This window comes from Zeus faber (assembly GCF_960531495.2).
Source record: "Zeus faber genome assembly, chromosome: 19".
In the NCBI taxonomy this organism is placed as follows: Eukaryota; Metazoa; Chordata; class Actinopteri; order Zeiformes; family Zeidae; genus Zeus; species Zeus faber.
The window spans coordinates 18633804-18703911 of NC_137206.1; the positions used below are offsets into that span (position 1 = coordinate 18633804).

General features: G+C 42.6%; 7 protein-coding genes across 9 annotated transcripts; 2 read left to right on the top strand and 5 right to left on the bottom strand.

Annotated features, from left to right (window-relative positions):
* Window positions 1-2884: 2884 nt before the first annotated feature.
* LOC307245005 (thiosulfate sulfurtransferase/rhodanese-like domain-containing protein 3) lies at window positions 2885-4142 on the bottom strand (the record flags this gene model as incomplete). Its single annotated transcript, XM_080020416.1, has 4 exons — window positions 2885-2939; window positions 3242-3404; window positions 3612-3734; window positions 4109-4142. 4 exons carry the CDS (start codon window positions 4140-4142, stop codon window positions 2885-2887), a joined length of 375 nt encoding a protein of 124 aa, XP_079876542.1.
* Window positions 4143-9976: 5834 nt separating this feature from the next.
* LOC307245006 (sulfurtransferase-like) lies at window positions 9977-10692 on the bottom strand (the record flags this gene model as incomplete). Its single annotated transcript, XM_080020417.1, has 3 exons — window positions 9977-10031; window positions 10391-10475; window positions 10599-10692. Coding segments are annotated over 3 exons (234 nt in total), but the record flags the coding sequence as incomplete, so codon positions are not given.
* A 5972-nt stretch (window positions 10693-16664) lies between these two features.
* LOC307244695 (cystatin-B-like) lies at window positions 16665-18037 on the bottom strand. Its single transcript, XM_080019964.1, has 4 exons — window positions 17931-18037; window positions 17719-17798; window positions 17254-17355; window positions 16665-17152 (listed from the first exon to the last, which is right to left on the bottom strand). The coding sequence occupies exons 2-4, from the start codon at window positions 17788-17790 to the stop codon at window positions 16982-16984; spliced, it is 345 nt and encodes a 114-aa protein (XP_079876090.1). The 5' UTR covers window positions 17791-17798; window positions 17931-18037; the 3' UTR covers window positions 16665-16981.
* Window positions 18038-30959: 12922 nt separating this feature from the next.
* Window positions 30960-32509, top strand: LOC307244722 (cystatin-B-like). Its single transcript, XM_080020001.1, has 3 exons — window positions 30960-31514; window positions 31986-32087; window positions 32196-32509. The coding sequence occupies exons 1-3, from the start codon at window positions 31443-31445 to the stop codon at window positions 32325-32327; spliced, it is 306 nt and encodes a 101-aa protein (XP_079876127.1). The 5' UTR covers window positions 30960-31442; the 3' UTR covers window positions 32328-32509.
* Window positions 32510-34611: 2102 nt separating this feature from the next.
* Window positions 34612-37682, bottom strand: mix23 (mitochondrial matrix import factor 23). The gene is made up of 5 exons (XM_080020579.1): window positions 37617-37682; window positions 36381-36506; window positions 35370-35516; window positions 35096-35155; window positions 34612-34949 (listed from the first exon to the last, which is right to left on the bottom strand). The coding sequence occupies exons 1-5, from the start codon at window positions 37665-37667 to the stop codon at window positions 34896-34898; spliced, it is 438 nt and encodes a 145-aa protein (XP_079876705.1). The 5' UTR covers window positions 37668-37682; the 3' UTR covers window positions 34612-34895.
* Window positions 37683-38018: 336 nt separating this feature from the next.
* Window positions 38019-42505, top strand: fam162a (family with sequence similarity 162 member A). 2 transcript variants are annotated; one of them, XM_080020232.1, is made up of 5 exons: window positions 38019-38211; window positions 38984-39088; window positions 40362-40470; window positions 40862-40970; window positions 41469-42505. In XM_080020232.1, the coding sequence occupies exons 1-5, from the start codon at window positions 38169-38171 to the stop codon at window positions 41580-41582; spliced, it is 480 nt and encodes a 159-aa protein (XP_079876358.1). In that variant the 5' UTR covers window positions 38019-38168; the 3' UTR covers window positions 41583-42505. The 2 variants fall into 2 exon arrangements, with proteins under 2 accessions (XP_079876358.1, XP_079876357.1); XM_080020231.1 differs by having other exon boundaries at window positions 38020-38211; window positions 40359-40470.
* A 218-nt stretch (window positions 42506-42723) lies between these two features.
* On the bottom strand, window positions 42724-51252 carry kpna1 (karyopherin alpha 1 (importin alpha 5)). 2 transcript variants are annotated; one of them, XM_080020599.1, is made up of 14 exons: window positions 51060-51252; window positions 50497-50630; window positions 50120-50233; window positions 49823-49922; window positions 49063-49157; window positions 48768-48899; window positions 48473-48561; window positions 48277-48376; window positions 47364-47527; window positions 46090-46168; window positions 45555-45680; window positions 45345-45472; window positions 45059-45234; window positions 42724-44626 (listed from the first exon to the last, which is right to left on the bottom strand). In XM_080020599.1, the coding sequence occupies exons 2-14, from the start codon at window positions 50620-50622 to the stop codon at window positions 44439-44441; spliced, it is 1617 nt and encodes a 538-aa protein (XP_079876725.1). In that variant the 5' UTR covers window positions 50623-50630; window positions 51060-51252; the 3' UTR covers window positions 42724-44438. The 2 variants fall into 2 exon arrangements, with proteins under 2 accessions (XP_079876725.1, XP_079876726.1); XM_080020600.1 differs by having other exon boundaries at window positions 51211-51247.
* Between the last annotated feature and the right edge of the window lie 18856 nt (window positions 51253-70108).

A 70108-nucleotide genomic window follows, 5' to 3' on the forward strand; every position in this document is an offset into this window, starting at 1 on the left:
GTGTCGAGTGAAATAGCATTGAAGATTGATGGTGTTAAAAAGCAACAGTTTAATACATCCATATGTGTTATGCAGGTTTTTATAATATTGGAGTTTGTTTATTACAATGTAACCTGTATTATTGATGAAAAGTCTGTACTCTATAGTAGATATTTTTAGGAAGACATATTACTTTGATTTAGTATTGTTTTCTTTGAAGTTTTCTGTAACAGGGTGAAATGGATATATTGGGACCTCAGGTGTTTTCTTTTTTTGCAGGGTTTTGAGGGACATTGGTAATAGGCAGGGACAGGTTCACTGGAGAGTCCGATGGGTCGACCAGCCTGACTTTGGACAAAATTTTTGATTTATTTCTGAGGTTCTGAATGTATGCATTTATATGTAACATCCTGTACAGTTTTCTTCTTCTTTGCGGTTAATTGATTTGGAGTGTAATAGGTGGTTGCCGAGGGCAGAGGAACCGTGAGAGAATTTTCCTGTCTTGATGTCTTGTTTGATGAAAGAACTCAGAAAGGAAGCTGCCAGATGGGTTTTTCGCTCTCACACTCTACAAATTGATTGCATTGCTATGACTAAGCATGTTCAGAAGGGTATATTATAATCAGTTTGTTTGTTAGTATGTGATTCCTATTAAGCCAATTAATGTCGTAAGTTCAATGACTCTTATCTCTGTCGAGACTTTGTGTAGTCTCGAAGGGGGAAAATATGAGGTGTCTTGGAATGAGTGGCGTCCCAAGACAGCCCCCATTGTAGAAGATAATTATTAACAGACGCTGCCAGGGGTCTCGAGAGAGAGAGCCCATTGTCAGGGGTCCTGGTGAAAAGGGAGGTGAATTGTGAACGGTGACCGATGTAGGGGAATCAGATGGTCAACGTTGTCTCTGGTTTAGCATAAAAGCACCTGCCCAGGTTTCATTCGACAGAGAATCCATCCGGCTCGGTTCTCTCCTAGATGTCCATGGCAAGTCTAGTCTGATGCTGTTCTTTTGTAATAAACATATTATTTTACTCAAGTCAGCGTCAGCGGTCACTCCTTCTTCATCAACATATCAAATTCATCAAGAAACTACAATATGCAAATAAAAAGTACCAACTGTACATTCTGGCGAAGATGCATGTTTTCCATGTTCACTCCTCTCTAAATAACTACGTCGTCCACATTGTTGAAAGGACATAGGGTTTCACACAATACCTTACTTTCTGGCTTCGAAAAAACTTCTTTCTGTCCAGCACTTCCTTTCTGCGAAGGCCACAACTAGATATTCTCCGTTTGTTCATCTGCCAGTTGTTTTCAAATATGAATGCAGAGCTTTGCACGGGGCAAATCCAAAACACAGCAACCTGAGCTTCTGTTCTTACGGCCTAACTTGACTGCAAACTAAGACGTACGTGCCATTTGATGTGCTGCTTAGTGGTGGGGACAGGCACTAACAAAGAAGGAAAAAACATTTGAATACCCGTGGAACAGCTTTTCAGTGTGGCAAGGGAAATGCCAGGAAAAAAAATATGCAAACAATGTGTCATTAATTGAAAGGGGAAAATCTGAATATTCATTCAGACTTTAAATTAAATAAATAACGTGATAAAAATAACCGCTCAAAACATCCGTTTGAGTGGCTTAAAAGCAACCAAAATTTTATTTTAATTCCAAGCAGCTCAAAACAAATTTGTGTTTAAAGGTTAAGGTAGATGGAGTGAGCTTACTGGTTTCAAAGCAAACATTTCCACATGAGTGGAACAGTCCAAGGAGGCAGGCACAAAACAAGGTGTTCTCAAAGGGAAATGAGATATTATATAAGATAAATAATTCCTTCTGATGTTTGCGAAGAGGATTTGGAACTGGGGGATAGTTCAGTGCACAGCCAAACTATTTTGAACCGCTAGTCTATCATAACCCATAGAAAAACAAACCAAGAAGGGCAAGTCGGAAACCAGCTTGGATACTTCTCGTTTGAGAGTTTTCCCACTTTGTTGAAAGGTCGTCCAGTGTTTGAACTTTACAAAGCATTCTCGAGAGCGGTTTTGCCTTTTTCCCCACACAACGTACTTCCCACGCGATTATTGCACAAGCCTGTTCCACCACATCCATGCTGTGGCAGTTCTTTGATCAACCACTACCACTTCTTACCATCTTAAGGACGCATGGAGTTTGGAATTAGTCTCTTAAATCTAGACACAAGCTCTAAAGTCGAATTACATCTATAGCTTAATTAATGCCAGACTTCAACACATTTTAGCTCAGTTACATGCAATACCTCTTGCATGTTTGTATTTTAGAAAATTCCTTAAATAAAAAAATTAAAAAGGCTGTCAAATGTGCTGTGGGGGAGAAATCAGCAGATTGGGTTATTTATGTCAACACCAAAAGTCACCTTGCGATATGATATGACAGTTTAATGTTTAGAGACGACAAATTTCACACAAATAAATGATTATACCTCCAAGGACATTCATTATAACTGATGAGTATGATACAGTGATGACACTGAACCCCATTGTTTGTCAATGCTGTTCTGTAAAAAGCTCCGTTCCACACCACTGGTGATGCACTTAATAAATCAAATGTCTTCATTTTTAAGTCATTTTCTATTAAAAATATATGATGTTACTTGTTTTGATAGATTTCTGCTTTTTTCAAATCAAGATTCAAGATTCAAGAGGTTTATTTGTCACATACATATACTGTACATACTTCCATACATATATGCAGTGAAATGTCATATTGTCGTAATCTGCTACAGCAACATGATTACATCCCTATATAAGGCCCCTCATATAACCTATTCAAATGTAATCTTTATTTGAGCCATAAAGTGGTTGACAAGAAAAGCACGGCTGGAACAGAGCTCCGATCTTTGACCCTACGTGGTTTTTAGGTGTTGAATTATTTTCCTTCATGAGTAACCCACTCACTGTATCCTCCTTTAAAATGCCTTGCCCTGGGGAAAAAAGAGCAGGATAAAGAAGCTGCATTAATTACACTTTTTCTGTATTCTCATAGGTCCTCCAAGCTGAAACATTACTAAACACTACTTGCATCGATACTAAACTTCAAGAGCAATGTCAGTTTAATCATTTATTTACTTATTATGTCCTCTGTACCCTAATCACTCTCAACCTTGGTAATAAAGCGTAGACGTCTAATCTCATCATCTCCCACGGTTTATAGATCCAATAATCGTTGAATATTAATTAATTTAATGATTGTGAATATCTGATGGTGCAGAAAGCAATAGTTCACCTATTGAATCCCAGCTGATGGACAACGTCCAGTGCTTTGGCGCTTCTGTTCCCGCTTCGGCAGTAGAACACAATGTTGTTATCATCTTTTCCCGGAGCTTCCACTTGAAATATCAGCTTGAAGTCTTTGGGACTCAGCTTCAGAGATTCCCCCAGATGGTCCACTAAAATGCACACACACACACACACACACACACACACACACACACACACACACACACACACACACACACACACACACACACACACACACACACACACACACACACACATACACACACACACACACACACACGGCTGAAATGAGCACAACCTGCGCAGCATTCCTGTACGGAGGCATATGTGTGTGTATTAAAAGGGAAAGCCCTTACAGGGAATACTGGTGGAATGTGGAATGTGTCCATCCCGGAATTCATCAGGACTTCGGACGTCAAATAGTTGGACATTGTGGCTTGACAACATTGTTTTCAGCTGCTGGTACGTCACCACAGAGTCTAAAAGAGACATTTGATATGAATGACAAAGGGATAAAAAATAATACACACACACACACACACAGACACACACAGACACACATATATATTTATATATATACACACATATATTTATTTATTTATTTATTTATTCTTCTATTTAAACATATGTATTTTTTTCCAGCACTGACGACTCCCTTTCACACATAGTTCCCAGTTAATTACAGAGGTAACCTTTCCGGCACTGCTACTGATTGTTACTATTCAGACGTGCTGCTGCATTCTGGAACATTTCCGTCTTGCGCCTTTTCACACGTGCCGTGATAATGCCGGAACAGATGGGGCAAAGGCACAGTGAAGTCACCCGGTGCGGCCCCGTTCCGCACCCCACGCACCTGAGCGCGACAGCCGGGGCTGCAGCGCACGCATCTCACTCACTTGAGCACACAGAGGGTGGATGTGGACGTAGCACGCAAATACAAATAAATATGCCTATGAAATAAATCCTGAAAAAATAAACGACGCAATACATATAGAAATGAGTAGATATACGCCCGGCGGACCAGGCGGAGTCGGTGGTGCGCCCTGGCCCCCCCACACGCGCCGGGCGAGGTGGGGGCTTCTGATCTTTCATTCCGATTCATGGGACCTTTCATTCCGATTCATGGGATCTTTCATTCCGATTCATGGGATCTTTCATTCCGATTCATGGGATCTTTCATTCCGATTCATGGGATCTTTCATTCCGATTCATGGGATCTTTCATTCCGATTCATGGGATCTTTCATTCCGATTCATGGGATCTTTCATTCCGATTCATGGGATCTTTCATTCCGATTCATGGGATCTTTCATTCCGATTCATGGGATCTTTCATTCCGATTCATGGGATCTTTCATCACTTTCGTGAGACCCTCCGACTCCTTTGCGAAGTTGCCATTTTCAGCCACGCAAAATGAGAAGGCGAGACTCCCGCAGTGCACACCGCAGCAGTGGTGCAGGTGCACGCCCGCTCCCACTCCCATTTCGGAGAAGCGCACCCGTTCGTTTTTTATTTTTTACGTTTTGAATGGGCTTTTTTGTAAAACAGCAACGTTTTTAAAGAGCGTTTTGAATGGACCATTACAAAAAATAGATATCTTACTGTTGACACGGAGAACACGGAGACAGTCGGTTTTTTAAGTCGGCACATTTTAACATCCCTATTTACTTACATGTGTTTAAATGGCGTAAATGGACTGTAAATCCCAATAAAAAAAAATATGGTAATCATATATTCTTCGGGAGACAGGTGGGTGGAGTGTGCGTTGAGGGATGCGGCGCAGTGGACTCCTCAGCGGAGCCGACCGCAGCTTCCCCAACGCCGACCCCAATTCATTAAAGTCGGTTGGAAGCCGCAGTCGACTCCTCGGAAAACACATACACATCCCGTCTAGATGTGATATAATAATGTAACAATAATAACAACAACAATAACAACAACAACAATAATAACAATAATATAACAATATTAATAACAATACTACTAACAAAAATAATAATAATAATACAACAACAACAACGATATATTACTACTACTACGACTACTACTACTACTACTAATAATAATAATAATCTGTAGAATTTAGGGACAGTGCAAATAATGCTGTATTAGATTGTGTTAAATCAGGGCACTGGATATGACCAGTACTTTTACTTTTAATGCTTGTAGTACATTTAAGGGCCAGTAGTCATACACTTTTACATCAGTAGAAAGGTAAATGTGTTACTTTAATTAAGAGTAGTTCAGGCTGACTGGCAGTATTACATCACTGCACATATTCTTAACTTCAATTCGATCAAATATCAGTAACGTGTCCGTACAATGTGCGTCACAGAGTGGAGTTGACAGACTTTAGGAACTGGAAATTCACACTTAAGTCCCACAAAGAGCGGGTGTCTCACCGAGCCGTGATGGGGATGTTCCAAATCCACGCGTGATGGGAGACCCGAGGTTCACTCGCACCACTTGGCGTAGGGCTGGTGCCAGCGCACGGGACAACATAACGACAGAGCGCAGGTATGAACATTGACACCTAAGACAGGTGGCGGCTTCTTATCCATCTTCTTCTTATTCTTCTTTTGGGGTTTTAATGGCATCTCGTATCCCTGGTGTTACTGCCATCTAGTGCACTAAATTCACTCCTGCAGTGTCCAGATTTTTCTTCTCAATCCTGTTGCTGACTGGACACTTCCTGTCTGGTCCACTCCCACCACACTCCAGTTTGCCCTTTGACCCTGCTCCTGTAAGTCCCGATCTTTCCATTCCCTCCATCATGTCTGCTCTTTCCTGCAGTTAACAAGTACATGTTTTACTGTCTCTGGTACCCGGCAATGTTCACATAGTCCCCTCCTCTGAACTATTTCCCCCCGTTTCTCTCTATACCCATTCTATTTTTCAGTGCATGTAGATGTCTTCCTCTTATCTCCTGATCCCAGTGCAGCTGCCACTCCTTTATTGATTGTCTTCCTCTGCGACACCCTTTCCCTCTGATTGTGAAAGTTCTGATTGTGGTGTCTGTTTTCTTTTTTTTTTTTTAACAGCTTGCTTGGCTAGTTTGTCCACTCTCTCATCACCCATAATGCCCATGTGTGCAGGAACCCAAATAAGTGGAACCACAGCACCTTGTCTAATTACTAGTTAGTCTATTTCTGTTATTTCAAATAGTAGGTCTTGGCAATGACTGGATGAACCCAGCTTCAAGCTGTGCAGACCAGATGCTGTGTCACTACAGATTCCACTGTTGTCTGTTTTTGGATCTTTCGATCCGTCCGTAATCACCTGTACATACTCTGTGTATTTACTTTCTGTATAACTATAAAACTCATTTACTAAATCTGCCAAAAAACTCTTCCCATGCACTTGGGAGACACTGAATGTAGACATTTAGACAGCTCTGTTCTCAGTCATTTCAGGCCCAGATTCAACACCCCTTTTTTCAGTAAAATCTTTGAAATCAATTGTTTTTTTTGGTTTTTGTTTTTTATAACCTGTGCAGTCAGCATGCTGGGCACAGAATATTTGCTCGCACCCCACCTGTCCTGCAAACCCTAGATCTGTTGTGTGGTGTATGTACTGAGTATGAGTTTTGGCACTGGGAGAGAGAGGCAAAGAACAACCAGATCAACGCAGGGATGCAGCAGGCCGGGGAGCAGCCACGCGGTCCCCCCCCCCCCCCCCCCCCCCCAGACCCGAACACGCCATAGCACGCTCACCTCCTGTACCCGAAGGCACCCAAACTACAGCTACCAGCCACGGGCGCAGAGCGGCCCACCATGCGCCTCCGCCACGCCGGGCAGCTCCACGCCCCAGTCAGGCCCCTGGTCAGCCCCGCCTGCAGGTTGATATCTGTGGAAACAAGGTCTCTTTACCATTCCATGGTAGCTAAAGTGTCATCTGTATTTAATAAAAGTTTGTATATTCTGGAAAGGGGATTTGTTAAATTACCAATATGAGTACGATGTTTCATCATCGGACGTGGTTGTAGGATGTTGTTCGTCAACTTGATTTTAACTTTTAGAGATTGCTGTAGTTGAAGGTATTAAAAGAAGGTATAATATCAGTGTGGCTACCGATATTATACCTTTGGGTTAAGGTTGGGAGGGATATAAGCAAATTGTTTTCAAAAATGTGTTCCAGATGAGTAATTCCTTGTCTTTTCCAAGACCTGAAGATTATTGGTCTGTTTTTAACCAGAAAATCCGGGTTGCGCCAGATTGGGGTGAATTTGCTTGGAGATAGAGCGTGACCACTGAGTTTGAGGAATCTCCACCAGGGTGACAGAGTCGTTGGGATGAATGGGTTTTTAAAGCAATTATGTTTCCTTATTGATTCAGTAAGAAATGGGGGATCAGATTCTGATAACTCCTGACATTCTGTTTGTTCAATGTCTCACCATCCATGGCCCAATTGTTGCTCTGGTCGTAACCATTTAATTACAAATTGAAAATGGTTTGCTTAATATTGGTACCTGAAGTTTGGTACCATTTTGTTTGTTAGTATGTGATTTCTATTGTCCGGATCTCATTTCGGATTTGCTCGGTGGATGAGTGGGCTTGTTGGGAGTGCAAATACATTTTTATTAGATATCTCTTTCACTTATTCTGCTCTTTCACCAGGGGACTAGTCTTATATTTATGTACGGCACTCATACAATGATTATCTCACGTTTATGCATTCCCTTGTTCGATCGTAATTTTATCAGCCAGGAAGTTAGTATGACACGTACGTGTCGTACCCCAAGACACTGATAAAATCACTCCAAACTCATATCATCCATACGTGTTCTAGTGAATCTACTGGCCAGGTGGTTTGTATGACACTTTTTGTTCAACCCACCAATAAGATCGCTCTGAACTCGGGTGTATAACCCTACCTCTGATTGTGAATTCATGTGAACTTTATTACTACTAGTAAGGTAAATACACAAATAAAACCCTATTGGAGTACCTGGCAAAAATGAACAAAAGATGGGAAGAACAATAGGCCGACTACACAATGGGCCGTCAGACTCATCTCTTCCCCCTGATTACCAAAACCTCATGAAACTGACTAGAAACAAAGCCGCGATAACTGGACCACCAGTAAGTCCAAAATAAAAATAAAATAAAAATGTGTCTACTTTGTTATTATTAAAATAGATTATCTATTAGCCTGCTTACAACACCACCGCCACAATCACAGAACTTCACCTATCTGTCACTCTAAATGTTCTTCTTTCTCGGAATCTCTGAAGTATTTATTTAATTATGTTTATCAATATTTATATATTTTCTTTATATTTTAATAATTTTGTATTTAATTATGTCAACCTTGTTGTTAATTATTATATATACAGTATATTAACAGCTTATTAACAGCTTATTCTCTCATCACACGCAGTACGACAGCTTGTTCGCGATCCTATCTACATATGCTGCACGTAAGTGGCGACCTGAGGCTCTACGCATTTCCATACCTGCCTGATATCAGCTTTGTTTTCCCTCTCAGGGGTTGTATTTACAAAGCGATTTTGCGGCCGCTTAACCGGCGCAAATAACAGAAAAGGTGAGCATCTAATTCAGAAATCATCTGCAAACGGTGAAATGCACCGCTAACAGCGCTGCCACGCAAATAGCGTCTCGGTGCACCGGTGCAATTTGTGCTTATTTAAATGAGGTATTATTCATACATGTGGTGCAAAATTGGCCCCTTTCTATGCAAATGAGCCTCGTTGCAAATAGCGTCCAGTTCACCAACACCGGCACTAATAGACACACGCAGTTAGAGTGACGCTATTACCGTCTGCAGAGACCTGGTGGTAACTGTGAGACCAAAAACCAAAAACCAAACAAAACAGGCAACAAAGGCTCCGCTGTGCAATCGTCTTCAGAGAGCTGGTGCAATAGAAACGCATTTATAAGGGCTGTCACACCCTGACTTTCCAGTGATCTGTAAATAATATTCTGACATTATTATTATAATTATTATTATGTCACAGCATCTGTAGGCAGCGGAATGTGCAGCGGTCTGTGGTGGTTTTCAAAACACTCTAAAAGTAGCTTGTTGAAACTATGCATAATTCTTTGTGCAAATAAGGCGTTACAAACATTGACCGAAACGGTTCTAATTCCTTTTAAACTCAAAAGATATCGAAAAAAAAAAACCCCACTAAAAATGTAGGGGATATTGATACAGTGGTCGAAGCTGGCCTCGAACTACGGACAGCTCCGCAGGCCGCCTCTTCAGGTGCAGCTGCCTGGGGTGCGGGGGGGCACCGGGGTCATCAGGTACATCCTGACTGAGAGCTTAATATCCGTTTGTGATGTCACACAAGCTGGCACGAACAAAATAAATATAATTATTTTATACACTGATCTAGCTACACAGAATAGGTTCCTCTTTTTAATAAATTACGTCACCTCCAAAGACATTGATTCGAACTGATAATCAGGACACGGTGATGACACTGAACCCCATCGTTTGTCAAAGCTGTTCTGTAAAAAGCTCCATTCCATGCCACTGGTGATATGTTTAGTAGATCAAATGTTTGCATTTTAAGTCCATTTTCTATTAAAAAAATATGATGTTACTTGTTTTGATGACTTTCTGTTTTTTTAAATCTGCTGCAGCAACATTATTAAATCCCTATATATGACCCATCATTTAATTCATTCAAATGTAATCTTTATTAGAGCCATGAAATAGTTGACAAGGAAAGCACGGCCCGGATTTTAGGTGTTGAATTATTTTCCTTCATGAGTTACCCACTCACTGTATCCTCCTTTAAAATGCCTTGCCCTGGGGGAAAAAGAGCAGGATACAGAAGCAGCATTGATTACACTTTTTCTACATTCTCATAGGTCCTCGAAACTAAAACATTACTAAACACTACTTGCATCGATACTAAACTTCCTAACTTAAATGAACTGAATTCCAATTCTGTTGAACTGAAATAATTTCCAAGGGGGAAAGAGCAATGTCCATTTATTAATTAGTTTACTTACTTTGTCCTCTGCACCCAAATCACTCTTGACATTGGCATCAAAGCGTAGACGTCTAATCTCATCATCTCCCATGGTTTATAGATCCAATAATCGTTGAATATTAATTGATTTAATGATTTTGAATAACTGATAGTGGAGAAAGCAATAGTTCACCTATTGAATCCCAGCTGATGGGCAACGTCCAGTGCTTTGGCGCTTCTGTTCCCGCTTCGGCGGTAGAACACAATGTCGTTATCATCTTTACCGGAGCTTTCACTTCAAACATCTACCTATCTCTATATATAAGGCTGAAATGAGCACAACCTGCGCAGCATTCCTGTACGGAGGCATATGTGTGTGTATTAAAAGGGAAAGCCCTTACAGGGAATACTGGTAGAATGTGGAATGTGTCCATCCCGGAATTCATCAGGACTTCGGACGTCAAATAGTTGGACATTGTGGCTTGACAACGTTGTTTTTCAGAAGGTGAAACAAACCCTGTGGCTCAGTGAAAGTGAGGGCAGGCGCACCGCCGGCCAAACTTATCAGGGAGGTGGAGCGGTTAGTTTTGTATGAGCATTATTACCGGGCATTTTGAGCGGAAAGTTTGTAATCTATCAGGGTTTTTTTATATGAATTTTACTAGGCAAAAGACATGTAGTTACCAGAGCCAAACATCAAGGAAGTGACGTAGTGCCGTTAAGCGTAGCACACTTTTCCCGTGGTTTCTAACACGAACACTGAAGTTACGTAGTGCAGGATCAGGCGTTCAGGGGGGAGGGTGGGGATGAAAGAGGTGCTATTCTCCATATGACAAGTCAGTGTACCATCAGAATGTTTTCGAAGCTGTTATTTTAAGGTACGGTTAGTTACGTGGTGTTGCATTAACGGCAGCTTGTTTGCCTGGTGTTAATGCCATCTAGTGCACCCAGTTAACTCCTACAGTGTCCGGTTTGTTTCGATTTTTCTTTTCAATCCTGTTGCTGACCGGACACTTCCTGCCTGGTCCACACCCTCCACACTCCAGTTTGCCCTTTAACCCTGCTCCTGTTAGCCCTGATCTTTTCATTCCCTCCATCATGGCAGTTCTTTCCTGCAGTTAACAAGTACGTTGTTTTACTCTACATGTCTCTGGTACCTGACAATGTTCACATAGTCCAGTTGGATGCTTCCCTGTAATGTGGATAGTCCCGTTCAGGATACTTTGTCCTATTCTTAGTCTGGTCATTACTACTGTACCTCCTCTGAACTATTTCGCCATATTTATTTATAAATATTGAATAAATAAATATGGCTAACTAAAGTGACAGAAAACACCACCGCAAAACCAAATTATGGAAGTGAGCCACATCGGATGCACTGATTCAGCTGCAATAAAAAATATTAAACTCAATTATTTTGTGTCTGTAATTATATAGAAGAATTTCTACAAGTGATTACACAGAGCCAAACTATCCGCCACGCAGGACCACCGTGTCAAAATCCTCCATCTGCTTCCTCTATGCAATTAATAAAGAGAACTTTTTTTTTTTATATCAATCCACAGTTTTTATTAAAGCCATTTAAGTGCAATACTTAAGAGAAAACAGTGTCTATGGGCTGATAGTGTGGTGACGTTCAGGAATGATACAAATCTTTTGGGTGAGAAGGGGGATTGACTGAATTCTCCCTCTCAACTGACTGAGAAATAATAGAGATAGAAACACGTACTGGTGGTCCAGTTATCGCGGCTTTGTTTCTAGTCAGTTTCATGAGGTTTTGGTAATCAGGGGGAAGAGATGAGTCTGACGGCCCATTGTGTAGTCGGCTTATTGTTCTTCCCATCTTTTGTTCATTTTTGCCACGTACTCCAATAGGGTTTTATTTGTGTATTTACCTTACTAGTAGTAATAAAGTTCACATGAATTCACAATCAGAGGTAGGGTTATACACCCAAGTTGAGAGCGATCTTATTGGTGTCTGGAGTGCGTTGAACAAAAAGTGTCATACAAACCACCTGGCCAATAGATTCACACAAGAACACGTATGGATGATATGAATTTGGAGTGATTTTATCAATGTCTTGGGGAACAAAATGTATGTATCAAACGTGGCCGATAAAATTACAATCAAACAAGAAAATGCATTCACACGAGATAAGCATGGCATGAGTGCTGTACATAAATATTAGACTGGTCCCCTGGTGAAAGAACAGCACAAGTGAAAGATATCTAATAACATGTATTTTTGGGGATTTCTGGAAAGAATATGACAAGGCCTGAAATACGGGCTGGAACTGCCAGGAAAATCTCCCAGACTGCTCCACCATCCTGCCTCTCTACACCTAGAAGTACTTGTTTTTTTGCATCACTATCTTCATTGTTCTGCATTTAGCCATCTCAGTCCTTTACGCCTGCATCAACATCCGAGTCAAGTCCAGCGGCTGAAAGGTGAGCAAGCATACTGTCTCTGAGCATGCTTTGTTGCTGCTGCACACTGCCACCATCCCATTGTTTTGGGAGTATTCATCGCGTGCTGGGCACCCACCTTGGCGCTGCTCCTGGTGGATGTGGCGTGCAAGCGGCATCAGGGCTGCCACATCCTCTATGAGGCTGACTGGTTTATCGTTCTGGCCGTGCTCAACTCTGCCATGAACCCCATCAATTACACCCTGGCCGGCCAGGAGATGAGACGTGTCTCCCTGAAACTGGTGTGCAGCTTCCGCTGCAAGGGCAAGTCGTGCATTAGCGACAGCTGGACCAAGCCTTCTGTGGAACCCAGCCACACCTGCAGTTAGTCATGGAGCTGCCAGAATAACCCCAACCTCGAAGACTCATTCATCCTCCTTGTTCTGGTCCCAGCCGACCAAAGCCCGACCATCATCCCCCAGATAAATGGCTGCAGCCGCCAGGGACAACAGAGGGCGCTAGAGGCCCAGCTCCAGCCAAGACTCGCTCTTAAAAGTCACTATATGATACTATGTGATACCGTGTCCCTCCTCTCCATGCAATGCATCAATACTGCCTGTTAAAAAGGCAGACGGAGTCTTGTGGCGTTTTGTATAAGATTTGCGTGCTGTGAGTAACGGCAACCTTGGAAATTCTGGGTTCGGGGTTCGCGGACACCTTTAAAGGGAAACATTACACATTGACTTGCATGCCACAGTGCTATGCAGAGTTTCCAGCAGTGTTCTCTGCTGTATTAGGGGAAAATTTTTTGCTGATTTCAAATTTATGAATGGCAGTACATTAATCCGATATGTAGATTATTTACTGATCTGCTTGCCAGACGAGAGGAGTCAAGTGTCGCCAAAACATAGGCCCTTCTAAAATACTTTGCTGAAAATAGTCGCAAAGTGTATAAAACTAAAACTTTAGCTGGCACAAAAGAACATTCAGTATTTGGGTCATGACATCACAGGGGCAACAGTAGAGTTGCCAGGATTTTATATATTCCAAAAACACAGACAAAAAACAAGTCATGGCCTTTTTAGGCTGCTGTGGTTACTGTCGCTGTTGGATTATGGATTATGGGATACTTGCCCAGCCATTATCAGCAATGACTCATAGAAAGGGCTTATCGTTGTCAGATAGAGTTGACCTCATGGAGATAAATTACACCCTATTGCTGCTCGTGGATTGCTTGCTTGTATGCGTGCAGTGAGTGCCACATCTATGGCAGTGGCCGCATCTGCTGCTTTTGTGGCCTACCGTCCGCTCACTGTTTTAGTACCACATGCTGTAGCCTCCATCCTGCTGCAGAGCAAAACGGCTAATTTCTCTCCAGTAACTGCTCTCCATCCATCATGCGCTAACTTCACTTCCTTAGGTTACTTTGAAGCAATGTACCGTTCTTAATCCAACCACTCTTCTGCCACCGCCGACGACGCCATCCACATGACTTCTTGGCAGCGAAAGCTATTATGGCTTTTGCCTTGCCCAGATCTTTGTTAAGCTCTTGTGAATTATGATACGGAACTCTTTGTGGATGGATCTGCATAAAGGCCACCGGCTGGTGAACCACTTGTGACATACTCGGGAGCGACTTCTTTCGAGATTCTGGAATCTGCCACGCTCTGGGTAGCTTTCCGCCCAGGCTTCTGAATTGTTTGTGTTAGTACATATTTGTATTCTCACCAAGATTGGAGGTTTATTTATTAAAGTAGTAAGAGGATGGCAAACTTCTCTGCCATCTCTGCAGCAATGAATACTTTATTATGCTCTATATAGGGTATAGGATCAGTGTACTAAATGCGTGATATTTCTTTAGCTCCATAGCCGATGTCGGCTTGTGTTACTTCACAAAACAGATATTCTGGACGTTCACTATGTCCATGATGTTCCTCGGAATTTCCCTAAACAGTGTTCTAACAACCTCCTTATTTGTTAAATGGCAAACTTGCGTCACAAAGCAATATCCGACTCTCTTCCTAACAAAAGGAGCCATTTGAGCAGTCTGGCTAAGATACGGCTATGCTGCCATGAAGTGTATGCTGTATTGTTTTTCTCTCATATTTTGCAAAATTAACTTTCGTAAACCAAGCTCTCATTTGTCATGTTTCTGATAGAAAAGTTTTGTCTCACCGACCACGCGTAGAAAGTTCTTTCGGCAATGGATCAAACTTGGGTCAAAAAGTCTGCCATACTGGCTTGTTCCACAATTTCCCACCTACGTATGTAGGTGAGCCACACCCAATGATTAATCTGTCAGGGATTTAAGCATTAGCATAGCAGCACTATGTAACTTTTGGTATTTGGCGCCCCTACAATTTCTGAGTTGGTCTGGTGTCCGAAAATTATTTATTTTACCGGACAAATTTGAACCTTATCAGTCACGTTTCAATAAAAGTATGTTACAAACCCAGATATAATGTACACCTAAGTTACAGCACCCCTTGCATGGACCTTACCGCTTCAGTGAGCACTCAGTCCATAGCTTCCCCAAAGCAGTGCCCCCGTGGGGATCAGCCCCCTGCTACCGGTGTAGGTACCAGGTGTGCTCGGCCTGGCAGGTCGGAGGGCGAAAGTGAAGGCCGGCGTGCGCCTGCTGAGGTGCGAGTGCCGGGCGCATCACTGGCCCGGTCCACCTCACATGGGAGGTGGAGCGGCTTACGTTTGACATTTTGACCGGCAAGTTTATAATTTATCAGGGTTTAAAAAAAAAAATTACCTGGCAAAAAAGATCCTAATTTCCGGAGCCAAACATAAAGCAAGTGACTTAGTGCCGTAAAGCGTTTCCCGAGGTATCTAACTTGAACACAGAAGTTACATAGTGCAAGAACAGGTGTTCAGGGGGGAGGGTGGGAATTAAAGAGGTGCCATTCTTCATATTACAAGTCAGTGTACCATCAAAATGATTTTGAAGCTGTTATTTGAATGTAAAACATACATAGTTTTGCTTTAAAGGTGTTCGAAGATGCACAAAAATGTCTGTGAAATTAAACAGGGTTTTTTTTGTTTTTTGTTTGTTAGCATGATGAAAAGATTCTAGTGGGACAAATTGAAGTTAATCCAGTTTGGTAACTCAGCTGCATGTTTGACATTGATGGATTATCAAAGGGTGTATGAGTGAAAGATAAACAACGTGTGTATATATATATATATATATATATATATATATATATATATATATATATATCTCCGTGCCGTCGGGATGGTGGAGCGCCTACGTTTTGTATGAACATTATTACCGGACATTTTGACCGTCAAGTTTAGAATTGATCAGATTTTGATTTTACAAATTTGAACAGGCAAAAAAAAACGTCATTACTGGAGCCAAACATCAAGCAAGTGACGTAGTGCAGTAAAGCGTAGCTCACCTTTCCCGCGGTTTCTAACGCGAACACAGAAGTTACATAGTGCAAGAACAGGCGTTCAGGGTGGAGGGTGGGGATGAATATTTACCATATTACAAATCACTGTACCATCAAAATGATTCTGAAGCTGTTATTTTAATGTAAAAAAATATATACATTGTGCTGCTTTAAGAGTGTTAGAAGTTGCACAACGATGTCTGTGAAAGTAAACAAGTTTTTTTTGTTTGTCAGCATGATGAAACAGGTTAATCCATTTTCGTAACTCAGTGGGGTGCTGGATATTGATGGCTTATCAAAGGGGGTACCAGTGAAAGAGACAAACAAGCCTGAGGGAGATTTTACTTGTCTGATCTTGTTGACTATCAAAATAGATTCGATTCAACTAACTGTCATTGCACAGAGTACAAGTACTGAGGCAACGAAATGCATTTCTCTGCATTCTTCCATCCTAGTAACTGACATATCTAGGATCTAGGAGCAGTGGGCTGTCATATAGGGGCGCCTGGGGAGCAGTTGAGGGGTTAAGCGTCTTGCTCAAGGACACATCAGCATGCTACAAGGAGGAGGCAGGGATCGAATCGACAAGCTTCCTGAGCCACTACCCCCCTAAAAATAAAGAACAAAGCGCATCCAGTCATCCAATATAAACAAATTTACAGTGTATAATGTAGAGGGTTATGAATGGCCTACCATTCTCTACGGTGGCGGGTTCCGAAAATGTATTTTTCTTCCAATGAGAAATGGACTGTGTGCCACCACAGGTGGCAGGTCATACAGGTTTGTAGTGGATATGTACGCTGTTGTGACCTGTAGTTGATTCTGTTGTGAAGGATAAATAATATTTTATCATATATTTTATAAAAATGTTGCTGTTCAGTTTAACAGGATTGCAACTTGTTTTTTAATGAGTATGAAAAATCCCAACCATATAATGTGACATTTAGAAGATCACGCTGCAGCAAATAGGCACTTCATTTGGCCTCAAAAGTGCAATAGTAGATTTGCTCCTGGGAGTTGAAATATTCCAGGGGGTCATCGTGGGTCTTGGCCTCCTGCACACCATGCAGCTCCTCGCATTCTCCGTTGCAGGGCAGGGGCTTGAAGACACGCAGGTGGATGTGGTCGTTTCCTCCCACATGGACCTTGAGAAAGAAAAACAAGAGGCATGCATATGATATGATACATGATATGATACACGATGTCTAATTAGCAGTTCTGAGGTGTTTGCCCATGGGCGGACTACCTTGATGAAGTAGTTTGTTCCCGCAACAACCTGGGTCTTGAAAGTCTTGGCTGTGAAATCCTTATAGGTCTTTCTTGTTTGTTGCTCAGCCTGACTTTTAACCTGAGAATTAACACAATAGCAGATTACTTTATAGGCCTTTTTTTTGTTGTTGTTTTTAATTAAAAAAAAATTCAGAAACATAGGACGGAACATAAAATCAGTGTTTCCATCTTCTCAGTGTTTTTTTCCCCACAAATAACATTTAAAACCTTGAGTTACATTTTTTTTGCTTTATTTACAGCTGCGGTATTTTATTGGTTTTATTCAACATTTTTTTACGGAAAAACAGGACAGGCAGAAATTAAATTCTTCCATTTTCCCCATGTTTTCTTTCAGAAACACACACATTTGAATGTAATTTGTTTTTTCTAAATCCAGGCTAGCACCACTATGCTATGATGAACCAGCTCCGTGCAGACTCACCTTATCGCAAATGTTCTGGATCTCGTCGGTTGCAGCTTGGACCAGGTCAGTTCCTCCGCACACAAATGACATGGTGGTTCCTTGGAGTAGAACAAACAACGACAAAGCAAATGTTTCGTCTTCACTTGTCAGAACGCAAGTTGACACTGACAGTGCAGGAATTTTAAAGTAACTCCAGGAGAATGTCCAGGTCAAGTGACTCACTCTCTCACCTGTGCCGTAGGGGTGTTGGCTCAAATATACCGTGCTACAAACAAAACTACAGGGAAGCAAATGCTGACACTGTCTCGAAATGTTCGTTGTGTGAATTTTCACAAGGTTAAATCACAAAGAGCATCTAAAATGCAAACAAGAAAAACAACACAACATTCTTTTTCACATCGTCCCTATTTTAGAGACAATGTGGGTGTGGTAGTTTTGTCTACCACACGCCCCACCCCCGAACCAAACAGAGAACAAAAATAGAAAAAGAATGCCTAAAATACAGACTCTGAGACAGGGTTACTATACCTTAAAAGGACAGACTATGATACAGGGTTCCTATACCTTAAATAAATAAAACACCGGACTCTGAAACTGGGTTCCCATTACTCAAACCAACAAATGTCCAAAGAAAAAAAAAAATTTGACCCTTCCTGGGGACCTGGTTCCCCAGAACACCACGTTTCCCTCCCCCAGGGCGACAACAGACTGCCCCCTCCTCCCTTCCGGGTCGTCGGGCCTCCGGCTGCTGTGCTGGCTGGTAAAGGCGTGGCCGGACGTGGCTTTTGCGGGGGCTGTTTGGAGACATGGCCTGGCTGCTGGATGGAGTAGTGGTGGTTGCTGCAGCTGCTTCTCCTCCAGTCCTACCCTGGATGTTGCTGCTGCCAGTGGGGAGAGGGTTGCTGCTGTGTCCCTTCCCTGTGCCGGAGAGTCCCTGTTCAGGTGCCAGTGTGGAAGTTTCGCCTACCACATGCCATCCAAGTGGCATTTTCAGGGACCTCCGGCACAGAGACACAGACGATGGGGTTGTAGACACACCAGATTATTGAAGAGAGTGGGTCAGTTGGAATAAGCCCAGGGACAGATGGACATGGATCATGACAAGGGCTCTTCTCCTGAGTGTGTGGGGATGTGGGTTTTACCTGTTTCTTTTTAGACTAACCAATGAGCAACCAGTATGCAGCCACCCTAAACCTGGGCCCCAATAACTTAGACCCAGGACAGGTGTGGCTGCTCAAACCACACCATCCCCATACCACAGTTGATTATTCAGAGGCTTAGGCCTCTGACGGCAGTTTGGGAACCCCTGTATCATTAACCCAGAAGGGGACAGCGATGAGCGGGGTGGAGTGGACTGCCCCAGCAAGGTCTCTGCTTTGAGTTAGGTAAGTGTACCAGGGCCGGGTGGACAGACAGGGAACAGGACTGTACGTAATCACCGGGTGTCATGACATTTCACTGCATATATGTATGTATGACCGTATGTATATGTATGTGACCAACAACCTCTTGTATCTTGTATCTTGAATCTTGAATCCCAATGGTGGTTGAGACGGAGCAAACTTCCCTCAATTGGCATTCAGAACGCCAGACAACTAACCTATGGTGGCTGCGCAGGGCCAATAAAGCTCAACACGACAGAAATGCAAACCAACTACATATAAAATAATCATATAATTAATCATGCAATCATATAACTCACTCCCTTACATGTGCGTGTGAGTGCGTGTGTGTATATATATATATATCCAAGGGCGATGTTAAGGGGGGAAACAATGAATGATTCATGGGACCCTAGTCTGGGAGGGGGCCCTAAATGTTTGGAAAATAATTTTTTGTTAGACAAAATGTTGAATGACAATATGTTGATATGTGTCACCAGAGATAACCACTATGCCCCCGTCAAAAATGAAATTGGGTTTCCAGAATAGGAAAGTAAGGAAACAGAGAGAGATACAGCAAAATTCAGGACAAAAATTACTCATTATGTTTTTTTTTCCCCAGAAAACAAAACAAGGAGAACGATTCAGTCAGTGCAGACGGCCTGCCGAACTGAGTAGTTTTAATTGAAAACCAGTTAGCTAGAAAATTAAACTTTAAAGACATTAGAAATGAGTTTGCTCACAAGGAGACTCGAAGAAGGGGCTCTTGGTGCAGTGTAACCTCTGAGTTTCATTGACAGGGATCAAACACAAGGACAGATCCCATAACCTGTTCCACCACAAGCTTGCCCGGGGATGGGCAAAATACTGTTTCAGAGTATTTTCTGCTATGCTTTATTTCCTGTTGAACTTACGCAGGGATGCCCACATGATGTCTTGACACTACAGTTGCAGTTTCACAGATTCTTGTTCTCTGTAGGTACCACATTTATGCCTGCACTCCTGCACTCATTTTTCTTTATTTTGGGTATGTTATTAAGGCATGTATTTAGGGATTATGCATAGTGCAGAAGAGGGTTAGCCTTTTTATAAGAATTGGTAATAAATTCTTTAATCTGAAACATGGATCATTGGTAATTTCTTAATTAAAACTGACTACAATACCATATATTAAAAATAAGTCACCAATTGTGTAGTTATTTATAATAAAGCATCATAAAAATTTCATGACACAGACAGCTTTTGTTGACAATAGGAACCAAAAATGTTTGCAATACTGATAATATAGGCAAAGGATGAAGGTGGAGACTAGAATCTGCACAGTTGTACTATAGAGCAGCAGAAGCTTAAATTAGCACATTTGCCTCACAGCAAGAAGGTCCTGGGTTCGATTCCCGCCTGGGGCGCTGTTGGCACCGTGCTCCAGCGGGTTATCTCCCAAATAGGAGCCTTTCTGTGCGGAGTTTGCATGTTCTCCCCGTGCTCACATGGGGTTTCCTCCACCTAACGTCAGTAAGGACACCCCCCTCCCAAAAAAAAAACATGCACACATCATCGTCTGACCAGCGATGGACACTCATCACCAGGTCCCCGGGCGCGTCCAAGAATGCTGCCCACTGCTCCTGGCTATGCCCCCGGAGGAAGGACAAGCCAGGATGGGTCAAACGCAGAGGCCTCATTTCACCGGCCACCATCCAAAGCGTGTGTATGTGTGCGTGCAGGTGTTGTCGTGTGGTGTGCTGTGTGACGATTAAAGATTGTTCTTCTTCTTCCGTTCTAATAACAAATATTGTTCAGTACGTTATTTTAATCGGAAACATTCTGATTTCTATGTTAGGGGCCCGGTAGGGTTTTTTCCTAAAAATTCTGGCAGAATTTATACTGTATATTTGTATATATAATAATTTATAATTTACACTGAATATACAGTGTTGTGTGTGTGTGTGACATAGTGGAACAGGCCGAGATCAAAAACCAGGACAAGGGTCATGGAAGGCAAAGTTATCGGCATGGAACCGGGGTCCAAGGAAGCAGGCTTAGAACCAGACGCAGTAGGTATAATAGAACACCACGTGCAACCAAAGTGTAAATATGTTATAAATAATTTGTGAAGTTCGCCAAAATATGTTCTATCGTAGATTTATTTTTGCAGCTGGCACTTTTCTTTTTCAAAGTTTTAAAATTATGGGGTAAGACGGTGAAAGGTTAAAGTCACCGAGATTTCTGGTTCCAGTTACCTGTATCCATGTGGACCAGAGGGCCAGCGAGGGGCTGTGCCTAAGGGCCCTGTATGTTTTTCTTCACCTACCTCAGACTACCTTTCAGTAGATATTGATGATGTTCATAACGAGCAGGGTGACAACCACAACCGCAACCTGATTATGCTTCCGATAACCTCCACTCCTAGGGCCCCAGGTGGCGCAGTCAGACCACCGAGTGCATCGGTGGAACGGGCAGGCAGACATGCAGGTGATAATGTCACAACGAGACTGCTCCCTCAGGATGAGAACGTTAGATCTCGACTACCTTCCAGTGTTGTTTTTTTTGATGCTGGTATTATTGTCTCTGTTGCTTCTGTTGATAGAAGAAAAGAAGAAGAAACAGTCTTTATTAGTCACGCAACACACCACACTACAACACATGCTTGCACACACACACACACACGCACATGCTTTTGATGGTGGCCGGTGAAATGGATTCTCTGCTTTTGACCCATCCTGGCTTGTCCTTCCTCCGGGGGCACAGCCAGGAGCAGTGGGCAGGATACGTGGACGCGCCCGGGGACCAGATGATAAGTGTCCATCGCTGGTCAGACGATGATGGGTGCATGTTTTTGAGGGGGGTCCTTACTGACGTGAGGTGGAGGAAACCCCATGTGAGCACGGGGAGAACATGCAAACTCCACACAGAAAGGCTCCTATTTGGGAGATAACCCGCCGGAACACGGTGCCAACAGCGCCCCAGGCGGGAATCGAACCCAGGACCTTCTTGCTGTGAGGCAGCAGTGCAATGTACTGCGCAAATTCAGTTGTTGTTTCTGTTGTTGCTGCTGTTGTTGCTGCTGTTTTGTTGCTTCTGTTGTTTCTGCTGTTGTTGTTGTTCCTGCTGGTGTTGTTGACGCTGCTGCTGCTGTTGTTGTTTCTGTAGCTGCTGCTATTGCTGCTGCTGTTGTTGTTTCTGTTGTTGCTGCTGCTGCTGTTGTTGCTGCTGCTCTTGCTGTTTTTGCTGTTGTTGTTTTTGTTGGTTTTGCTGCTGGTGTTGATGTTGCTGCTGCTATTGTTGTTGTTTCTGTGGCTGCTGCTCCAGTTGTAATTACTTTTGTTACTGTTTTTGTCGTTGTTTTTGTTGTTGCTGCTGCTTTTGTTGTTGCTGCTGTTTCAGGGGCATTTTTTGAAAAGACCAGCTGACAACTATGTTCTTTTTTTTTTTTGATTGTATTTCTTTGTAAAGACATTGTGTTACCCTTGTATGAAATGCACTTAGAAATAAAGTGTGACTTGACTGCCAGAGTTCAGAATCAACTTGGATGTGTCAGATGAGGAGGATGGTAGTCTGGAGACGGAGTCTGAGGGTGTAGAACAGCCAATTAGTCTATACATCGTGCATGAGGACCAGTCAGATGGCCCTGATCTCACAACAGCCAGGTCTCGGGTTGGCAGACTCTTTAAGCCGGTTAAACGCCTCATCTATACCATGAACAGTCAGAAGGTGCGAAGCTCAGGTGTGGTATCTTGGTATTTTGCCGTCAGGTAACAGAGACCAACTCCTGGTTTGTTCACCTTTAATTAACCGTTTTCAGCAACATGTGGCGCGGCTGTAACATGCCAGGCTGGCTGTCAGTACAACACATGACAGAGGGCAAAGGAGCATTTACTTAAGATAGAGTCCCTCTACTGGCAAAGTCATATAACTGCACTCTATCACATCCCTCCCTTCTTAGCTCTTGCTTTTCTGTCCTTTAGTTAACCAACGAAAATAATATTACACCACAGCATTTTCTTTCCCGTTTAGCCAGTAACATATAAACCTATATATATATTTTAGCTTGCTGTACCCTGCTTCCTTTATATAACTTTATGTAACCATCACAATGTCAGAACACCTTTTATTTCTTCCGAACACTTTATCTACTTTTCTTTCTTTTTATTTATTTATTCAAACAAATGCAAGAATGTGCCCTAGTCTCCTTAAGGGGGAGATGAGCCCTTAAGGAGACTAGGGCACATTCTTGCCCCTAAAGGCAGTCGGTAGTCTTTCAAATGGTTTGGAGGACGTTTGTCTCTCCTTGATCTGCGCAATCCGTTGGCTGATGTACTCCCTGGTGCAGTACCCTCCTGGGTAACCACCGGCACAGCACTGTCCTCTCTTTGGTGAGAACTTGAGCCCTCCAGTGCTCCAGCAGCTGGGGGACTGGGTTCTGTTATGTCGTCCTCTGTAGTACTGGACACTGGTGTAGGAAGCTCCTCTTCCTGCCTGCTGAACAGCTGATCGACATGTCGCCTGACCACTTTTCCATCCCCCAGCAACACAGTATAGGAAACTGGCCCTGTTAACTCCTGCACTCATCCAGGTATCCATTTAGGTCCATATCCAAAGTTCTTAGTGTAGACAGAGTCACCTTCCTCAAAGTTGCGATGTTTGGCATGCCTGTCATGGTAGTTTTTCTGACTTGTTTGTTTTGACTCGACTTTTTGTTCACACATGTGACATGTGTGATTCCGTTCCTGGAGATAAACTCTTTCATGTGTTCGCTGACAAAACACTGAGCATTGTCTGACACGATCATTTCTGGAATGCCATGTGTGCTGAAACTGTTCCTCAAACAATTTACAGTCACTGCAGAGGTGGATGAAGTCACTGGATAAACATCCAACCACTTGGAATGCGCATCCACAATTACTAGGAACATTCTACCCATGAAGGGACCTGCATAGTCTATGTGGAGTATTCTCCAGGGCTTTTCAGGCCACTCCCATGGATGTAGTGGTGCACTCGAAGGTGCTTTCCTATGTTCTTGACATGTAGCGCATGATTTTACTTTAGTGTCTATATCAGCATCAATGTGAGGCCACCACATGTAACTTCTTGCCAAACCTTTCATACGGCTCATTCCTGGGTGTGACTGGTGTAATTCTTCCAGCATATGAGGTCGTCCTCTTTCTGGTATGACTACCCGGGCTCCCCACAACACACAGCCATCTTGTACACTCAACTCACATTGTCTCTGCCGATAAGGATTAAAGTCAGTGTCATGGTTATCTGGCCAACCTCTCAGGATATACTCTGGTACCCTGGAGAGTATTGGATCTGTTGTTGTCCATTGTCGTAGCTTGGTTGATGTCATCGGCGGACCATGGTCCTGATCCATCATCAGCACTTGCTCCTCGGGTACTGACACAGGACACTCCAGTAGGTGGGAGGCGGCTAAGAGCATCTGCGTTGCCATTGTCTTTACCTGCTCTGTAAGCAATGCTGTACTCGTACGCTCTCAACAGCACAGCCCATCTCATGATTCTCTGTGACGCCATCTGTGGTACCGCTTTCATCTTGTGAAGTAGACTTATCAAAGGCTTGTGATCAGTGCAAATCACAAACTTCAAACACCAAAGACAATGGCTAGACCCTCTTTATCTAACTGGGAATAGTTCTTTTCTGCAGCGTTGAGCGTTCTTGACATAAACCCGATGGGTTTCTCCTCTCCACCTTGCATGCAGTGTGCTAAGACAGCTTCAACTCCATACGGCGAAGCATCGCACGCCAGTATTAGTTATTTGTTTTCATCATAGTGAACTAACACACTGCTTGACTGTAACAACTGCTTGGACGAAAGCGAAAGCTTTCTCCTGCTCCGGCCCCCAAGTCCATGGCTCCTCTTTTCTCAAAAGCTTGTGTAGCGGTGCCAGGAAGGTCGATAGGTTTGGAAGGAACTTGTTGTAGAAGTTTAACAGACCCAAGTAAGCTTTAAGCTCAGTCACTGACGTAGGTGCTGGCGCTTCCTGCATTGCTTTCACCTTTGCTGGCACTGTATGAAGTCCCTTGGCGTCCACTCGATGTCCTAGAAATGTCACTTCCTTCTCCATGAATTTGCATTTGCTTTGTTTTAGGCGCAAGCCTGCATCTTCTAGTCGCTGTAACACTAAATCTAGTGTGTGGATGTGGTCCTCATCATTCTTTCCTGTCAGAAGTATATCATCTAGATAGACAGCCACATTCTTAGTCCCTGTAGCACACCCTCCATTGTGCGCTGGAAAATAGCTGGACTAGAGCTCACCCCGAAAGGTAACCTTGTGTATGTGAATAGCCCCTTGTATGTATTCACTGTTGTGTATTTTCTAGCTTCCTCCTCAAGCACAATTTATTGATATGCATGACTCATATCAAGCTTACTGTACTTCTCTTCCCCATCTAAGGATGCAATCAGGTCCTCCATTCTTGGAATGGGGTATTGTTCTAATGGAGACACTTTGTTTACTGTGAGCTTATAGTCTCCACAGATTCTCACTTCACCATCTGGTTGAAAGACGGGCAGGATGGGTGCCGCCCACTCTGAGAATATCACTGCCTCTATGATTTTTGTTTTCTCAAGCCTCTCAAGTTCATGTTCCACTTTTTTCTTCATCGCAAAAGGTACTGATCTTGGCTTATAAAAGCATGGGGTGGCGTCCCGAGCCACATGTATTTTAGCAGTGAGGTAGATGGTAGCTCAGGAGGTAGCGCTGGTGGTCTAGTAATCTAAAGGTTGTTGGTTCGATCCCAGGCTCCTCCTGCTAGCATGCTGTAGTGCCCTTGAGCAAGCCACTTAACTCCTAATTGCTCCTGATGGCTGCGTCTGTCGGTGTTTGAATAATTGTAAGTCGCTTTGGATAAAAGCGTCTGCTTAATGTAATGAATTCCTTTCAGCTTCCCTAACTCATCCTTGAACACTGTTTCATGCCTTGAGAGTGCTTCCTGTACAGTAGCCCCACTATCTTGTGTACATCTTGCCAGCCTATGGGTATTTTTAGAGCTTTTATCCAACTACGCCCCACTAGACTCGGTCCCGAGCCTTTGACTACAACTACTGGTAACATCTTGGAATGGTCACTCCGCAACCTGTGTCCACCTCATAGGTTGCTCTTGTGCCATTTACCCTTAGTTCTATCTTGATGGGCTCTTCTTTGGGAATGACTATCTCTTCCTGCATGTTATACATAGTCATTTCTGTACTCTTTATGCTGTAGCTAGTCAAAATCTCATCACTGCTACTGTCCCCTCCATCTTCTTGCATGAAATGTGCTCTCTTATCCTGCTTTTCACTCCCCCCTTTCAGCTTTTTATCGCCTTTCCTCTTCCCTCAATCAACAGGTTATGACCTGCAGGCTCTCTTAATGTGCCCCACCTTCCCACAGTTATGACACTTTTCATCTGCAAACCTGCATTCATTGGCCATGTGGCTTATTCCCCCACACCTGTAGCATTTCCCACGTCCAACCTGCTCTTTTGTGTACGTATCGGACACTTTGCATATGGTACCTGTCGCTCGGATCCATTTAGCATTGTCTCTCGTACTGTTCAAATCTTTAATGTCCTTGTTCCCAGCCTCCATTGCCTGCGTGTGCCTCAGTGCAGTCTCAAACGATAAGCCGTCCTCCGACAGCAGCCGCCGCTGTATGCGGTCATCGTTCATTCCACAGACTAATCTGTCCCGCAACATCACCGTCAGGGTGTCTCCAGAGTTGCAGTCCTGTGCGAGCCTCCTTAGCTCCGCCACGTACTCTATTACACTCTCGCCGGAATTCCTGCTCCTGGTATTAGACACCGCTGCACTATCTCACTAGGCTTCGGGTTGAAATGGTTCTTTGACAACCTCACCAGTTCCTCGAACGACTCGTCTCCCGGTCGCTGCGGACTCAGCAGATTCCTCATCAGCGTGTAGGTCTTCGCGCCCACACAGCTCAGCAGCACGGCTCTTCTCCTCTCTGCATGGCCGATTCCGTTCGCCACGAAGAAATGATGCAGGATCTCGCAGTACTCTTCCCAGCTCTGCGACTCATTGTCGAAGGGTGCCACCGACCCCACTGTAGCAGCCATGTCTTTGTCTTTGTCTTTACTCCGTGATAAAGGGAGCGCCCAGCTTCTTCACGCTTGTAGCAGCATGCCAATATCCCGTTACCGCGATAGCCTTAGCTTTAGCTTAGCTAGCTACACTTCACTCGGTAACAAAACTTTCTGCTCAAACTCACACCACTGTCTGCCGAACATTCTTCCGGTTTATCCTCGTCGCCATATGTGGTATCTTGGTATTTTGCCGTCAGGAAACAGAGACCAACTCCTGGTTTGTTCACCTTTTATTAACCGTCTTCAGCAACACGTGGCGTGGCTGTAACATGCCAGGCTGGCTATCAGTACAACAACTGACAGAGAGGGCAAGGGAGCATTTACTTAAGATAGAGTCCCTCTACTGGCGAAGTCATATAACTGCACTCTATCACAACAGGCACAGACACATTCAAGAAATGGGGGACTTTCAGGGGGGTTTTCAGTGTTCGGTCCCAGTCTTCATTTGTATGGACTTTAACATGACCGTTATATGCATTAGTAAGCCTGTCCTACATTTGCACATTTATAGTTTTTGCCATAAGTGTGAGGCTAGTATAATCCAGTTTAGTTAGGAATTGTAGTTTTGAAGTGTAAAAGGCACTTAATTTGGTCAATATTGTGGAGGGAGTGGTAAGGCCTACGCTCTCTCTCTCGTTCGTTCATTTTGTTTTGATTTGTATATTTTGCCGAATTCAAGAGGGGAGAATGTAAATATGTAAGTGTATAAGTGTAAATATGATATAAATATTTAGTGTCCTATAGTACTATTACTTTTGCATTTGGCACTTTTATTTTTACAAGTTTTAAACTTCCGGGGTAACACGGTGAAAGGGTAGAGTCACTGAGACTTGCGGTTCCGGTTACCTGTACCCATGTGGACAAGAGGGCCGATTTTGATTTGGAGCGAAGCTGTAGTCCGTGTTTCAAGGTTGTTGTTTTTTATTTGCCAGGCACTGGTCTAATCAAAGGCTGTTGCTGGACCTGAATCGCGTCTTGCGCTCTGCCTTCCACACAAAATCAGAGGGTTACACACGCAACGGTCCGGCCGAGACGGAGTGAACGGGGAACAGGTTCCACACAGCGGGCGGGACGAGGAAGGTGGAGACCCAGGGGGTGAGGTGGCAGGGGTGTGGAACCAGAGACAGAACAAAACAACACAGGGCAGGATCCTGACAATGTGACACACACACACGCACGCACGCACGAGTGGACTCCCAACGTCACCGCCACCATTCGTTTACTCCTGCCGATTGCGTTTACACTTCAAAACTCCTAAAAGTGGTGTTTGTTTGTGGGGATTATTTTACTGTAAGTATCAAACTAGTGTTTGCCGCAGAGCTTATTTTCTGCGTTAATCCAAAATGCAATGGAAAAATCCTGTTGTCTTTTGGTCGATGCTAACTAAAATACGCCTTCCCTTGCAGCAGTGTGCCAGTGGTTCAGACTTTGTTTAGCAGTGTAACCCTCTAAGACAGGGGTGTCAAACGTATGGCCCGCGGGCCGGGTCGGGCCCGCGAACAGGTTTAATCCGGCCCGCGAGATGATTTTGCAAAGCATGAAATTGAGCTGCAATTTTTCAATGAATGAAGCTGCTGTTCTAAATGTGTCCAGTCAGTGTCGCATTAGCAGTTCTGTTACGCAAGCAAACTGTTTATCCTGGGGCTGAACAAGTTGGCTACAGCCAGTCCAGAGCTAGCTTGTCATTCCGCCTGACCAATTTGAACCTCACGTGCTTTGGCGCCCTCGTTGCCCCAAAATGTCTCCGTCAAAAAGCGGTCGCAGAGCGCAGGGTTTCCCAGGAAAAATGGTCATCCACCTATTTATTCACGGAAGTGAATGGGAAAGCCGTGTGTTTGGTGTGTTCACAGCATGTTTCAGTGCTGAAAGAATATAACCTTCGTCGCCACTATGAGGCTCTTCATGCCGACAAATACAACAACTTTCAAGGACAAGAGAGAAGGTGAATGAATTACTGGCGGTTCTGAAGAAACAGCAGTCCGTGTTTACTCGTATTCGAGAAATCAGTGATGCTGCAGTGGAAGCCAGCTACATTATAGCTCATGAAATTGCAGGGGCTTCAAAGCCATTTATTGAGGGGGGACTTGTAAAAAACATGCATGCTGAAGGCTGCGGAGATTGTGTGCCCTGAAAAGCGCCAGGCTTTTGCAAATATCAGCCTGACAAGAAATACAGTTGCAGACAGGATTTCTGATCTTTCGGCGGATTCGGACAGCCAATTGAAGCGCGGAGTAAAGTCGTTTATTGCTTTTTCAGTTGCAATTGACGAAAGCGCGGACATTACTGATGTTGCGCAACTGGCAATATTCAGCCGCGGAGTTGATGACACTTTGACTGTCACCGAGGAGTTGGTGGAGTTGGTGCCAAAGACGGACACCACAACAGCAGCTGATATTTTCACCGGACTCGTCGGCGCACTGCACAGGCTGGAAGTGGTTAGGGTTAGGTTAGGGTTAGGGTTACGGTCCCGCGCTGTCAGCCTGGCTACAGATGGTGCGCCCTCAATAGTCGGGGGGGAAAAAAAGCAGGTGTTGTGACAAAGTTCCGAGAGAAAGTGCAGACTGCAAATGGAGGACCTGATTTTTAGACTTTTCATAGTATTTTGCATCGGGAGGCTTCGTGTTGCAAGGCATTAAAGATGGATAACGTCATGAAAGTGGTCGTCCGAACTGTTCATTTCATCCGACCCAGAGGCCTGAATCACCGTCAGTTTGACAGCCTTCTCAGAGAGAAAGACCACAATTATGGGCTGCCATACCACACTGAGGTAAGATGGTTGTGCTGAGGCGTTTCTTTGAATTACGATAGGAAATTGAACAGTTCATGGAAGAAAAAAAAAAAAAAAAAGGGCAAACCAGTGTTAGAATTTCAGTCACCAGAATGGATGCGGGACCTTGCATTTATGGTGGATGTTACAGAGCACTTGAATAACTTGAACAAAATGACACATTTTATCAGTATCTCTTGCCACGTTACCCCAACTTGACAGCCCTTGCTGCAAATGTGTTGTGCATGTTTGAAACCACATATCTTTGTGAGCAAGTTTTCTCTGTAATGGGCATCAATAAAACAAAGCTGCGCTCAAGGCTCACAAACAAGCACTTGAGTAACATCCTGAAATTGGCAACCATTCAGGATGTGACGCCTGATATTGATGAAACCCCGCTTAAAATGCTGCATGAGATACTGCACCCTGATATAGTTCTGTGAAAATGATTGTCTTCTGTGGAAATGTAAAGAAAATGAACGGTGTGCGATTTACTGTAATAATGTCAGTCACTTCAGCTCATAAGTTTGGTTTGTTGAAATTGTTCATGCATTGCGCAGCTTTTATTTTTCTATCAATAAATAGCGTAGCCGACAAGGCAGGGAATAAATCAACCCTCTTGAATAGTTTCTACCTCGGTTTGTATGGTTTGTTGAGTTGGCACAGGATTAATATGTGGAAATGACAAATGACGTATTTCATACATAAAAGAGTTGTTTTATTTATTTATTTATGTATGTTGTTCAATCCCAGATAGGCTGTGACTTAAAGTTTAATGGCTTTGTAGATACACAGAGACGAAGCCTTAAGTTCTTTTTGGAGCAAAACAAAGAAAACAATCCGAAGTTGTCGTTTTTATGCCATGATTTTACTGGTCCGGCCCACTTGAGAACAGATTTTCCTCCATGTGGCGCCTGAGCTAAAATGGGTTTGACGCCCCTGCTCTAAGATCTTTCAGCAGAGTAACGGAGTACACTTATAATGCACTGTATGTGTTTTGTCTTGTTTTGAACATTATTAACCAAACCACTTCACTTTCCTTCGCGGAGCAGCCCCGCTTGAGAAACGCTCCTCTGTGCTTGCGGCGGCGGCGGTCCAGTCCGCCCAACTCGTCGCGGTCCTATTCCGGGTTGATGATGCGGGGGGTTCCCACACCGCGCTCGGTGGCCCAGACCTCCGAATAATAACATTGTCTCTGAAATAAACGTCTTCGTGATTCGACCTCACCACAATTCACACCACGAACAGCCGCTTGCGCGATTACGCCTGGATTTTTCTTCGCTGTGTCTTCGTTTGTACCACGGTTTATTCAAACCGAAACCCCTACGGCAACGGTACGTTCCAAAAAAAAAACCAGCCAGTCACGTGACCCGGACCTCCGGCTGCAGTGACTCGAAAACCCCTGCGCCGTCAGTGTCGCGTCGCGCCCTGACCGCGGAACCCGAGCTCAACCGACCTTTGCGTCGCCGTCGTCCGTTCTGCACCAAGCAAGCGCCATGTCGTCTATGTGCGGAGGAGTCGGCGCGGCCCAAGCTGCCACCGAGGAGATCCAGAACATTTGCCTCGCGGTGAGTCTTCCCGGAGCTGGTTCATCATGGCCTAGTGATGCTAGCCCGGTAACACAGTTTCATACACCCAGAAAACGGGGGGGGGGGGGGTTCCCTTTAACTTTATATTTTTCTATTTAAAAAAAAAAAAAAAAAAAGGTTATATTTAACAGCGTGTGATTCTTAAATAAAAAAGTGGGGAAAATGGAAGCATTGAACTTCTGCCAAGTGCTTTTTTTTTTTTCTCCATAAAAAAAAATGAATAAATACAAATAAAATACCACAACAGTAAATAAAGCGAACTACCCCCCCCCCCCCCCCCTCGAGGTTTTAAACGTTACTCATAAAAAAGAAAAACACAAAGAAGATGGAAACACTGATCTTTCTCTTCTGTTGATTTAAAAAAAAAAAAAAAAAAAAAAAAAATTTAAAAACAACCACAACAAGAAAAAAGCCTTTTAAGTAATCTGCTCTTGTGTTGTCAATTCTCAGGTTAAAGGTGACGTGGAGGAAAGAACAAACAAGACCTATGAGGTTTTCAAAGCAAAGACTTTCAAGACCCAGGTGGTTGCTGGAACAAACTACTTCATCAAGGTAGTCCGCCCATGGGCAAACACCTCAGAACTGCTCATTAGACGTCATGTGTAATATCATATCATATATATATATATATATGCATGCCCCTTGTTTTTCATTCTGAAGGTCCATGTGGGAGGGGACGACCACATCCACCTGCGTGTCTTCAAGCCCCTGCCCTGCAACGGGGGAGAGGTGATGCTGCACACTCTGCAGGAGGCCAAGACCCATGATGACCCCCTGGAATATTTAAACTAAGATCACATTTGTGGAGGGAAACTAAAGTGCCTATTGGCTGCAGCGTGATCTTCAAAATGTAATTTTATATGTTTGGGATATATATATATATTACTTTTTTTTTGCACATGAGGAAAAAATAAGTTTTTCAATCCTGTTAAAGTCAATGGCAAAATTTTAATAAAATGAATGATAAAATACAACATTGCATCTTGATCATTCATCCTTCAACAGCATACATATCATCCATTATAAAGAAAATCAAATGTATAAAAAAAAAAATGTCAAAATCGTTTCATGAATATGCCACCATAGAGAGTGTTAGGCCATTCATAAGCCTGTAGATTATACACTGTACATTTGTTTATATTGGATGATGCTGATTGCATTGTTGCTTTGTTGGTCATTTTCATTAGTCAACAAGATCAGACAAGTAAAATCTCGCTCAGGCTTGTCTCTTCAGTTTCATGTTCCTTTGTCACCTGGTCAATTGATTTTCATGATCGATTTCAGAGTTGACCTGTTGGTCAATTAGTCCCCACAAAGTTGATAAGTTAATGCTCCATGATTTGGGGCCAATCGTGCATTAAAGGTGCAGTGTGTAGAATTTAGTCACATCTAGCGGTGAGGTTGCAGATCGCAACCCATGGCGGTGCAACATGGCAGCCTCCGTGAAACGTACCCGCTCCCTACGTAGATAAGAATGCCTCATTCTAAGGTAACAAACCCAATTCTTATTTTAATGGGATTATACACTAATAAAAACATTATTATGAATTATTATATTGAACTTCTGCCAGGTCCGTTCTGTAAGTTCTTCACACTGCACCTTAAAGATGCTGTTCAGGGAGGCAGGGTTACTGACGCCCTGGATCCTGGTACACACTTTGTTAAACCAGCAATGTCAAACATGCCACTGAGTTACAAAACTGGATTAACTTTCATGGTGCTAACAAAACAGAAAAAAAAACAAGTTTACTTTCACAGACATTTTTGTGAAACTTACAACACTCTTGAATTCCTGACAGATGACTCATTGGGCATGGCCCAGCTCCCTTAAGACTAGCCTCTTTAGTATGTAGGTGGGAATTGTGGAACAAGCCATTATGGAAAACTTATTGACCCAAGTTTGATCCGTTTCAACATCTTGTCCCTTGTGTTCATGTAGCAGCTCGAAGGTCTCCCATAGTTTCTATTCCAGCCCCCAGAGATACTTCACCTCAGCTCCCACTCTTGAGGACACAATCAAGAGACATCTTCCTTGTTGACGAGACCGTATGTTTTGAAACTAACTCTGAATATCGATTTTTGAAACTATTGCGGTTCAAAATTTGATTTAAATAGACTGTCTTGACCTCAGACTATCCTTTACTGGTTAGGTTAATTTATTTGAATGGTTCGTCCCATGTGTGCCGCACCATGTTTAAAAAACTGCCGAAGCACAAATTGGTTTAGTATAGAACAACAACGTAAACCAGAAAGGAAGAAATTCAAGAGGTTATTTGTCAAATACATATAAAAATACCATTAAATGGAAACGAGGACAATTCCTCATTTCCATTTAATGGTAGAGGCAGACAAATGATTCACTTCTGCATGCTCTGTGCTTACTTTTTCTAATCCTGTGTTGCCACCTCATTGAGGGCATTAGGATGTGAGAGAACACGCACTGTATGATGTACTAACCTGTAGGTTCCTCTTTTTTACTTTGCCATTTCTGAGAGAATAGCAGGGCGTGCCATCTCTTAAGTAATCATTAAATCTACACGTGGGAATCTACAATAGGGCCAGAAACTAAAGACAAAGTGATCCTGGACAGCAGGGTCCATACTGTACAAAGTCCTCCTTCAATAAAGTTCACCATTGGTCAACTGCATTAAACAGTAACTCACACAAATGAATGCATTGTTTCGTGTGTTAGATCCTAATATTCTTTGGCTCAGTTTGCAGTGCTGCAGTTCATGGCGGTAATTCTCCTCCGGTCAGCATCATGCGATGGCTGACGCTCACAACCACATACGCGTGAATGGCATAAAAAAAAAAAAAAAAAAAAAAAAAAAGGTTAGTGTAGAGAAAATCATCTATGGAGGAACTGTCCGAACTCTCCTCCAGACTGATGACTGTGATTTCGAAATCATTTCACCAAACAGCAAACAGTGGAATACTGGAAGTGAGTCACCTCACCCTATCACATGCAGATGAGTGTACCAGTCAGCGTTGTATTGTAAAAATGTTGGTCAACTAAAAAATATCTTTGGAAAAAGATAAATATACATTTCTGGTTTCAGACCACAGAAAACCAAGGGTCATTGGAAAACATTTAATTTTTTTTTTTTTTTTTTGGTAATTACTTTTTTTAATACATTGTCAGAAAAAAAAAGAAAGAGTTGACTCTTCCATAGGTGTGGTCCTGTGGTTACGATGTGACACAGCACAACGGTGACAACATAGTACAGCTATGGCGGCAGAGGGGGTCTGAGCTGTCCAGAAGGCAAACAGCCTGGAGTCTGGAAGCGGCGGCGGCGGCGGCGGCGGCTCACAGACTTGGCTCCAGTCTTGAGGTAATCCTCTGGACAACCAAGACCAAACTCAAGTTATCACCTTCGGAGGCGTGTAGTGGATTCGGCACCTTTCACTGAAAACCTGTGTTGAAAATATCAGCGGAGCAAATGGAACCAAAGGCACTGAAAGATTTTTTTGTACTTATATGGGTGATCATAGGTTTATTGTATTTTGAGGACACTCAAAAATTGTGCCCTGATAACTTTTTTTTTTTTTTTCTTTCTTACCTTCAGGCTTCGGTCATTGACGACCTCTTCAACATTTAACTCCGACTGCATGAGCTTTAGCTGTAGGGAACAGAAGATAATTAATTACATTAGGCATTTGATTTATGGTCTACGAAAAATTCACACCCAGAGGTAATGCCAGAATATTAATTTGAGTTTAATTTCTACCCCGTGAAAAAATAAATACTAACAAGTCATCACTTAAGAGCCATAAAATCCGATAAAAAGTCACTTTGTGGTCTGTGACGCCCCAAGTCTCAGTAGAAGGAATCACCTTGGTCTGCTCCTTCCTGAGCTGTTTGATTAGTGCAAGATTGTTGTTGTCCTTCGCCCTATCTTCTCGCAGATGAATCACCACCTCAGAGGTCTGGGCTATACATGCCTTGATAGCTTTGTCTCTGCTTAGATGAGCCTCCATCATCTGTAGGATGTACAGGAAAATAACAAACAAACAAACAAAACAAGAAAACGGTTCTTACATAACTATGGTCACAGTCTGTGCTTTCCAGTGAAAGCACTACATCATATATCATATATACTGTATATCATATCACATATATCATACATTATGTATCAATAATCTACATGGTTGTGAATAAGTACCTAATAAGTAAACATAAAAAAGCAAAACAAGCAAATTAAATACTTATTTTGAATGACATTTAAATATTTACTTTAGACCCTCGACAGACCAGACTTCAGTGGTATCAAAGGGTAGGCGATTCTGCAGTGCTGTATTTAAATAGTAAAAGCCTGATTGCCTTCAGTTTAGTCTAAACATATCATTATCTGATTAGTTCTGATTTTAAAAGCACAGGATCAAAGTGATGTGATCTTCAATGCAGGGTTTTAAGATGAAACGGACAGCTTGTATTGTATATCTAATGGATGCTATAGCAGGGGAGGCAGAACGGGGGTAATGCAGATGTAGAATCGCAGCTGCATTCAGAACCAGTTGAAAGTAAGATACTGGTGATAAAATGAAAGAGGTGTATGATTTACAGAACTTGGGACTCCTAATATATAGATAACAATTCGGCATTTGCAGTGACAAAACTGATTTGAACTTTGGTCAAGTCAGTCTTGCTTTATTCAACTCAGAACCACTGGCAGTTTCTTCACGGGAGAAATGAAAGCGATAGCCACGGCATGGCAACATAATCTTGGAAGCTAATGGGCCAAAACAAAAGCCATTTACTTGTTGTCACATGTGTCTGTCTGATCCAGTCCAGGTGAAAAGTGCACATAAGTATCCTTCCACACATAAATGGTATGTTATACTCACCGATTCATAGAGTTGTTTACATGTCTGTTTGGCATCCACTTTGCCTGAGAAGGAGACTGTGGGAACGGTGGTGTTTAGGGAATGCACGATGCGGTCATCAATGGTGCGCATCACCTTAAGCACCTCCTGGCAAGTGCACAGATGCAGAGAGGAGTGTGTTCAACTGCTCACGGAAACACACAACCCGCTGCCACCTGTGGCCGATGATTGAACTGCTATAGTGATGCAATTTAAGTAAAATAAACATCCTTGTCCTCCTCGACTCTGCCGACTCATTGGACCGAGGGGATGAGCGCTTTTTCATATTTATAATATAATGTAATGCACTCACATTATAAACTAAAATAACTGCAACATAAGAGGGAGAGACAAACTCCCCAGATTCATCTGCAATGACTGGATTTATGAAACAGGGGGTTTCAACACGCCTGTTGCTTTCATGAATCCAGTTGTAGATACACCAGTAGAAAATAGATAGATACACCCATAGACAGACAGACAGACCTGTAGATAAATAAAGATAGATATATAGATGGACAGACACCTGTAGATAGATAGATAGATAGATAGATAGATAGATAGACAGACAGATAGACGGACAGACAGACAGGTAGGTAGATAGATAGATAGATACACCCATAGATAGATAGCTACACCTGTAGATGTATACACCTCTAGATAGACAGAGATACACCTGTAGATAGACAGATACACCCGTAGATAGATACACCTATAGATAGACAGAGATACACCTGTAGATAGACAGATACACCTGTAGATAGATAGATAGATAGATAGATAGATAGATAGATAGATAGATAGATAGACCTATTACCAACAGGCAATCACAGTAAAGTTATAAAAAATAAAAATAAATAAAACGTGGCCCTACACAAAAATGTTAAAAAGTTTCAAATATAAATAAATGGCAATAAATTCCAAACTTAAAATAAACAATAAACCACTAAACTTTGTTTCAACAATTCGACATTTAAAGCAGAAAACAACAAATGATTTGAGAATATGTCCTGTTTTGTTTTTTTGTTTTTTTTAAGCTATCATCCAGCGTAGGTTACGTGACTCCTGGTCCCGTGGATGTTATTAAAAACGCGAATACACGAACTCCGAGTGCACGGTGGGTGCCGGGGGGGGGGGGTCACCCCCTTGGTATGATCACCCGGGACGGGGACAACGCCACCGGGTTCGCCGCCCAGATGTCCCACGCGTCGACGTTACCTGGAACATTGAGAAGTCCTCACAGTTTAAAGTTCCACCGGGCGCCGCCATGCTGCATCGCAAGGTCCTCTGTCGCAGCAAAATATGCCTGACTGTAATGCTCAAAGTTATTTTTTTCTTTTTAATAATATTTGAAAAAAATATATATGTATGTATATATTTTTTTTAACGATATTGATGAGAAACGGTTTATTTTAAGGTACTTTTGCTGCACCCGCTGTTATAGTGCCTTTGAACCCAGCCGGTAAATATAAGTTATAAATCCATAGGAACATTGAAAGCTGGTGAATGCGCTGTATCATTAGTATTTTGTATGATTTGCACTTGGTGTCATTTGTAGTTTGTATTTGTATTTTCATCGGGCGCAATCGGACGGCTCCTCGTTCGTGTGCCAGGGGTCCTGCCTTCTGTTGTGCGCCCGTAAACTGTGGCGGCGCCCATCGGGTACGTGACTTTCAGCAACAAGCGCGGCGTCTACCCTCCAGCATCCAGCGCTTTTACATTTTGGGACGAGTAAAGTCATAAATGTATTAAAACTTACCAACAACGACCATGAATGTTCTAAAATCCCGAACCGCCGTCGCCAGCGTCATAGGTTCGTAACCTCAGTTTATTGTGTTATTTTGGGCACACTGTGCTATGCGACCAGTTGGAGTATTTTTTTTGTTTGTTTGTTTGTTTGTGTTTTTGTTTACCGGAGCTTGTTGGCACTTTCTGTCAAATAAACACAGCTTTCACGGAATGAATTTGTTTGTAATTCGCCGTACTTGAAGCGTTAACTTCACGGTATTGTGGTTGCCTCCGAGCGTTCGGGCACTTCCTGCGTTGGGACGTTTCTCGTTGACGCAATCCATGTCGCACCCGTCCCACCCAAGGAAGTGAAAATGAAAGCAGGGAAGTAATAAAGATAATAAAAAAAAAAAACCAAGGAAATAACTGTAACTGCTCTTTTTATTGGTGCTTTCCCGACTTTAACAGTAAACACTTCCAAACCAACGAGCCACCCTGCTTTCTTATTCTGTGATTGGAATGAAATTCAGTGAAATGAGGCACCACACAAAACTTTCTTATTTACCAGCAATAACTAATTTGTGAATTGACTTATTTTGTAAATAAAGACTGCTGTACTCACTTGAGCCTGTTGTGTTTGTGTTTTCACGATTTGACATAACCAACCTAAGTAATAACGTGTTGTATTTAAACAGATCCAAAAAGCGCAACGTTTCCATTTCAACAGCATGCCCTCGTTGCATATGTCACTGTATTCCGGTTCCACCAAGCAGCTGTGTTTCGACCGCTGTGCGAGGAATCAGTTTGTCTCCCTTTGCATTTCCAGATCCCACATTCTCTTCACGTTGTCTCCGCAGGTCAGTGGCGCAGGCATCTTGTGGAGACAGGAAGCCGGAGAAGGATGTGCAATAAACCTGAAAATGTCAAAATGGAGTCTCCGCCTGCACCCTCTGCTGCACCAGGTGGGTGATCTGAGCATGAAAGAAACAGAAGATAAAACAGAATATTGTTTTGTACACACTCATGCATAGAAGTGTGAACAACTTCTTTGCTTCTTTACATTAAAAATCATGGACCCATGTACATGTATGTATTTAAATATGGAAAGTTGTATGTATCATTTCTAAATCATCCTACATCATAACCGTAGTTCAATCATGCACATGCAGTGGTGTAAATTAACCAAGTAAAAATACTTTGTTACTGTTACTGCTAAGTATTTTATGGCAATATCTGTATTTTACTTGAGTTATTATATTTCTGTCGACTTTAACTTAGCTACATTTAGCAGCAAGTAGTATACTTTTACTCCGGCAATTTCCCCTGAACACCTTTTGTTTCTTTACTACAAAATAAAATCTGAGGAAAACTATGATGCAATGCCATGGAAACATTTTGTCGTCAGATCGCTGTACTGTTCACACTACACAACTTTCTGTCTTCTGGTGGGGAATCTAGAAGTCGTTGTGGTTTCACACTACATGACTGATCGGCAACAGTGGGTCACTCATTACACGGAGTAATGGAAACACGACAACTTTGAGAGTCGTGTAGTGTGTCCATGGCATTTGGGAGCCAAGGGTCATATCAGCAGCAAGCTGGGTTTACACAAACACTAGACCCTGTGTTCTGAGTTGCCAGGTCTGGGATTTAACCACGGAATTGGGCTGCTTTTTAGGTGTTGAAGTGGTTTTTTTTTGTTTTTTTTTTCTTTTGGTGTATCCCAGCCATTAATGAAATAAGTGCCTTTTAAGCTTACTGGAAATGTTGGCAACCAGAATATAATCAGAGAAAAGGAAATGTCATAATAAGCTCTGAGCAGAAAGAAAGTCTGGCTTCTTTTATCCACAGAATTTGCTTTTGATACTTAAGTACCTTTTAATATCAGCTACTTTAAAGACTACTACTAAAGTAGTGTTCAAATGAGTGACTTTCATTTTTACCAGAATAACTTTTACTCAAGGCTTTCCAGTACTCTATCCACCGCTGTGCACATGTATTTACTACTTCATACATATTTTTCTTTTCTGTTTACGCTCTCCTGAACTCAAATATTTTTTAATACAGTGTTCATTTAGAAGTGCTTTGTCACTGCCTGGGTAACCTGCTCACAGGGGCACAGGGTGTGGTATCAAAGTTAAACACTGGATTTGGATGTCAATAGACATTTTCAAATCTGTTTTTTTTTTTTATCTAAGTTTGTCAGTTAAGGTGACCGCTTGTTTCTCACAGCAGAACGCGCTGCATTCCGGCTCCCCGGCTACAGACCATCAAACCTGGATAGAAAGATTTTGGTCTGGTCCGGACGATTCAAGACTGCAGAGCAGATACCGCAGTTTGTCTCGTAAGTAGTCGCTCTCTGCTTGTTTCTTCCAGAGCTCCCTGCGGACTGATCTGACTGGCTGTCGAAGTTATTGAGTTAAGCCGCATTTGAAGTATCGAGTCGGCTAATTGGTTAAGTCAGGTTTCAAGGAGGGTCTGGTGTTCTGGGATATTTGGAGTTGAAACGAGGCCTCTCGTCAGGAGCTGTGGGTAACGTGTCTGGCTCCAGACGTCAGGGAAGGACTAAGCAGATTATCATGACTACAGACCACACACCGACCACATTCTATGTTATAACATAATCATAATATTTATATAACGTTTATACATTTAGAATTATAACTAGATCATAATATCACAAAACACTTTAAGTAAATATGTGTGTAATGTTTATATTTGTGTCTGTTTTCTAGGTTTGAAATGATCGACGCTGCTAGAAATAAAATGAGAGTGAAAGCCTGTTATGGGATGATGGGCGCCACAATAGGGGCCTGCTTGTTGATGGTGTTCTTGGGCAAACGGGTAAGTCACCATGTGGGTTTTTCTACTGATTTTCCGGGGACCCATCTTTCATGGGGGGTACATCCCATTCCTTTGTTTGAAAATGTCTTATGTGGTAGAATTAGGGTGAGGCATCTTTCAACATTATGGCTGTATATTAAATGTCTAGTGGATTTTACCTTTTTTTTTTTTTTTTATACTTTTTTGGGGTTGTCGGGTGCATATGGACTGGAGGTATATTTCCATAAAAACTACCATAAAGTACGCGCCATAAATGCATAAACCATGATCTGTAAATGAAAACTTAAAATCAATTTTACAATCCCCTCTCAACTCTTGAGTTGCAAATCATTCAAAACAATTAAAATACATAATGACGTTTATGAATAAATATGTATGAGTACAGGCTCCTATACATTTTAAATTCTGTCAGTTCAGGGTTATGGTGTGGAGTCTATTTTTGGTAGAAATTTGCCTCCTGTATAAAACTTTTTTTTTTCCCCCTCATCTCTGGTCCAGGCCACCGGCAGGCACGAGTCTCTTAGTGAACAGAACATGGAGAAGAAAGTTAGATGGAGAGAGGAGTGGCAAAAGGAGAGAGAAGACACCGCTGCCACGTCCAAGGCTCAGTGAAATCAAATTCCCCCGGTGGAGCGGGGCGCTGGGTGGGATCCGCTGTAGCCAGCTAGAGGTACCTGTAGACAGCACTTCATAACAACTCGTGCATTGGAACTCAGCGGTTTTCATCCCTCGTCGACGACCTGACCTTTCCGAAACACAAGTTTCAACCCGTCTCTCATTCTGCGCCGGCAACCTTTCCTATATAGTTGGTCGAAGCATTCAGAACCCATGTATAGATCCTATTTAGGTTTCGAGGGTCAACAGGGAGAAAGAAAACAGGATTCCTCGGTCTGAAAATAGGTTTGTAATGCTCCTGGGTCGTTCAGGCTGATTTATATATTTTTTGCTTTAATTTGAAGCCAGATTCTGGTTAGATCTTAGGACGCAACAGTTTCTCTACTGCACCTTTACACAGAATACTTTATACCTCTCCCTCACTTGGGCTTACTTCCCAATACCCAGATTTGAAAAGTATTTTGATATATTTTAGTTGTTTTAGTGCTGACATTTGATGTGAAATGAATAAATTGGTTATGTTCAAAATGAGTTCTCCCTAAATTACCTACGGGCAGGGGCCCATCAACATTTAGGCAGGAAAAACTCTTGAAACGTAACACCAAAATGTGATGGTAAACTGTAATGTAGCTTTTTGTTCTGTGTTGGTTGAAAGCAAAATACCAGATATCCATAAAATACCTAGGTAAAACAATTGTAGAATTATTTAAGTGCTTAAACACATTGGTCAATTAGAAATTGAACCAAATAGCTTTGGTTTTGGCACTCATATAGAAACCAGGTGCCCAAGACGCACCAATTCAACCTTTTACAGCAAGGTACACAGTGTTGTTTTTAAATGGAAGGTACCGCTACATACCAATTTCACCATGCATACTTGTATTTGTATTTGATCTAATAAAAAAGGGCAATCAACTGTTTCCTTTTGTTTAATTCTTGGTAGCCCCATAACGTTGTTTCTGGAATAGTCTTGATTTAACACTTGGGGTGAGTCCTCCTCTGTTCAGACTCCTGAATTAGGCGCTTACCTGAAATAACTTTTAGTAGGCGACTGAATCCTTCAACCGTTTGCAACACCAGGATGACAACCAACGTGATTTACAACAAATCTAATTCAAACAGTAGTTAATGAAACAGCTTTTATGCAAATGGCATAATAGAGAACAGTTACACAAACTCAATACAATGGCAGTAATGAACATGTAGAACTGGTCATCTTTTGCAGGTTTTGAAAAAATAAAGGAGTTAACAATCATTCCGCTTTGTTCCGTAATGTAATCACCAGTAGATTCAAGTTTATTCTGGAGTTTTGTTTTATCATTCTTCACCCAACTGGATATGGGGGGAAAAGTATTATGGCACCATCAACATGATAGATTCTACCCTGAAGCTTTTGAAATAGAATATTGTTTTTTTTTCCAACATTTCAAAACATACAAACAGGTTTTTGTGAGTCAATAATTAAGCTTGATCAAACTAGTGAATTTACCCCAAATGTACGATTGGCAAGTCACTGTTTTAGATTTATCAAAGCCAAACCACAATTTTGAGGCAATTGTGATTGGACTTTGTCAGGGTTAAATCTCAGAGCTTTGATCGACGGAACAAACTTCAGACTGCAACTACTCTGTTAGCGGTTTCAATCCTCAATATTCTCAATCCAGTTTTGAGAAAAGGGAAACGGTGAGGTGCATCGCAATCCTGGGTCATACCAGAAGGGGACTGGGAACATCGACCGTGCTTCTTCGCGCCTCGCTTCCTGAGGAGGGAAAGGACGTGTCGACATCATCGAGCGATCAAAGAACGAACGTAAAGACATCTCTATGAGCAGGCGTCAGTCCCAAACTAAAGTGCTGAAAATGAAATGGAATTATGGTTAAGATTAAAATGCAACTTCCCGGTGGTCTGCTGTGCGACAGGCTCCGCGGTTAAATAAGTCTCTTTGTCTTGTCCAAGTCTGTTCATTTGTATCAGTGCGAGGGAAGACTCCAAATTCCACGGGATTATGCACGTCCTAGCAGAGGCAGGAGACAGCCCAAAAGGGGGGAGAGGGGGCTGTAGTCTGTTTAAATGGACAACGCTGCCCCTGGATGAAGGAATGCATAATATGGGATCCAAGAGGACGCACGAGCAGCCTCGTTATTCACTTTAACAAGCTCGAAACAGTCAATTCCTAATTTGTCTGTCCGTAGCCAACAAATGGCCGACGCAAGGAGGAAGGGGGAGTCACCTCCGTTTTTAGAGTCCTATAAGTGCCTTCAGTGGAAGTCAGTTCAGTCCTGGAGGGGGGGGCGGCGGCGGGGAGGGAGGGGGGCAGGCCACATTGTGTGGACCGCAGGTGAATCAGTCCAGTGACCACAGGAGCTTGTGTGGTCACTGTCTCACGGTCAAGTCCAGTGTTTAGATGAGATAATTCAAATTCTTCTCACGTCCATGTTTGACTGTCTTAGAAAGAGTCATTAATGCAGTTCAATCAGACAAGCAGCGCGGCCGTTATCGAGAGAGAAAGAGAGAGAGAGAGACGGGATCATCTGGACATGTGGACACTGGGGGATGGGGGAGAAAAAAACCCAAAATAAAAAATAAAAAAAAACAGGGCATGTTCAGGTGGGTGTCTTCCTGGAGGGGGACGCTGGCTTGACAAGACCGCAGAACTCGACCCACATTGCACGCACCCACACACACACACACACACACACGTGTGCCCCTGTAGTATTACACTTGATTATCATGATAAAGATTAGAACAATCTCTCTAAGAATGGTAGTGAGTGCGACAGAAAGAGGAGGAGCAGGGCTGGCTGGGGTGAGGATGAAGGTGGAGCACAGAGGAGGAGGGGGAAGGGGGTATGCATTATAGCTGGAAGCCCTCCATCGGGGCCTCGCACTGCTGGAAGAGGAACTGCTGCTGCTGCAGGTCGACGGCCGGGGCCAGGGCCGGGTCCTCGTCGTCGGGGCTGAAGTAGCGCTCGTTTAGGTCGAAGGCCTTCTGGTAGATCTCCTGGTTCTCGTGGCCCTGCAGGAACTCCAGCTTGTCCATGCCTGGAGCGGAGTGTAAAAAAAAAAAAAATACCTCAGCGAGCATCAAAACAGAGGTTGCGGGAAACCAGTTTTAACTATTAAATGTAGCGGTTCCCAAACTTTTTGATGGCAAGCCCCTCCCGGAAGACTAGGCTCTCGCTGAGGATCTCCCCTGTATGTCTATCACAAACAACCGTGTGGTTTAACATTTAAATGAAACTCACCAACAGTGGCATCACCATCATAAGTGGAGTTTTTAAAAAAATCTATATTAATACATGTAAAACTACATATAAAATAATGATTTTGCTGCGGACCCCCTGCAATTCATCAAAGGATTACTAGGGGGCGACGAAACAAGGTTTGATGAAGAGGCATTGAGACGAAAGAAAGAATTCTCGTCCGATACAATTAATCAACATTGTATGAATTAGTATGCGTGCATGTACTGACCGTACGCCTCCTCGATCAGTGCACAGTAGGGGTTGAGGCCTCCGCCCCTCTTGGCCTCTAACTCTCCCAGGCGCAGGATGTTTTCGAGGCCGTTCAGAGCCACCTGCACGATCTTCGAGTCCTTCAGTGTCAGCAGGTCACAGAGTGGTCTGATGCAGCCGAGCTCCACCAGGTGCCTGCAGGATAATACAAGTAACACACACGTGCATAAGTACACCGACTGGCAAAATTACTGAAAATTACCGCGCGTAGGTTTCAGGGTATCGCATAATGCACAAATCTGCACCTGATCTGCTCGGCGGAGCCTCCCGAAGTGGCGTTGGTGATGGCCCAGGCCGCCTCCTTCCGCGTGCGAAACTCCGCCACTTGCAGGATGGTGATGAGGGGGGGCAGCAGTCCTGCATCCATCACCATCTGCGCGGAGAGAGTCCCGACCGACTTGAGCACGGGAAAGCCATCTTCACATCCACGACACAACACGTTGAACCGTTCGTACCTGTATCTGTGCCCGGTTCCCTGCCGTGATGTTGGAGATGGTCCAGCAGGCTTCCTTCTTGATGGACTCCTTGGGGTTGCTGAGGAGGTGGAGCAGAGACTGCAGGGCGGAGCAGTTCAGGATCACCTGGACAGCAGAACCAGGCACACCGGGGGTAAGTCAAATTCAATTAATCAATGACATGTAGTCACTGCAGTCTTATTGAACATACATAAACAAATGAATGACTGAGATAACATGACAGATGCTCATTCCACCTCTAAATGTTTAGGGACCCTTTAGCAAGGCACTTTGACCATCAAGCTGCTTAGTGATCAATGGCGGTGGTATTACTGGTACACCCTGTGTGTTTGAATGAATGACTCTTTCTTGAATAAACGTGAAGGTTTTCTTAAGAAACATTTTAGCTATGCAACATATTGGAGGGAAACTGCCAACATATACTTTTTCAGCCCTGCCCAAGTCTATTATTAAGTTCATTAACTAAGTAAGGCTTTATTTATTAAGCACTTTTTAAAACACACTGTTACATTACCTGTGTCTGTAGATCGTCTCCTGTAACGATGTTTCCCACAGCTCGTAGCGCAGGGGAGACCACCTTATAGTCAGAGTGCCTAGAACACACAAAAAAATAAAAAATAAACGGTTAACTCAAGTTGAACATCTAAAAAAAGATTAGAAGCATGTTACGAAACCTTCTATTACTCTACTGTAATGCAGCCTATACAACTACACCGATCAATCACAACATTAAATCCACTGACAGTTGAAGTGAATAACATTGCTCATCTCGTTCCAATGGCACCTGTCAAGGGGTGGGATATATAAGCCAGCAAGTGAACAGTCAGTTCTTGAAGTTGATGTGTTGGAAGCAGGAAAAATGGGCAAGCGTAAGGATCTGAGCAACTTTGACAAGGGCCAAATTGTGATGGCTTGACGACTGGGTCAGAGCATCTCCAAAACAGCAGGTCTAGTGGGGTGTTCCCAGTATGCAGTGGTTAGTACCTACCAAAAGTGGTCCAAGAAAGGACAACCGGTGAACCGGCGACAGGGTCATGGGCGCTCATGGCTCATTGATGCGCGTGGGTTGATGCGTGTGGGGAGTGATGTCTAGCCTGTCTACTGTAGCATAATTTGGTGAAAAAGTTAATACTGCTGTGATAGAAAGGTGTCAGAAGACACAGTGCATCACAGCTTGCTGTGCATGGGGCTGTCCACCGCTGAAAGCTCCTACAAAGGACACATGAGCGTCAGAACTGGATCATGGAACAATGGAAGAAGGTGGCCTGGTCTAATTAATCATGTTTTCTTCTACATCATGTGGATGGTCGGGGTTAGGGTTGATCCGATCGAACATCTGTGGGATGTGCTGGAACAACAACCCGATCCATGGGGGCCCCACCTCGCAACTTCACGGACTTAAAGGATCTGCTGCTAACGTCTTGGTGCCAGATACCACAGGACACCTTCAGAGGTCTTGTGGAGTCCATGCCTCCACGGGTCAGAGCTGTTTTGGTGGCACAAGGGGGAACTACATACTGTAATATAAGTGGTTATTAGTGGTGGTTGTAATGTTTAATATGGCTGATCGGTGTGTGTGTGTATATCTATCTATCTATCTATATCTCCCAGACAATATCTAGTCTCATATCACAATATCAACTGGACCTAGGAACATTAGTCTCAGAAAAAATTAATATGCATGTCTACAAAACATCTCCAGTGAACGTATCTGAACATGGATTTAGAACTTCCTTAAGTGAGTCAAACAATGGAGGTGGGCGAGTGTGTCAGAGAGTGTGGCCTCACAGCAGTAACTCCACCAGCCGGCGGCAGACTCCCGAGTCAATGACGGCCTGGATTTTGTCGTTGGGGCCGTCGGACAGGTAGGAGAGTGCCCAGCATGCATCAGCCAGGATGTCCGTGTCATTCACGAACAGAAGCCAAGAGAGGACGCTCAGACACGGCGACACCTGGAGAGAGATTAGATCAGGGTAGATATAGTGGGGATAAGATAAGAGATAAGATAAACCTTTATTAGTCCCACATCGGGGAAATTAACATTGTTTCAGCAGCAAAAAGGGGACAGCAGAAAAAATAGAGAATATAAAGTTAAGCACTATAAACAATATAGAATATATAGAAAAAAACACCATAAATAGGAACCAGAGTACGAAGCGTATTGCACATATCTTGACACATTGCACATCAGGGATTGCGCTTTTTTTTTTGATAAAAAAACATTTTAAATAATCTTATTCAATAAAGTACGAAGGTAAGTAAAATACATTTGATTCAGGGCAGAAGTAAGTATTAGGTAAAATAGTGGAGGAACTACATGATTCTATGAATCTATGAATAATTTGCTATAGATCAGATAGTAAGGTAAAGGATTAGGTACTGGAATAAATCTAACCAGTACCAGTTTTGAAACAGTTTTTTCCTGAAGACCCGATAAATTAAACTCAAAGACCTTTTAAAGGGCTGCAGACACCTTGTTAATAATGATTTTATATATATATATATATATATATATATATATATATATATATGAGATAGCGAAACATAGACTGCCAATCTTGCTTATAATAAACATGTTATCCTGAGTGAATGTTCATGCGTAAATTTGACCTAAAAATCAACATAACGTGTTGTTCCATTGCAGCTTAAATATACTGAACACAATGTAACGTGTGATTTGTTTAATCACAGGTAAGTTTACCTTGCTGAAGTCTGGAGGGGGGTTCTTTCCTCTGCATAGGTTTGACAGCGCCCACACTGCGTTCCTCATCATCGTCAGACGATTCTGTTTGGCCAGCAGTCTGTGGGTGGTAGATCATGGAGTTCACCATCTTGAACTCTGTGTCTTTAGTACTTCATATTTTAAAATCGGTTCACCCCTGCTTATTGCTACTTACTGCACAAGGGAGGGCAGGATGTTGCACTCCACTACGTAGTCTCTGCATTCTGTGCTGTCTCCTGCGATGTTCCCCAAGGCCCACACAGCCTGAGGAGGACGGCAGTTATCATCAACAATATTTAGGTCATGAAAGTAATTATTAAATAAATAAATACACTTTTTAACACAATAGACTTGCGAGTGATGAAAATGTAGATTGATTCATCTTACTGAAATAAAAGGCGGCTTGGAAGAGTTGGGGAACAAAATCAAATTGAAGCATTTTAAAAGGATTAGAAAGAAATCCACCATACCTGTTCCTGTACATCTTCGAAGTCAGAGCTGAGCATTTCTATGAAAATTGGCACAGCTCCTGCCTGGATCACCACCCGTGTCTGGTTGGATGTACCCGATGCAATATTGGTAAGCACCCATGCTGCCTCAAACTGGAAATAATAACAATATCACAGACATAAGTTGTTGTACATGGTCTGACATTATTTAAAATGTTATATTCTGGTTCCTAACCTATACTGTCCATTATAACATGAGAATTGTAAGTTTATTTAACTGTCTAAAAACGTTCCCAATATCACTCGACAAGTGTACCTGCAACGTGCAATTTTCCCTTCTTTTCAGGAACTCCACAAAACGCTCCACCACCCCAGGAGTGTCGATGACTTCATTGATGGGTGGATTGGGTTCTGTGTAGAAGAACCAGTGTACATCAATCTGAGTATATCAAACGCCAAGTCTCCACTCAGTTTGAGTCGATTGCTGACTGAATCGTCAACGACATTATTGACAATTTAAATTTTTTTTAATGCGCCAGGAATATCGAATATATTTTTTATATCGTTTTCATCGCAAATCAGCGGCAGAACTGCTCTACAGCAGTATTTTAAGTCACTGCACTTTACGTTAGCTGCACATGGGAGTGAACGTTAACAAACCTGGAGGAAAATGATTCATTGATGTCTGCCACCGGGCTGCGACAACATAAGGTGAGGGTGAATTAAAAGTTTAAATTTTAAATTTCGCAAACAAGTCCGATTTTGATATACATGTCCTAATTTTGCCTCCCTGGCGAATTCGAGAGCCCTGACAAGCGCCTTCCCGGGCTTCGCTGCGTCACAAAGAGTGTTTACCATTTTATTTTTTAATAAAAAGGATTTATTAATTGAAAAGAGAGAAAATGTGCTATTCCAGAAATGGAATGTGACAACGACTTTGCAGCATAACCTTACGTTCTATGCCCCCCCGATAAAATCGTCTATCTTGGACGATTCGATTTTTGCACGATCGCCCAAGCCTAGTCTCCACTGTTCAAAACTATGGTGTAAGACACAAGCAACGTGGTCTTCTTTACCTTTAGACAGGAGCTTCCGGAAGCGCTGAGTGCCAATGAGCTGCTGCTCAGGAGAACTGGAGAAGATCATCTGTGTCATGTCCTCCGATATCACCCCACCCTGCAGGACACACCGAAGGTTAGGGAGAGAAGTCAGACACAGACTTTGCTATTAAAATCAGTTGATTAGGAAATGGTAAGAAAAAAGTCCCAAGAATACATAGAAAATAATTAACAATTTTGTCCATACCCAACAATTTATACATAAAATAACTGTAGGTACCTTTTTTTCTGTTGAGTGTTATACATTTTACTGACCGTGAGCGGGTCCATGTTGTTAGCCTGGGACTCCAGATATCCACTATCTGCCATCCCATCATCCTCCACGGCGCCGTCCTCATCCACTGTGGCAACATTCCTCCTCTTGAACAGCTGGAAAAGAAGAAATCATTATTTCCATACATCCACCTTTGGGAATAACATCAAACTCTGTGCAGACGAGGCCAGAGACGGGAATCAAAACAAGGAGGTGACAGCGCTCGCACTACTCATTGCATCACCCAGAGCAAGCGATATACAATAGCAACAACCAACCGCAAAGGAACCAGGCATCCACAGGGAAAGTACAGGAGTAAAACATGGGTGCATGTACAATTAAACGTCAGTTTAGGAAATACACCCACACATATACAGACCTGTTCATCCTTCTTCTGTTTACGCAGTTGTAGTCCCTCTTCTTCCCTCCTCCTCCTCATCTCATCTGTGTTGAGTGACTTGTTCTTGTAGCTCTTGAGCCTGGCATTGTCCTTAGTTTGACTCATCGTGCAGCCTGGAGTTACACATTAGCATTTGGTGTGATTTGGTTAAAGTACTATGTCAACGCGCTGTCCCTGTGATGCACTACTGGAGAGTGTTAGATCACACTTTAAGGTCTATAATTGCAAGTTTTGACAGTACCTATCACAGGGAACAGTCTATTGCTCTTTGGAGACCTATTGAACAGAGGATACTAGCTTGTTAGCCTGTTTACACATCATAAATCACAAGACGCCACATATAACATCGCATTTTGCCATTAATCAAATCGGTTAGTAAACAAAGGAATACTTTACGTAGAATATTCCGCCCGAAAGAGAATAACTGTAATGACTAAACAAGCTGTGAACAGAACGTTTACTAGCAAAATCTGGTTGGCGCAGGGGCTATCATTAGCACGCGAAGGCTAGCAGGCTCACATCGGCTCGCTAACGATAGCTACCTTAGCTCCGAAATACAACGTTGAACACCAGCTCCGGCGAAACCACCTGCGATATCCCGCGAACGTCGCTGCCACGAGACGGTCGACGGGCCACACAACACACCTTGACGGCGGCTACCGACCCCGACGGCCACGGAATAACGGATCTGACCTGAAAGTGGGCTCTCTAATCCCCGCTAGGCCACCGCTTCTACGCCCGCCGGTAATCTACCGCGCATGCGCCAGCCAGCCAAGTCTCCGCTCCCGCCCACTCTGCCGTTAGCGCCGCGTTGCGTAACTGGTGAACGCGAAGGCTGCGTTCTGAAACGCGTTCGTGCTCAGCCGCGTGGTCGAGCGGAGGCGCATTTCTGTGGCGGCTCCACCACGTCGCCTCTGCGAACATCGCCGCTGTTCATTTCAACAGCGCGATCACCAGTATTTTATTTAGTTTTCTTGAACGTGTACCGTGTTTGGCCTCGCGGAAAGACAAAGGTCATAATGCGGCGTTCAAACGCACCTCGGAAATCGGTGGCTTCGAGCGAGCAGGCCCAACTCGTGTCACATTTACGTTTAGTCATTCAGCAGACGCTTCTATCCAGAGCGACCGACACGGGAGAATAACATTCAAGCTACATTGCTACAGAGACATCAGTGTAACAATAAATACTGCTAAGTAGTGCTAAGTAATTGTAGGTTAGGAGAGGAGGTGCTCACTGAAGAGCTGGGTCTTCGGGTGCTTCTTAAAGACAGAGAGGGAGGTCCCCGCTCTGGTCGTTTTTGGCAGCTCGTTCCACCAACTCGTTCCACCAACGTGGAACTACAAATGAGAACAGCCTGGATTGCCGTGGCTGTACGGCCGGCAGGGCCAGGCGACGCTCACTGGACGAGCGCAGCATCCGGGGGGCAGCAACATGTGCTCTTACGTGAGCATTTAAGTAGGCGGGAGCATTCCCAGCAATCACTCTGTAGGCCAGCATAAGAGACTTGAACTTGATGCGGGCGGCTGCAGGTAACCAGTGGAGCTCGATGAGCAGCGGAGTGACATGTGCCCTCTTTGGCTGGTTGAACACAGGTCGCGCCGCCGTGTTCTGTATCATCTGTAGTGGCTTCGGCACCTTAACAGGCCGGCAAGCCTGTTAAGAGGGCGTTGCAAGTGTTCCAGTGACGTTTACGTTCGGCGGCAAACGTGCGTTTGTTCGGCAATCTTGTGAATCCTACCAGCATCAGGACGGAGGCAAAGACGACAGAGTGGTTTGAAGTCTAGAGTGCCTCCACATTCCCTTTTGGGATTCTGACATAAATGGCCGTACCTTTGCTTTTTCCGAAGAGTTGGTTGGAGTTTCCCCGAGTTTCCAATTGAGTGGAATGCAGACTATAAGCAGAGCAGATAGTTTGGTAGGAATTAACGCAAATGATTTGCCTGTCTATGGGGAGCTGACTGTCATTACTGGACGTCTCCAATGTCTTGTAAATGAAATTTAGTTCATGGGGAAGTTGAACTATTAATCATTTTGTCAGGGCCACTTTTGACACATTTGAAGGGCCCTAAGGGTCGCCCGGGCCCTGTGTTAAGAGCCAACGGGCTAGAGCAGGGGTGACCAACCTGGGGCGCCAGACCCCGACAGAGAGTCACCCAGAGACTGCACGGGGCTCACGCAGCCTTAGGCGATAAGAGGCATGAAATCATTTAGTCTTGAGTCTGATGTTGGCTCAGAAATTCACACGTGAGCGTTAGTTCAGATATAAATTGTCAGAAAAGCCATGAATATATATATATGTATGTTATTATGTCTCGTACGCCCTAAAGACTTTGCTCCCTCTACCGTGAAAATAGCACAAATTCAGACGGGAGGCGAATGGCTTCATTTTAACAGGTGAATTAAGGTCACATTTTAGACTTTTTGTGCACTATGGGACCTGCTGGGCTTGGAACCTACACAACCTCACGGTGCCTTGCTTGTGGCCATGAAAAAAGTGATTGTTGATTTTTTTCTTTTCCCGTTTTTCGGTTTTCAGACTGAGTTCAGTTATCGGTGGTTCTCCATTGCACTTTTGACTTTTAATGATGTCAAACTGTTCAAATGATCTTCCATATATCTGTAGTTATGTGGATGCCCAGGTGTAATTTTTTGCCTTTGACAGGGATAAATACAACGCTGTCCTAACACTTACCCTGATATAATATTTGACCTGTTACGAGCTGGCAGCAGCCATGGTCTTAAGCGTGATCTCTGGTGATTTTGCAGGTGTTCCTTCATGGATTTCTATGGGTCGTGCCAATTTGTCTGTCTGTATATAAAAATACAAATGTATAAACACATACAGTGAAAAGATTGGAAAATAATAGATTCAGGGACAATTGAGGATAACAGACAAAGAGCACATTAGCAGGACAGTCAGAACAAAGTTCACCCTTTATGATCCTTCATGTAATGTATGACTGAAGTGTGTTACAAAAGCAGCATCGGCATTCGATTTATTTTCTTTTTTTTTTCCTTTTTTTAACATTTTTGTAATTTTGCAAATTTCTCATTTGAGTCTTTAATCGTGGAAGTGTGTGTGTGTGTGTGTGTGTCTGTGCGTGTGCGTCGGTGTGTGTGTACGATAGAACCACTCAACCTTGAAACTCTTGTTGATTAGCATGTTACAAAATGCCCATAAAGCCTTCCTCTTACACAACGAGCTTTGTATAAAACAACTTAAAAAAGCCATTCCATCTCAGCAGTGTCACTGTTGTATTTTGCTGTTATTCCATTTATTCCATTTAATTTCCATTTTATTTCAATTTATTTTTATTGTATTTTATTCTATATATTTTTTATCTTATTCTATAAGTATTCCACTTACTGTATTACGTTTTAGGAGTCAGTTAGTCGGTCTATTAGAAAGGAATTTTCTACTTTTTATTTAATTTTATTTTTTATTTTTTCCCAGGACATATTGTGTGCTATCACCGGGTGCGTTGCATTACATTTCACTGCATATATGTATGGAAGTATGTATATGTATGTGACAAATAAAAATCTTGAATCTTGAATCTTGAATCTGTTCACTTGAAGGTGCAAGGTGACGTATGTAGACTTTTTTTTATTTATCGTATCATTTATAATCATATCACCCTTAAACCGTCAATATTGAGTGTGTAGTATATCTGTGATGAATAAATGATTCTAAGCATTATGATATATATTATGATATTATGATATCATAAATGTAAAAATTATGACAAATTGAGACATTTATGATTGAATTTATAAAATGTATTCATTAATTTATGATGAAAATGGAAATCAAATCTATTGTCAATCAAAAATGTGTGTTATATAGACAGTAAGGAAGGAGAAAAGGACTTGTACCGCTTGGCACGACAAAGGGACCAAGCTGGGAAGGATGTACAGCAGGTTAGGGTGATGAAGGATAATGATGGGAATGTGCTGACTAGTGAGGAGAGTCTGTTGATAAGGTGGAAGGAGTACTTTGAGGAGTTGATGAATGAAGAAAATGATGATGAGGGAATAGTGGATCAAGAAGTGCAGCAAATTAGCAAGGGTGAGCTGAGAACAGCATTAAAGAAGATGAAGAGTGGAAGACAGTTGGCCCAGGTGACATATCTGGGGAAGCATGGAAACGTTTAAGTGAGATGGCAGTGGTGTTCCTAACGAGACTGTTTAACACCATCCTGGAAAGGGAGAGGATGCCGGCGGAGTGGAGAAGAAGTGTACTGGTACACAACTTCAAGAATAAGGGAGACGTACAGAGCTGTGGTAACTACAGGGGAATAAAGTTGATCAGCCACAGCATGAAGCTCTGGGAAAGGGTAGTGGAGGCTAGGTTAATAGGAGAGGTGGGGATCAGCGAGCAGCAGTATGGTTTCATGCCAGGAAAGAGTACTACAGATGCAATGTTTGCTTTAAGAATGCTGATGGAAAAGTGCAGGGAAGGCCAGAAGGAGTTGCACTGCATCTTTGTGGATTTAAAGAAAGCATATGATAGGGTGCCGAGAGAGGAAGTGTGGTATTGCATGAGGAAGTCGCAGGTGCCAGAGAAGTACGTAAGAGTGGTACAGGACATGTGTGCAGTAGGCGTGACGAAGGCATTCAAAGTGGAGGTGGGACTGCATCAAGGATCAGCTCTGAGCCCTTTCTTGTTTGCAATGGTGATGGACAGGTTAACAGATGAAATCAGGCAGGAGTCTCCGTCTCTCTAGGTCGTCCTCAGACGAGCCTTCCATCGTTGTTTCCAGTCATCCCGGTTCTCCATACATCTGGCCAGCTCGTTGGTGCTTTGTGCTCCCGCATCATTCTTGAGTACATCCACATATGTTAAAGTGGGACGTCCTCGTGACCGGTGCCCATGTGTTGGCTCCCACAGTACCACTTTGCTGGCTGGCAGCTCCTGGTGTCTTTGGCAGTGTCCTGCTAGTCTCATTCTCCTCCTTCTCCGTGGACTATGATAACGTTGTGATCTGTAGCGAGAGTAGGGAGCATGTTGAGGAGAGCCTGGAGAGCCTGGAGAAGTGGAGGCATGCATTAGAGAGAAGAGGAATGAAAGTCAGCAGGAGTAAAACAATACATGTTCCTGAATGGGAAGGAGGGCGGCGAAAAGCTGAGAATGCAAGGAGTGGAGGTGGAGAAGGCGGATGAGTTGAAATACTTGGGGTCAACCATCCAAAGCAGCGGAGAGTGCAGGAGGGAGGTGAAGAAGGGAGTACAGGCTGGGTGGAGTGTGTGGAGAAGAGTGTCTGGAATGATCTGTGACAGAAGGGTTCCAGCAAGAGTGAAGGGTAAGGTCTACAGGACGGTAGTGAGACCAGCCATGCTGTACGGTTTAGAGGCGGTGGCACTGACAAAAAGGTAGGTGGCTGAACTGGAGGTGGCAGAGTTGAGGATGTTGAGATTTTCATTGGGAGTGACAAGGATGGACAGGATTAAGAATGAGTACATTAGATGGACGGCTCAGGTTGGACAGTTTGGTGGAAAAGTGAGAGAGGCCAGATTGAGATGGTTTGGACACGTGTGTAGGAGAGATGAGAGTTACATTGGGAGAAGGATGCTGAGGATGGAGCTGCCAGGCAAGAGGAAAAGAGGAAGGACAAAGAAAAGGTTTATGGATGTGGTGAGGGAGAACATGCAGGCAGTTGGTGTAAGGGAGGAAGATGCGCAGAACAGAAGGTATTGGAGACACGATCCGCTGTGGCGACCCCTAACGGGAGCAGCCGAAAGAAAAAGAGGAAGAAGATTATTATTATTATTATTATTATTATTATTATTATTACTAATACTTTTTGATTGCCCTCTATTCATGTAAAACACTTTGAGTTGTATGTTTTATATGAAAGCTGCTATTACCAAAATAGGTTCTTCTTCTTCTTCTTCTTCTTCTTCTTCTTCTTCTTCTTCTTCTTCTGGTCAGTCATTTACATCTGGTTAATCCATGTTCATCTACATCTTGTGTGGCCTGTGCAAAAGTAAGAACTGGTTTAAACTACTCGCCTCCTTTTTGAGTAATGTACTTGGAATGGAAGCATATTGTTGCATTAATATTTTTTTGTGTGTTTTTTCTTTCTCCTAGGAATGCCTATGGCTATGTTTACTGCAGCCCCGCTGTTCTGTCACATGGATTCTTTATGTCTTGGTGCATGAACATGGACCTCAATGTGGATGGCTTTTTCTTTGGGACAGAAGGTAAAGAGGAAGTTACTCAATTATTTTGTGGCCTCAGGTTAATATGATATTTATTGCCCAATCAAATTTGGAATGCAAGTGAGTCAGCAAATGCTCACACTGAGGGTGATTTCTAGTATTGTGGTTATGATGTTGGGTAAACAACATCATTTCAAAACCAGTGAAATCAATTGTTTGGATAGGACACTAAATTACTGCATGAATACTGTCAATGGACAGACAGGTTGCAAAACCATCAAATACTAACCCTGTCGCAGGCAATGGGCTTATTGCACAATAACCATTTCTAGATGCAAAAAAAAAAGCATAACGGTAATAAAAATTATATCTTCTTTTAACATTTCCAAGGTTCATGATCGCTGCCTCAGTTTCCCTTCTCCTGATTACCTGCACAAACTATGTCATTATAGGCTTCTCTTGCCATGGGCTCCATAATTATGGAGCCTGGCTCAACAAATACCACAACAATGACCTCTGGCAGTACCGTGTGTGGGTAAGTACTCCAGCACTTTTTAATGTATCGACAACTTATGGACCAACAATCTGCATTTCCGTGATAGTCCCATTCTAGATTGTACGTTTCATTCTGACAAACGCTCTCTCGGTGTGGCATCTTTCTGACCTATGATGCGGAGATGCTCCCAGCCGATGCCGCCACCCTTTCACTCTCCATCCTGACAGTTGTGTTGCTCGTGTGGTGAGTGTGAGAATGAGGACAACAGCCTTTATCTTACAAAGAATGAAGAATATACATTAATGAGGACAAGCACATGTCCGTAAAGCTGCATGTACTCTTTGTGTTTGGTGACTCGCAGGTTTGTCCTGGAATACGTAGTCCTGGACAAACATGTGCGATACATCCTCACCATCTACCCAGTGGTAATCTGGGCTCTCTCTGGGAGCATGACCAAAAACTTTAACGCTGGAGCTCCCAGGCGCAATAACATATTGACTGGTAAGGGACTGAAAAACAAAACCTCCAGCATTGAATAAACTGTTATTGATTTTAATGATGATATCTCCCATGCGCACCATATTGCATTGTCTTGCAATCTAATAATATTATATACACGTGTATGACACTTTTCCTCTTTCAGCCGTTCTTCTGGCGCTGGCCTCTGTTCTGTTCGTCACGAGAGTTGCGCTGGTCGTTTGGAGACATGTGAAGCAGCCGCTCTATGAAGACGCAAACCAAGACGCCATGGAGCCGATGGAGGTCGCCAAAAGACAGAGGACGATATTTCAATGAAGATACAATTGTAATGCCATCACCTATCGCTCCAAAAAGTGTCTCTATACATACAACACCCTGTGAGAAATTTTTTTTGAACTTTATTTTTTTTTTCACCTTCAGTCATTGCTTACACAGGATGAAATACCACAAAACATGTGACGCTAAAGCCCAAATTGAGGGTTTGAGATCGACTTCACTGTCAAAGCAAAATGACGTAAGTGCATGAATATAACAACTCTATGAATTATTAATACAAATAATGTGTCGTATTTTAATGTTGTTGGGAGTTGTTTTGTAATGAAAGACAAATAAAAGATGCAATACCATGTAACTCATTCCATCTACAGAGTTTTTCCTGGAAAGTATTTTCTGGGAAATACATTGTTTTTGAATGAAGCGTAAAGGCTGCTGAATACATATCAGCCCAATTTTTTTAAATCTTGTTCATACATTTTGATTCATGTCCGTTTTATTTTGTTCCTGGGAAAAGAAGACAAATGTTAGATGCACTCAAATTGATGATATTTGCAGCAAAAGGGGTTTAATTTCCCTCAAAATATGTTGTCAGCGGTCCTGGAGGTCAATGAATCAAACATGGTTGTGGTTGGATGTAACATAAACAGGTTCATCTTGTAAATAGACAAGTGAAAGATAAATATGATGTTTATAAGAAGCTGCCCAGCATCACATCAACATAAGTGACCTCTCCTGAGGACGGCTGTGGAGGAAGGCTGTGTAGGGAGGCAATAGATGGAGGCTGTAGTGGGAGGCTGTAGACTAGATGGAGGCTGTAGAGGAAGGCTGTAGACTAGAGGGAGGCTGTAGATGGATGCTGTAGATGGAGGCTGTAGAAGGAGGCTGTAGACTAGATGGAGACTGTAGAGGGAAGCTGTAGAGGATGGCTGTAGAGGGAGGCTGTAGATGGAGTCTGTAGAAGGAGGCTGTAGATGGAGGCTATAGATGGAGGCTGTAGAGTGAGGCTGTAAACTAGATAGAGGCTGTAGAGGAAGACTGTAGAGGGAGGCTGTAGAGGACATGTCAAAACAGTCGACAACATAGTTTGCTTTCTCTGTAGTGTATTCACACATTGTTTTTTTACACTATACAACTATCATCATCATATAATCAAGTCTGATGTATGTGTATGAATGTATATGCAGCCTAATGCAAGATGCCACAATTAACAAGAGGTAAAGGGAAACTGTGGTGCAAATTATAATTTAAGCAGGTTATACAGTATGTTGGTGGAGTAGCAGCCCTCCCACGGATATGACTTATCATGTAGCCCTCCCAAATCAGCTCACAAAAATGAATTTATTATGTAATTTAAAAAAAGCATGACATACATTTTGAACCAGACTGAAAAATAACACTTGCAGAATGCAAGCAAGAGGGACGTATGAGGTGCAGAATATTTTGTAATGGAGTAGATGTTTATTTTGCAACATAACTTACTGTACCAGGTGCTATCGTTAAAGGATATGGAGGACGGAATGTATGAGGTCCCTGCCCCCTAATCATAAAGTGTGGTTATAACCTTGGGACGGCAGACCAGTTAGTGTTCATTTGACAAATAATCTCTTGAACTTGAACTTGAACTTTAACTTGCAATCCCCACTCCAAGGACCCAATGCATACAGTTGTATAAAGACTACTTTTGATGAGACTAAGTGTAACATTTTAAAGATTGTATAAAAGACCCTTCAAAAGACTATTTTGCCAGAAAGGTGCCACCATCTTCTTATGTACCATAGGTTTTATGGTCTTAAAACAAAATGTGACGTGATGTTGACGTTTTCCCTTAGATTGTGTTGACGCTCTTTGAACATATACCTCCAATTCAAAATATCTACAGTCACTTATTTAGAGGCAAAGAATGGGGCTGACTTTACACCACATGTGAAAACACATGCATTTCCTTTGTTGTTCTTGAGAATATTTCTGAACCGCCGCATAAACGTGTTTTCCGATAAGAAGTACACGTGAGGCGTTGTGTGGGTCATAAACTTTGCTCTTGCACAACCAGCGCACTATAAAATGAACCAACCCTCCACGGCCCACGCAGTCTCTCTTCCGCTCCATACTGATGGCTTGACACAAGGTACGTTCTTGTTTTCAGTGATGTTTTGCTTTGCTTTGTTGTTATTTTGGCATTTAATTATTTCCTGTCAAAGAAACTCTGTCAAATGCAATACACACATAATGGGAAAATATTTATTATGCAAATTGTACACCATATACTCTAACATGTTTTAATCAAGACATCAGAATTCATTGGTTCCCTCGTTTCAAATCCTTGTGGAGTAGTTTATATGGATAAAATAAGCTCATTGCTATTTAAGTGTGTTGTTGTTTCTGTACATTAACAATGTAAGAAAGTACCTCGTATAATAATGTGTAAATGTTAAACGTTGATTTATTTGTCCTTACAGCTGACAACAATGGAAAAACATTGCGTCAGGCGTCTTGCCTGCATACTGGTGTCTGTGCTGTTCTTTGCAATTAGTTTGGTGTTCAACGGATTGGCTGTAGTTGGAATAAGTACGCTTTTATTTATTTATTTTTAAAAGTAGAGATTTTTTTCTGACTTTTCTCGTTGATTTTCTAGAAGTTGTATTGTGTGGAGTATTCAAATTGTACACTGGCCGTAGGCGATAACTGACAAATCGAAACAAACTCACCGTGTTAAGCAGCAAAGCAGGTTAAGAACAGAAAAGCTCCACTGGTATTACTGTTGTTTGTTTCAATCTTGTCCCCTAGGCCCATTTTCGACCACCACCGCCAACGTGTCGTCCATCTTTGACACTCAGATAACTCCCTCGGGATGGACCTTCAACATCTGGGCGGTCATTTACATTTTCCTCATCGGAATGAATGTTTACATCCTCTCAGGGCTTTGCAGGAAGTGAATAATTTTTGTCTTTTACATTCTCTCTGTTTAAAACCCACTACATCATCATTCTATATTATATAGCAGTATATAGTGTTACTTTGACTTACGAGTTTAATTTGTTCCGTGACAGAGCTCGTAATTCAATCTGCTCGTATAGCAAATGAATTTTCCCCATTGAAATTAATTGAAATGCCATTAATCCGTTCCAGCCCCCCAAAAAAAACACCGCAATTTTTTTTCGTTACGTGTTTTTAAATAAGAAAAATGCATTTATAAATCACAAATATTGTATAAAAACATAATAAAACATAATAAAAGAGAATGTAATGAAATAAACTGGTTTTATAAAGTGTACTTACCTTGGAGATCAGACGACTTGGACTAACGGAAGATACTGGCGGAGGTGGAGGGTGGAGGAGATAGGCAGAGGAGGTTGGAGGAGTTTGTTTCGTACTTTTTCGGTCGCTTTCGTTTGTTGCTACACTTTATTGCTGAACTTAATTGCTACAATTTATTTATTTATTTTTTTCACTTCACTTTTGCTTAACTTAAAAAAAATCGCCAATTCCATCACACGCACACCTCGCTCATGTTTTCTATGATTTCGTGCTTTAATTCAATCGACATCATCCGCTTCTTCTTCTCAGCACTTACTTTCTTAGGACCCATGGTTAGAATTTTTTTTTTGGGCAAAATAACTGCACAAAACGCCCAAATCGCGAGCACAAAACACAAAAGAGATGCTTCCACGGTCAGGTAACCAAGTGAATCGAAGGACTGAGACGCGGGATGCTGGCTGGATTCACTCGCCACGCCAACTAGCAGTGGCACCTGAAGCTCGCTCCTCGTAACTCACATTTTTGCTTGCTAATCAATACAAAAAAAAATCGATGGAACGACTCCTCGTAACTCGGAAAACTTGTATGTTAGTGCACTCGTAAATCAAGGTACCACTGTATTCTGTTGGGCTTGGCGATATCGCCAAAATCAAATATCATGATGTTTTTTTGTGGATGTTTTTCTTTATGTGTATGTGGATATTATGACCAAGCAGGTACTGTAGAGGTATTGATTAGAACAAATAGAAGTTTGCGTTTCTTGACTGTAATGCAGCCTTAAAGACAATATTTAACTATCACAACATTACAATAACCACAATTCCCAGACGATATCTACTGTAGTCTCACATCACAATATCGATAATATAATGATACATCATTCACATCTAAGGCTATACTTGTGCTAAATGGGATAAGCAAAAATATGTCCAAGTTTGTTTGAATCTTTCAAAATAATGCATGATGAGCATTAACATAAATCTCGAACTATTTCATGTCAATAGAAATGTATTTTCAGTATAACATACAACTATTTCCGTGCAGCTTCACCTAGTATAGTTGTTTTTATTCATTGTGCTTGTTTGTTTTTTTGTAATAGCTACAGCTACGGCCCCTGCAACCCCCCGGTGTTACCGTACGCATTCTTCATCAGCTGGTGCATGAACATGATTTTCAATGTTTCCTGGCTCTTTCTTTGGGACAGAGGGTAAGGAGTTGAATAAAACATAAATTAAATTATGAGTATTCTTTGCTCGATGTAGACTCAATATGGAAGCTTTTTTTCCCCGATATGATGACATTGTATTTGTTATTTCCCCCCCTTCCTAAAGGATGATGATCCCTGCGTTGCTTATCATTCTTGTGGTTATCCTCACAAACTACGCCATGATCGCCTTATCCTGCCATGGGCTTCATATTTATGGAGCCTGGCTCAACGAATATCACAAAGCAGACCTTTTGCTCTTCCGCATTCTGGTGAGTCTGACTCTGCATTAACTTTTTTTTTTTTTCTTTTTTAACCTGTGCTGTCAGCATGCTGGGCATACAACACAGAGTATTTGTATGCCATTGCATTCAGGACAGAGTTAGTCTGCAGGTGGAGTTCAAGTTCTCAACCTGCAACGCAACTCTTTATTCATTCTTAAATCATCAAGAACTGCTGCAACAACTCTGTCCTGTGGACGACCTGTAGAATGACAAGAGCACAGTTTTTGGTTATAGAGAGCCACTACCAACCCCCCTCTTTGGAGAACTATTTATCATGTTTGGGTCTATAAACAACTGAACACTACTCCAAGAGGGGGGAATCACCACGGTGAGACAAATAAACATAGAAACAAACAAGATTTACACAAAAACATGAACACTGGATGACAACATGGATTGAACGAGGAGACCCCGCACCCCAGGGGTGCACACATACAACCAACCCCGGGGTGCAGGCACAAGACGCAGCTGCCGGCACAGAACCCGGGCCATGGGCGCAAGGCACGGACCGTGGGCCCGGATCAGCCAGGCCGGGAGGGGGAGCCCACCCGACCGCCCCCACACCTATCCGCCAGCGACCAGCCAACCCGGAAAAAAAAACCCAGTGCTCAATGTGTGCTGTTGGTAATTGCAGTTAAAATTACGAGTCCTCCAGGCAAGTCGAACCCGAATCACTCGCACCCCTCCTGTCCTGCAGACCCTGGTCCGGTGGAGTGTTGTTCAGAGTAGGATTGGTGAGCCAGTGTATGTGTTCTAAGCTAATGTGAGTGGGATTAAAATTTTGGGACGGACGAGAAGCACGTTTGGGCAGGAACGTGACAGGCAAGATGGCAGCTGCCCGCCACATCCCCACCCACATAGCCCGCACCCTCCCATCCCGCAAGCCCTCGGTCTTTTGTGTGGTCTATGTGCTGAGTATGAGTTTTGGCACTGGAAGAGATAGGCTATGACTGACTCTGCATTTACATCAGGGTCAACTCTTTTAGTGACAGATGTAATAAAATGTACATCTAATTTGGGACAATGAAAAATATCTTGAATATGTTCGCAGGTTCAAAACGGTTTGGCACTGTACACGACATGGACAACCATTGCAACTCTCATCAACCTGAGCATCGTTCTGACTTATGATGTCAGAATGCTCGCGACAGACGCGGCCACCATCTCTCTGTCTATTTTGACAGTTGTGTTGCTTGTGTGGTAAGTGTGCCAAAGGCAAAGTGCCTAAGGAAGAATAAATAGCAAAAAGATAAAAAATAAATTGCCACTGAGACATCCCCAGCAATAATGCAGCTTGTGTTTCACAGGTTCACTCTGGAAAACTTTGTTCTGGATAAGCACATGCGATGCATTTTGACCATCTATCCTGTCGTGATCTGGGCACTGTCGGGAAACTTGGCCAAGAATTATAATGCTGCAGAGCCAAGCCGCAATGGTGTCTTCATTGGTAAGCATCACCCCGTTCAAAAAACAACAACAACAACAACAACAACAATAATAATAATAATAATAATAACACTAATAATAATCATTATCATAAATTTCATTACTGCATTAGCTGGCGAAGAGCATGAAATGATTCCGGCCTTAAGCTTCTGTTTAAAGCTGACCCACTCTCTTTTCTTCCTCCACTAGCTGTGCTGCTTGCTTTAGCCTGCCTCCTGTTTCTCACTCGACTTGTTTTGGTGATCTGGAGAAGCGTGAAGCAGCCACTTTATGAAGATGTGAGTCCTGATGCCATACAATCCATGGAAATTGCTGCAAAGCAGAAAAAAGCCCTTCGATGATGTGTGTTTTGAAAATGTTTTGATCATGTGAAAACAAGAGATACCATATATATATATATATATATACACACACAGTATCTATATATCTATTTTTTCTATTTCAGCACTAATTGTTTTGTCAATGACTTTGACATTTGTGTGACATGCATTCTGTATTGAAATGTGAATGAAATGCACTACAGGATAATTCATGTGATAAAGCATAAAGCATCAGAATTGTGTATTTAAACTCCAACTCTGACGTATTGACCTTTATTGCTCTTTCCTTTCATAGCCTATTCACAACCAAATGTCCATGGGCAGATAAGATTTAAACGGTTACAACACTGCTCTGGAGGACTTGCAGGACACCATTGTTACCTCCTCAGTATACTTTCATTGATATTTTTCTTCAGTGTTTGCTTATTTAATAGTGAGTCAAATGTTAATATCAGTTCATTTATTCATTTGGAAAGAGTATACACCACGCTGAATTGCATTGTTAACCAGTTTTAACATGAACCTTTGTCTTACGATTTGAGAAAACAATATGAAAGAAACAAATATGGGATGAGAAAATAAAAAAACAGATTAGCTTCAGCTTGAAAGAAACCAGAAAGTTGAAAATGGTGGTTGTGTCTCGAAATCAAATGATTACATCAATAATTAATTAATTAAATTATCAAATGATTATCAATAATTGATTATAATGTTTTATTTTTATTTTTAGTGTTATATTATAGTTATATTATATGATATTATATGATATATATATATTATATTATTATATTATAGTGCTATATTTTTATTTTTATTTTATCTTATATCTTAACTTACCTCCAGCACTTAGCTCACAGAGTAGAAGTCCTCCCTATTAAAATATCAAAAGTCCCTGAAGTGTCCTTCATTAAAGTGTGGCTAAAGATTTAAATGTATATTTAATACAACACAGACAATTAATTCTATTTTATAATTATAAAACCCAGAATTGCGATCGTGGCGGCACCCCCTGCGCGACGCCTCGTGTTGATTAGCCACATTTGATTATTTTTTGTTTTTTTAGAGCTTTTTGTGCGTAATTACTGGGTGTCATGACATTTCACTGTATATATGTAAGATCGTATGTATATGTATGTGACAAATAATCTCTTGAACTTGAACTTGCTGCAGGCCAAGATGGCATATCTGGCCAAGTACTGAAGACCTGTGCTAACCAGCTAGGCCCGGTGTTCACTCGGATATTCAATGCCTTCTTGGCCGAGTCGGTGCTTCAAGAGGTCCACCGTCATTCCTGTCCGAAGATTGCGTCTCCAGCCTGCCTGAATGACTACCGTCCGGTGGCCCTCACCTCGTGGTCACGAAGTGCTTCGAGATACTGATTAAGGATTACATCTGCGCCTCCCTCCCCCGCACCTTAGACCCGCTGCAGTTTGCGTACCGGCCGAACAGATCCACGGACGATGCGGTCTCCCAGGTATTGCACACCACGCTCACGCACCTGGATGGCTGGAAGGGGGCCTATATGAGATTGCTGTTTATCCACTATAGTTCAGCTTTCAATACCATAGTCCCCACCAGACTGGCTGTCAAGCTGCGGGAGCCTGACTGAACACTCGTGGTTAGGGTGGGGAGGCACATGTCTAGCTCCCTGACCCTGAATACAGGATCTCCCCAGGGCTGCGTCCTCAGCCCCCTACTGTACTCCCTGTACACACATGACTGGACACACAGGTCCAGCTCCAACACCATCATCAAGTTTGCTGACTACACCGGCGTGGTGGGCCTGATCAACGACGACAATGAGAAGGCCTACCGTGATGAGGTGGCTGACCTGTCACTCCGGTGCCAAGACAACAGCCTCCTCCTGAACGTCAGGCAAAACCCAGGAGCTGATTTTGGACTTTAGGAGAGGATTACAACCGAGGACGCAAGCGCCTTTGGTGATTAATGGGACTTCTGTCAACAGGGTGAGCAGCTTCATGCACCTGGGAGTCCACATCACGGAGGATTTAACGTGGACAACACACACACAGACACTCTTGTGAGAAGGGCGGGGCAGTGTCTTTGCCACCTCAGGCAGCTAAAGAAATTCAGGGTCTCAGTGAGGATCCTCAAGTCCTTCTACTCTGGAGCGGTGGAGAGCATCCTGACAGGCCGCATCTCTGCCTGGTTTGGGAACTGTACTGTTCAGGACAGGCGGGTCCTGCAGAGGGTGATGCGTTCAGCCGGACGTACCACTGGAACTACACTCCCCTCCCTGCAGGACTTAAACACCAGGAGGTATAGTAGCAGAGCCCGCAGGATCATGAAGGATCCTCACTACCCCAACAACGGACTGTTCCAGTTGCTGCGGTTGGTCGGGCAAGCACCTCCACAGTCACACAGCGAGAACAGAGAGACTGAGACGGAGTTTCTTTCTACAAGCCATAAGGACTGTCAATGCTGAACTTCCCCAGGGTCCTAACAAAAAGCAATGAGACACTCACACAGGCCCCACAGCCTTACTGTTCAAGTTCAAGTTCAAGTTCAAGAGAATATTTGATACACTGTATGTTTCATTCTGTACTCCATACTGTATCACTGTTCTTGGTTACTGCATACTGTGCTGTATTGCTGTTCTGCTCGGTGTATTGCTGTGTCCTACTGTTGTATACTGTACTGTATATCTCCATACTGACTTAATTCACAGGCACCTTACTGCACATATCTGTATATACAAATGGCCTATCCCATATACATACATAACCTTCTACTTTATACCCCCACTTTGTATTATCTTTTTGAGTCATGTTTTATTTTTATTTTGTCTCATTTATATCATTCTATTCACTAACTGCATTACATTTTAGGAATCAGTTAGTTCAGTTAGTTAGCTAGGTAGAAATTAGATCAGTTATTATGTTCGGTTTCGTAACTATTTTGCATAATCTCTGGGTGCATTGCAAAGACATTTGACTGCATATATGTATGAACGTATGTATATGTATATGACAAATAAAACTCTTGAATATTGAATCTTATTTTGAATTATCCCGTAAAAATACTTTACATTATGTTTTATATATATTTCATCACGGTAATACACAGAGGCTGTGACATCATATATTGGCTTCTGCAAGGACAGCTGAGCACCGTTCACAGCCAAACTCAGACGGCTTCGTCTGAAAAAGGAGGAGAGTTTAAGAGTGGTGACAGGAATGGGTTTAAATGGAAAAAACACATTTGGCAAGGCCGTAAGGGCAGCTGTTATAAGAATTTTATATGTCTATGTTTTGCCATACTTTTTACATGAACTTTTGTACAAGGTATGTGTACTTTGCTTTTCTTATAAAGGCTAAATAGAGTTCATGTCTTAAAAAGACTAGTCACTTTCTGTGCCATAATGTGAAGAGGAGAAAGGCAATATGTCTCGACCATCAGTTAAGGGAACTTCAACAGACGACCTGTCTCAACGAAACTGCCCCATCAGCGAAACCGTCTCAGCAGCAGGACCCATGCGGAGGCGTCGCGACAGTCGCTGACTGACATCTCAGCGACTCGTCAGCTTCGCCACTCCTAGAAAACTGTATAAAAAACTCAGATCTCCAAGTTCAAGTTCAAGTTCAAGAGATTATTTGTCACATACATATACATACGGTCATACATATATGCAGTGAAATGTCATGACACCTGGTGATTACGCACAATAAGCTCTATAAGCTGTAAAAATACTAAAACATACCAAAATGTGCATAATCGACACAAGGTGCTCACGCAGGCAGCCGCAAGGGGAGGCGCCACAATCGTGATTCTGGGTTCTATAATTATATAATATAGTGAGAATTGAGCACTTCCTCTGTGGCACTCTGTTGTGTTGTTACACTGAAACTGCTCCTCTTGTACAAGATTAAATACTTTATTAACCTAAAGTATTTGTCTCCGATTTCCTCTGTAACGATTAGTCCATCCACGAACAAAGTTTATAACAATTTAACTTTAACAGCAGCCAAACAGCTGTATTCTGAGAAGAAAACCTTCCCACTCCCTGAATGACTTTGGTCCTATAGGAATAAACTGAAGGAGTTTTACTGTTGTGATAACGATGATTTCTGTTGTGTATTTTTGATATTACATTTTTATTTTTTTTAATTCTTATCCTATTTCATTCAATTATTTTTATTCTCTTTTGTCCCCTTGACTGTTAAGCTTTATTTTTTATTTTTTATGCTGATGGTCTGTACTGAAGTGCACCAAACCTCACCAGAAGGATTCCTACTACAGGTAATACTCACTTAACGACATATAGTCGATATACGATATACACCATATATACTATATACACTATACATACTATATATACTATATACACTGTATACATCTCTTCTCATCACCGTTCTCAGAACTCTCGTTCCCGCAGTCTGTCAGTATTCACTACACTAGCATTCGCAATGGCCGCGCCCCCTTACCGTGAAATAACACGGGTCCTCGCTTATCGACCAATTCACTAAACAACCTGGTCCTAGGAACGGAACTCGCTCGTGAGGAGTACCTGTATATGTAAACGTTCCTGGAGAAAATAAATGGACATTTATAATACCATTTTGGATTTTAAATCTGGATTATGCTCTTTACATTTTCATACGCACATTAAATAAAAATTAAAAAAACAAAGAGGGATAAGAGGGATGAGGAATTAAAATGATTGTCCAGGTCTGGCAATCTAATATGGCGCAGTTCACAATATATTTGTGACCCACCACACAAAACCCTCATTGCCGCGCAGCCAAATAAGTTGAAAAAAAACAATCGAGAAGGAAAATACGATTTTTCCAGATTCGTGTTCCTTTGTCTTTAATTTTTTATCTCAACGTGTTTTCGATACCGAGTTTGATTAATAAATAGTAGAAAATGTTAAACCGTGGAGTTAAATATTCCCATTAGATTACATGGGGAAACACAGTTCACGAACTGAGACGCTGAAAAGCGCTGATCAATCGTTACCTTTAAAGCGACAGCCCAGGTGAAGATCATTCCTCCATATTCCATGTGATGTGAAGTCACAATGTGAAACCGTTTTGATAGAGTTCAACCTTTAAATTTACTACTTTTACACGCACACAGACTGTGTAGGGGGCATATACAAACGTATACCAATGAAGAAGTAATGCGGATGTCACTTCTGTAAACAAGACAAGGATCCTTCGGTTTCACTTGTCTGTGAAAACAGTCATCTGTGTTATGGATTACGAGAAGCGGGTGGCGGAAGATCTAAAATCATATCGCGGACTTTAATCTGACCAGTGAGATTCATGCAAGTTAGTGTTAGCAGCGCGTACTAGACTTCATTTTCCACGATAATTCTCCGACAGCAATGGTGAATCTGATATTGGCGTTCTCGGACTTGGAGACCATTTAGAATAGCCGGTTACAACCTGTGTGACAACTGAATACTTTCAAGAACTATCGGAGGAGACTGACGATACGCCCTTTGTTACAACTGAAGAAGTTGAAGTCTGTTGAGGTTGATGATGCAAATTATGAAGTAGCAATGCACAAAATTCTCCAGTTTACCTGCAAATGCAGCCAGGGGAGGAAAGAAGAGTGTAGCTGGGGTCAGCCCACATAACTCCAGGAACTTTGGCATACGCACATTAAATGACACAAGGCTGATATACACACTGGTAGACT

What these genes read in the sequence shown, in the direction of transcription:
- LOC307244695 (XM_080019964.1), bottom strand. Translation starts at nt 17,790, where the DNA reads ATGTCATTTGTGTGCGGAGGAACTGACCTGGTCCAAGCTGCAACCGAC. An exon ending in TCCAGAACATTTGCGATAAG is followed by an intron (nt 17,356 to 17,718) that starts GTGAGTCTGCAC and finishes GTTAATTCTCAG; the next exon opens with GTTAAAAGTCAGGCTGAGCA. An exon ending in GAACAAACTACTTCATCAAG is followed by an intron (nt 17,153 to 17,253) that starts GTAGTCCGCCCA and finishes TTCTTTCTCAAG; the next exon opens with GTCCATGTGGGAGGAAACGA.
- LOC307244722 (XM_080020001.1), top strand. Translation starts at nt 31,443, where the DNA reads ATGTCGTCTATGTGCGGAGGAGTCGGCGCGGCCCAAGCTGCCACCGAG. An exon ending in TCCAGAACATTTGCCTCGCG is followed by an intron (nt 31,515 to 31,985) that starts GTGAGTCTTCCC and finishes GTCAATTCTCAG; the next exon opens with GTTAAAGGTGACGTGGAGGA. An exon ending in GAACAAACTACTTCATCAAG is followed by an intron (nt 32,088 to 32,195) that starts GTAGTCCGCCCA and finishes TTCATTCTGAAG; the next exon opens with GTCCATGTGGGAGGGGACGA.
- mix23 (XM_080020579.1), bottom strand. Translation starts at nt 37,667, where the DNA reads ATGGCGGCGCCCGGTGGAACTTTAAACTGTGAGGACTTCTCAATGTTC. An exon ending in TCAGGAAGGAGCAGACCAAG is followed by an intron (nt 35,156 to 35,369) that starts GTGATTCCTTCT and finishes TGTTCCCTACAG; the next exon opens with CTAAAGCTCATGCAGTCGGA. An exon ending in TCAATGACCGAAGCCTGAAG is followed by an intron (nt 34,950 to 35,095) that starts GTAAGAAAGAAA and finishes TTTTCAACACAG; the next exon opens with GTTTTCAGTGAAAGGTGCCG.
- fam162a (XM_080020231.1), top strand. Translation starts at nt 38,169, where the DNA reads ATGAATGTTCTAAAATCCCGAACCGCCGTCGCCAGCGTCATAG. An exon ending in TGCACCCTCTGCTGCACCAG is followed by an intron (nt 39,089 to 40,358) that starts GTGGGTGATCTG and finishes TGTTTCTCACAG; the next exon opens with CAGAACGCGCTGCATTCCGG. An exon ending in TGGTGTTCTTGGGCAAACGG is followed by an intron (nt 40,971 to 41,468) that starts GTAAGTCACCAT and finishes TCTCTGGTCCAG; the next exon opens with GCCACCGGCAGGCACGAGTC.
- kpna1 (XM_080020599.1), bottom strand. Translation starts at nt 50,622, where the DNA reads ATGAGTCAAACTAAGGACAATGCCAGGCTCAAGAGCTACAAGAACAAG. An exon ending in GAGACGATCTACAGACACAG is followed by an intron (nt 45,681 to 46,089) that starts GTAATGTAACAG and finishes TCTGCTGTCCAG; the next exon opens with GTGATCCTGAACTGCTCCGC. An exon ending in GGCTCCGCCGAGCAGATCAG is followed by an intron (nt 45,235 to 45,344) that starts GTGCAGATTTGT and finishes ATTATCCTGCAG; the next exon opens with GCACCTGGTGGAGCTCGGCT.